General features: G+C 39.5%; 1 protein-coding gene and 1 pseudogene across 1 annotated transcript; one reads left to right on the top strand and one right to left on the bottom strand.

Annotated features, from left to right (window-relative positions):
* Nucleotides 1-28,345: 28,345 nt before the first annotated feature.
* Nucleotides 28,346-41,898, bottom strand: LOC143886265 (uncharacterized; annotated as a pseudogene).
* A 2,197-nt stretch (nucleotides 41,899-44,095) lies between these two features.
* Nucleotides 44,096-44,668, top strand: LOC143885838 (uncharacterized). The gene has a single exon (XM_077389890.1). The coding sequence runs from the start codon at nucleotides 44,096-44,098 to the stop codon at nucleotides 44,666-44,668; it is 573 nt and encodes a 190-aa protein (XP_077246005.1).
* Nucleotides 44,669-68,153: the final 23,485 nt, after the last annotated feature.

Raw genomic sequence — 68,153 nt, 5'->3', positions numbered from 1 at the left:
GTCTTCAATTCCTTCATTTCCACTTGTGCCATACGATACGGAGCCTTAGAGATAGGCATCGTACCATGAGCTAAATCAACAGTAAACTCTACATCTCTAGCTGGGGGTAGACTAGAAGGTCTTCAGGAAAAAAATCAACAAAATCTCTAACCACTGCAATATCTTCAATCCTCACCTCATTGTGATTCACATCCACTACCGTTGCTACGAAGGCTTCACAGCCTTGTCTAAGCAATCAGCATGCTTGCATAGCAGACAAAACAACTAGGGTGGAGCGTGCCCCACTCCCCTCAAAACAAAATGTATCCTCCCCAGGGATCTCAAAATTCACAATCTTCTTATTACAGTCCACCAAGGCATAATGAGCTGATTGCCAATCCATGCCAAGGATCACACCAAAGTCATAGAGTTCTAAGAGTATTAGATCTGCTAGCAATTCTTTATCACCAATCCTGATAGGACATGTCTTGCTAATCCTATTAGTCATGAGGTCTTTTCCATCCGGTGTACTGACACATAAATCACGATCCATAGGCACAGAAGGTAATGAATGAAATGTAGCAAATGAAAAGGAAACAAACGAATGCGTAGCTCCAGAGTCAAATAACACAAAAGCATAAGAAGATGCAACAGGTAGGGTACTTGAAACCACAGTACCGGCAGTCTGAGCATCCTTATGTGTAAGAACATGTAAGCGACCAGGAATGCGGGGCCGGTTAGTCATTGGCTGAGTTGCAAGAAGAGCTGGAACATTTCGACTCTGGATTGTATGTGTCTGAATAGGCTGCGTTCGAGTAGCAGGTGTCCTCTGAACTGATTGAGAGTCACCTACCATAAGAGGGCACTCAACGATAGTGTTAACTTACCAACTTCTCCAAAAGCTTAAGCTGTTGGAGAAAGGCGTTATTTATCTTTTATACTTTAACACTCCCCCGCACGTGTTTCTCACTTGGCAAACACGTGGCACATGTGGTCCCACTTTGGTCCGACCAACGCATGTGGATTCTTGCTATCCGGGAGGTTTGAACTCGAGACCTTTGGCTCTGATACCATGTTGTAGGACCCGATCCAGCGAGAGGGGTGGGGCGCGAGCCGCCACGCCTTCTCTTGGTCTCTCGTACCTACGCGATTGGCGTGTGCTCTTTTATTATTGATTTTAACTCATCTTTTATGTGAACTTGGGATCACTAAGGCAATCCGAATTCCACACAAAAGAGACTGACAGAGTCGCCACCTAGATGTGTGATCTAGGACCCGAAATTAACCAGAAATCTAGACTCGCTACCTGGTTACGAGAATGGAAGGTATGGGGAGTTATCCACCACATGCACCATTCCTGCCCGATAATCGGTCTTCGATTCCAAAAGCTAACTCTTTTAAATTTATTTTAAATGGCTCATTCAACTCTCTGTTAATGTGCGAACTAAGTGACATGCATCCTAAAATCTAATTTCATGGAAAATCCTACGTGATTTAATTAAACATTTACAAGAAAATTAATATACAAGACCCCACAATTTGTTGTGGAGCCGACTCGCGGTTGGTATGCCATCAGACATCCAAGCTGCCTACGTACCCAAGCCTCACTGGGATCAGAGTCGACGTAGTTCGGTGCACCTGAACTAAGCTACTTATGCCTAACTCATCTAGGACACTGATCTAGACTGGATTGACTGTTTCAACAGTTTTAAGAGAAATTATTTAATTCAAGTTGAAGATTTTATTATCCTAGGACTTCATCTAAGATGCTATATGGTCCTATCTAAATGCAAATTGTCCCTTAGACTAATGCAGGTTAACCTACATCCTAGGTAACTAGGCTTGTCCTAAGGAAAGATTGGGTGACTAGTGTAACTAGACCTATGGCACGGTTGCTATCCATAGCAAGCGTCCGTGATGAGGCTGGACTCCTAACTCTAGGACTCCCTAAAACCTAAGACTCCCTAAAACCTAGGACACGACCTGACACCAGTGTTCCTAAATTGGGCTCTAATGGTTCTTATATCGGAAACCATAATCCAATGGTTCCGAAAGACTCGAGACAAATCGATTCAAGTTCTTGAAGTTAATGAATTTCAGATTTCAAGGATTTTCAGTTTCTGGACATTTAAGGATTACCAATGGCTCTAGGGTTCACCAATTTCGGCCTAGAATAACATCCAAGGAAGGGAATCGTGCGCTCTTTCCTTGTACAATTTAATACTTAGGTTATAGCATCTTATTGCCTGGCATATCTCAGGATTTCCGTGGACAGTGAACCTCAGAGCCAACAACATGCTATAACTTAAATATTCAAATTGTCAAAGATCGAGTGCAATTGTGATACGATTATGGATGCACTGGCCATTTTTCCAGGGAAATCTAAAGATCCTAAAATTTCTGTTTTAATGGATTAAGGAGTTAATATGTGACAGAGATTTAAGGTTCTTTAGAGATTTTCAGATGATTTTCAATTAATTTTGGATTTTCAATGAATTTTATCAATTTTAAACATATGAGTGATTTTTACAAGTGAAATTATTGCAAATGAATTCGAAATGAATTGAAACTTCTACAGCAGCAAGACATGATGTGATGTAGCGTACTGGGAGATTTTTGCAGATTTTTACATTCAGCTCATATTTAATTTTGATTTAACAATAACGAGACTAGATTACAAAAATAACACAGAAACTACTAGAAATAGAAATCTAAATTCATTGAAATTTCTACAGTAGTAAGATATAAGTAAACATAGCATGCTGTGAGATTTTCATGAATTTTAAAGGCTATTCATTACCAGTTTTGGATTTTATAATTTTAAGACCAAATTATGAACTTACACTACAACCAATAGGAAACAAGATCCAAATCAATTAACAATTTTACAGCAGCAAGAAATATGAAATATAAGACTATTATAAACATTTCGTGAATTTTAATGGTGATCTGATATCAGTAAAAATTCTCAAAAAATCTTGTAGGTTTCAAAGAGAGCATTAAATGATATATCAAACAGAATCCAAAAATCCCTAAAAATTCATGGTAGAATGTATCAGTATCATATTATTTTTTCACGAAATTTCATTAATTTTGGAATCTTTTTAGTATATATTTTATTTTTCTTCGTCAAAAAGATGTTTTTGAAGAGTTTTCTATTTTTAAAACACGATTTTCGAGAAAATTACGACTCCGGAAAATGTCCTTTAACCTTGTTCTGATGTGATGAACACAAGAAAAATTTGAAATTCCACAATACAAATCATCTTGAGATAGCTATTTTTTCAAATTTTATAATTTCTCAGCCATTATTTTAAATAAAATTCCACTCATCACTCAAATTTTTGAAATCCTTTGATTCAATGTCCGATCCAATCCGATGGTTATTTTACTCTATTTAAATAGATCAGTGTATTAAATTTCGGGACGAATCGGAATTGAAACACTCATGTAGATCGTGATTTTGAGCACACACATATAATATTGAATTAAATTCAATTAAATGCTAAAAATCGTGCAAAAATACATAAAAAAATATCAAATAATCCTGGAAAAATCTGAGAATAGTGCACCTACCTGTGATGGAGATTTTGGGTATCCTTTGAATAGGACAAGATTTGAAGGCGGGGATATGGAGGATTTCTCTAGTAGTTTTCTTTGAGTCTTCTTCCTCTTTTTTTCTCCTTCTTTGAAAGAAGAGAGCATGGGTATTTATAGGTGAGGGATGAGCCAGGTTGCCATCTTTAGGGCCTAGAGGTGTAGGGTGGAGATTGAGTGATGGAAAAATGAAGGGGAAAGAATGGCCAAGATCGGATTTTTCTAGAATATTCTCCCTCTTCTTTGGCATCTTCCATTTAAGCCATGACTATGTTAAAAATGGCAGGCACTTATGCGGCCAGGATCAAGTACTAAAGATTTAGAAACAATTCAAGGTCCAAGATGATGCCATTTGTCCTTGGAATCTTTGTAGATTTTGGAAGCAAATTTCAAGGCAAGGGAAATGTCCAATTTGGTTGCCTTTGTAGAGAATGGCAACGATTTGGATGGTTGCGATTAACTGCAATCTCCATGTGATCGAAATAACGGGCGAGATCGGGTCTCCAAATATCCTGAAATCTTTGCAATGATATGGAATAAGATTGGGTGGTTGAGATCAATTTCGATCGAAAGAATGGACGAGATGATGCCTCCAAATCTCCTAGAATCTTGTAAAAGATTTTTCAAATATTTTGAATGTAAAAATCGAAAAACGCGGTTTTCAGGAGATTTTGAAGTCCGATTTCGATAATTCTTTCGCCATTAAAATCATTGATTTTTCCTCTTTCATTTAAGCCCAATGTTGCCATAGAAATATTATTTTCAGAATTTTTGACAAATGTGAGCCGTCGGTTTTTAACAGCGAATCGTTTTTCCAACCGTTGATCAAATTGACGATTCGATTGATCCAACCAACTTAATCAATTTTTGATGAATGATCCTAACCTTTGAAATATGAATTTTGACAACAATTAAAGTACTGAAAGCACTGTTGTTGATAATTTGGTTAAATTATTTCGACGGCTCTCGTTCACCCACATTGATCCGTGATTTTTCACTGGGTTTTTGCTCAATTAAGTGACACAATGTTTAATCTAAATTTGAGATTAACCTTGATCGATCCTATTTTGACTAAATGATCACAAATTCTTAGTAAGGAAAGACACCCAGGTTAAGATCTGCCCTTGATCTAACGATTTACGGAAATCGGGTCTCGGAATGGAATTAGGTCCCGGGCTGTGAAGTGACCCTAGCTTATTTTGTCCCGATTGATGATCCGTAAAGTCAGATCGAGATATTAATGACCTAAAACATATAAATCCATGATAGAGGGGCTCTCACATGGATTTAACACACTAAATTCACCAATCAGGGTATTTTCAATTTTTCGGATCTAATCATCTCACCAGGTACATCTCTTTATCATTTCGGTTTTCAGAAAATTTGAGGATGCATACTTTACCAATGAAATTCCACGGATCAATATATTAGGTCATTGTCGGTTAAAGTGTAGCAAAATGAGGGTGTCTACAGATGCCCCTCTTTGGTAGAGATGACGTAGTCATCGAATACCAAAGTAAAAGTGACAGAGCCATTTTGCGTAGCTTTAATCGACAAAGGACTCCCTAGACACAATGCAACCTACTATAATGCAAGACCCTAGATAAAATCCTAGAATTTGAACATATATCAAACATCTTTTACTCTAAACACCATGAGATGGCAATTTATAAACATGGAGAATCAGATTTACCCGGGGTGTACAAATCTTGCAATCGAGAACAAAAATGATTATGATGCGGCGCCGTTCACAACCAGGCAATGAGAGAATGAGATATCATTTTCGAATGGATTCTGAAGAGAAGGAACAAAGATCGTTCTCAAACGGCTTTTAGAAGAAAATGAGACACCGTTCACAAACGGTTCAAGGAAGATAAGAGATATTCCCAAATGTACTTCGAAAATGAGGCACCGTTCACAAACGGCCTCAAGGAGGATAGGAGACCATTCACAAATGGACTCAGAAAATGAGACACCGTTCACAAACGGGTTTAAGGAGAAGACGAGACCATTCACAAATGGACTCGAGAAATGAGGCACCGTTCACAAACGGGCAATTAGAGAATGAGATATCATTTTCGAATGGATTCTGAAGGGAAAGGACAAAGATCGTTCTCAAACGGTTTTTAGAAGGAGATGAGACGCCGCTCACAAGAGGGTTCAACGAGGATAAGAAGCATTCCCAAATGGACTTGGACAATGAGGCACCGTTCACAAACGGCCTCAAGGAGGATAGAAAACCATTCACAAATGGACTCCAGAAAAGAGGCACCGTTCACAAACGGGCTCAAGGAGAAGACAAGACCATTCACAAATGGACTCGAGAAATGAGGCACCGTTCACAAACGGGCTCAAGGAGGACGATGCCATTCACAAATGGATTCGAGAAAAGAGGCACCGTTCACAAACGGGCTCAAGGAGAAGACAAGACAAGGAGAAGACGAGACCATTCACAAATGGACTCGAGAAATAAGGCACCGTTCACAAACGGGCTCAAGGAGAAGACGAGACCATTCACAAATGGATTCGAGAAATGAGGCACCGTTCACAAATGGACTCGAGAAATGAGGCACCGTTCACAAACGGGCTCAAGGAGAAGACGAGACCATTCACAAATGGACTCGAGAAATGAGGCACCGTTCACAAACGGGCTCAAGGAGAAGACGAGACCATTCACAAATGGATTCGAGAAATGAGGCACCGTTCACAAACGGGCTCAAGGAGAAGACAAGACCATTCACAAATGGATTCGAGAAATGAGGCACCGTTCACAAACGGGCTCAAGGAGAAGACGAGACCATTCACAAATGGACTCGAGAAATGAGGCACCGTTCACAAACGGGCTCAAGGAAACAATATAGCTTTGATTGATGAATTCAACAACGAAGAATTTAGAGATTTTTCATGAACTTGAATTTGACGTAGGATTGGATTTTTTTTGAATTGGGGATTGGATTTGATGAATTTTTGATTTTTGAGAAATGAGGCACCGTTCACAAACGGGCTCAAGGAGGACATGAGACCATTCACGAATGGACTCAGAAAATGAGACACCGTTCACAAACGGGTTCAAAGAGAACATGAGACCATTCACAAATGGACTCAGAAAATGAGACACCGTTCACAAACGGGTTCAAGGAGAAGACGAGACCATTCACAAATGGCCTCGAGAAAAGATGCACCGTTCACAAACGGGCTCGAAGAATTTAGAGATTTTTCATGAACTTGAATTTGACGTAGGATTGGATTTTTTGAATCGGGGATTGGATTTGATGAATTTTTTATTTTTGGAAAATGAGGCACCGTTCACAAACGGGCTCAAGGAGGACATGAGACCATTCACGAATGGACTCAGAAAATGAGACACCGTTCACAAAACGGGTTCAAAGAGATCACGAGACCATTCACAAATGGACTCAGAAAATGAGACACCGTTCACAAACGGGCTCGAAGAATATAAGAAACTATTCCCAAATGGATTTAAAAAAATGATGCGCCGCTCCCAAACGGGTTAGAAGAAGATAACAGGCCATTCCCAAATGAACCCGGAAGATGAGACACCGTTCACAGACGGGTTCAAAGAAACGAGATAGCTTCGATTGATGAATTCAACAACGAAGAATTTAGAGATTTTTCATGAATTTGACGTAAGATTGGATTTGATGAATTTTAGATTTTTTGGAATTCAATGAAATCGGGGACATTATAGATCGTGCCCGATAAAAATATTGGAAACTAGGACTTTGACAAATGATGAAACGGCAAACCTTAGGAACGAAGAACCATTACTAACAAGAATGGATTAGGAACACTTTTATGAAACTTCAACAAGATTTTTCTCAAAGAGACTGCTGGTCTTGTCTTCTGGGGATTTTGATTACTGAAACCTTGAACATGATACTTGAAATTGGTAATCTAGAACAACGGCTCTCTTGGATATAATCATGGAAAAGTGAGATTTGCCTCTTGACAGGTGTTTAGATAAACATTTCGTGACCAGGATAGTATTTAACTAACTGGAAGGAGATTCTGAATTTTAATGGTTCATCTCTTTGAGAAATTGGCTCAACCACCATTACATCTGAGGCTCTTCCAAGCTTAAGGTGCCTTCCTGGGGTATGATCTTTTTACGGAAGCTGGGCTTTCTGATGTTTCTACTTTTGAATTTTTCTGAGTTGATCTTCTTTGAAATGAAGCTGCTTGACTAGATTACCGAGCTCTTTCATACGATCGCAGGGAGCTGACGAGGCCGGGCCTCCTTCACCAAGACAGTTGCATAATTTGGACATAAGAACGACAATTGACTCTTTCTAAAGAGAAAACTTAGATGAAAGGCATTACTCAAAGGATTGAGCAGCCCTGAAGGAGTGAACATAGAATGACAAAGATTGACTAACTACACTGACAGACACAGTAATGCTTCTGACTTAGTTAACGTTTTATTTGGTAAGTCTATCCTTTCGATGAATGGTTTTTCAATTGGTAAACGCTTGACTTTTTCCTTAAAATAGTAATGCCTCAAGGATTTAATTACACCCCCTAAGATTGCTTAGCTTCAATGCCCCCAGTTTTGAGGATGCCACTTGAATTTGCTTGAACTTCAGTTGATCTTCAGTCTTGATACCAACTGTAGCCTTCTTGTAATGATTCTCTTACCGTGACCAAGTCACCTCTTCGGGGTTTTTAACTTGACGGACCGTGCTAGCCTTAACTTTTGCCTGAACCACCTTTCTAGGTTTTCGATCCAGCAGGCTATCCCCTTAGCTTTTGCCTAAGCCGCCCTTTTGAGTTTTCAACTTAGCAGGGGAATGATCTTAAATTTTGCGTAGACCGCCCTTTCAGGTTTTCAGTCTAGCAGATCTTCAAACTCCGTTCTTTTTCTTATTCATCTTTTTTTTTTCACTTTTGTGTTTCGGGACCTAGATCATTAGTTCTGAACACCAGAAGGACTTTATAGGTAGGATAGGGCTTTTTAAAGAATGGCTTAAGGCTCAACAAAGATTTTGACCGAACCTGTGAACAGGTTGCCTACATATCCCAAAGTAGGAATCAGGTCGTGTGTAGTTCAGGGCGAATGCCCCTTAGTTTGAAGATAAATTGTTTGAAGGTTAATTGATTTTTTTCTTTTTTCTTTTCTTTCTGGAATAATTGACTTCTCTTCTTTTGGAACTTGTCCCCCTCTTTTTTTCTGAAAGGATTGGATTTCTTTTCTTTTTTGTTTTTTTGAATCGACCGAACTCGGTTTAACCGAGCTGCCTACGTACCCCAGTATAGGGATCAGGTCTCGCGTAGTTCGGGGCGAATGCCCCTAGTTTGATGGGTTTTCAAGAAAATTTGATTCAGGCTCAAAGGGTTTGCAAACCGGTATTCTTTTGACATTGGGTTCTGATTTTGGGATTTAATCGGCCAAAGGAGGCCTTCCGATGTTCAGATTGGGAATCGATCTAGGTTACTAGAGTCCCTCTGGTACTGATTATTTATTTCTTCTTTTTTTTTTCGGAGTTTGACGGCATTTCCAGGTAAGAGATAATGGATCTTCTTCTTTCAAGATTCTAATATGTGCTTTCGACTTTCATAGAGCAAAACTTGTTCTTTGACATCATCCATCTATGGATTTGTAACTCTTGATATCTGATGATCACTTTTCAATGCTTGCTCTTGAACTTCTTATCTTGAATTTGTTGGCTTCATGTTATGAGTTTGAGAACCAAGGTCATTGATTGGAAATATGAAAGTTGTTTCCACTCTATGCCCCTTGTATAGCATGTGGTATTCACTTCATTCTTTCTTGAACCTTCTATCTGGGTCGTTCCCCTGGCATTAATGGTAGCGCTTACTGGACCATCTCTTTTATTCTCGAAATAGGTTTATTAATTCCTCATATTCTTCAGAGGGTATTGTATTTTCAATCGGCATTCACTGAATCAAAGTTTCAGTGCCAGTGCTTACCATTTCAATTTTCTCTTTGAGAGGCTGAGCTCGGCGCTCCTCCTCTTGTTTGAGCATAGGCTGCAACTCAAGAGGAGTTTTGTCGGCATCTTCTTCCTCATTTGAGGAGGGAGTATTATTCTCATTGGTTATTAAAGTTAGAAGCACACGTTGGAATGTATAGAGAAAGCAAGTTTCATTGAATTGAAAAAAAGACCACATCTGATAAGACTTATCCTGAACAGACTCAGAATTCATACTCTTGACTCAAAAATAAAAGTAAGAAACGACTCAACTGGATTAGAAATTTATTCAAACTTTTAGAAGACTGCACTTAATAACTGGACTTGATATCATGACTGAACTTAATTAAAATAACAAAAGGACTAAGACTGCTGCAATTGTCTGGCTTTAGAGGCTCAGCGAAAACTGAATCATCATCATAAGAAGTGCCTTTTAACTTCTGGTTCTTCTCTATCACTGCAACTGAACCTGAGCTTCTCAAAGCCCAAGTGCTTAAACATCATCCAGCGGCGGTACAACCTGGTTTTGTATAGGACTATCAGCAATATTTGGCGCTTGCTGAAATGGTAGCTTGTGCTCATCGATCAACTTCTGGATCACATGCCTCAGAGTTATGCACTGATCAGTACTATGCCCCGATCCTCGATGAAAATCGCAATGCTCTTCCGCCCTCCATGTCCTGGGGAGCAGATTAGGAGGTTCCTTAATGCGAGGCAAGTAGATATCGCCGGATTCCAATCCTTGCTGCAATATGACAGATGGTGGAAACAGGAGAGGGGTGAATTCCCTATTAGGCTTTTGCTGAGCTGCAATCCCTGATTGAGTATATTTGAATACCATAGAGTTCCGTGACGGGTTAGCCATTGATACATTATCAACCTCAGAGATCTTAGCCAGAGTCTGTGTCTTAACTTCTTTTGAATTGGGGTTTCCTCTATTGTAAACACATTGTGCCATTGCTTCCTCAATTTGCATACCAGCATTGATAAAGTGTTTAAAATCTGGATAATACTGAAGAGACATGTGATATTGGAGCTGAGAGGATATATTCTTCATAATCATCTGGACTTGCTCCTCTTCTGAGGGACGCTGCATCATTTGAGCCGCTAACCTTCTCTATCTCTTGACGAAAGTTAAGAATGACTCTTTTGAGTCCTGCTTGGTTCTCTCAAGATCCTTCTTAGTGACTTCGGTCCCATCATCATATTTGAACTGCCTGATGAATTGCTCACCGATATCCTTCCATGCCCTGTAACGAGTCTTGTCTAGGACCATAACCATCTCCTAGCAACCTTGGTTAGGGAAACTGGGAACAACTGAGCCATTTGCTCAGGAGATAAGCCTTGAGGCTGACACATGATGGTGAACATTTGCAAATGTGTGATTGGACAACCCACACCATCATATTTGTCGAAATCTGGCATTTGAAAATTAGCAGGAAGGCGGATTTCGGGAAATAGTATAAGGTCACTTGGATTAAAACCACCCTGGTCTTGAAACTGGATGTCCTGAACTTTCTTGGTAAGAGTCTCTAATTTCTCCATAACAGACTTATCAACCATGAACTGAGAAGGCCTACTGCGATCCTCGCTGTACTGCTCTTTTTCTAAGTCTTTTTCGGCTTTATCAGGGATATTGATGAACACTGGCTGGGCAGGTGCTGCTAAAGTAGCTGCTTGGTGCATAGGCCCTTTATCCTTGGACAATGATGGTCCCAACTTCTCAGAAAGCTGAGCCTTGATAACTCGGTTCTCTTCTTTGAGTTCTTGAAGCTGTTGGAGAATCAAGGTAAGAGTATCGGTAATAGCAGCGGGTGGAAGACCATCTTGGTTGCCTGCCATTGGTGAGGACGAGGACGGGAAAGAAGGAGATGCTGGGGTTCTTAGAGAAGGTGGTGGAGAGACAGAATTCCTCTCCAATCGCGAAGAAATTTGAACCCAAGGCGTAGTAGGGTTAGCTATGATGTTTACTTCCCTGAAATATTTGAAAGACACATTTTAAAATCACAGAAAGAAGTAAACAATGATGCATGCATAGACTAGGATAATGAGAGAGAAAGATGAACTTTATTGATCAATCATTAAAGCTCGAGTACAGGGTTCATTCTTTCAAAGATAAACGGATAAGATTAAACATGGAACTAAGCATTCTTTTTAGACTTCTTCTTTGGACGACAATCATGCTCAGCTGGCTCTTTTTAGAGGTTTGATGATCCTGACATCCCAAGCAGATGAAACGGCTTTGACAATTTTGGGCTTGAGATCCTCAGGCGGATAGAAATGACGAAGGGGAGGCACAATGGATTGCTTCCAAAGAAAATGGGGAATTAGCTTCCCCACTGACCACGAATAGATTCAAACCCAAGAAGCTTTCCTTGATTTTCAACTGTGAACAATCCTGACATAGAAACAATAAACACGAGATATAAGCTTGACATTCAGGGAATTTTTCCTTTCTATGATTGACATGATAATTATGATACGACTAGATAAGGAATGGGAAGTAAAGTAATGGTTCCTCAAAACAAATAAACACAACAATGATGACATGATAGCGCGTAGGGAATGCCCCTAGCTCAAGGATTATGAGAGTGAACTCTGAAAGACTTAGCAAAATAATCTTGAAAAAGGTAACCCCTAGAGGAGGAAGAGACCAAAGGTACAAGCAAGATTGGACCATCTGGACCAGGCATGATCAGATCATGAGATTGCATAATCGAAAGATTGTGAGATTCTGCTCCCGCCAGTTAGGGGATGGCATGAAGATACGATCGAATTGTATGACAGAAGAACGAAAGACGCACGATCAAAAGATTAGATGAGATAGCATAAGATTGCTTTCAACAGATAGATCATGAATGACTAATCCTATGAGATCTTTGGAAATGATGGGATTTATATCCTAACCCCAAAGGGAAAGTTTTTAATCTTCACACATTTTATCAGTGTTACCTGAAGGCATCAACCCTAATCCTAATCTAGCGGAGTGGAGATAGGATCTCGACTCATGACTTTGTTTGTGTATCTAGGACCGATCGTAGCCATTGGAAGATGGACTATGGCCTAATCTAGACACAAATGGGTAGGATATCCTAAACTAGGCTCACACACGTGATGCACATGTGTTCGTATTCTACATGCATGTGTGGGTTAATCTAGGGGTAAGGCCAAGAGTTCCCTTAGCGCGAATCCATGTTCGATATACTGTACCAGTGTCCGGCATATCAGTACGTGAACAAGAGATCCGTTTACGCACCATAAGGTGCTAGGCTAAGGGTGGAATGCTTCTCTAGCACAGAGGCACCAGGTGATGAAATCCCAGTCAACCATGCTAGATAACACTCCGGGTTCCTAAAATAGGACGTGTGTGCATGTGAGATGCAGGGTTTAGATGCAAGTGATGTAAGTGTGTGCAATAAGTTCGCGCAATCTATGATGCCTTCAGGTTTTGTTAGATTAAGTTCAAGTAAAATGTGATGAGAAGATAAAACAAGACAAACTAATCTAACAAGTATAGAGTTTTTATGAGCCAGTTAAATTAAATTCAAATGAATTAGCCTTTGGAATTGTAATGAAGTTAGGTGGTCCCCAGCAGAGTCGCCAAACTGTGGGACCCGATCCCGCGAGAGGGGTGGGGCGCGAGCCGCCACGCCTTCTCTTGGTCTCTCGTACCCACGCGATTCGCTTGTGCTCTTTTATTATTGATTTTAACTCATCTTTTATGTGAACTTGGGATCATTAAGGCAATCCGAATTCCACACAAAAGAGACTGACAGAGTCGCCACCTAGATGTGGGATCTAGGACCCGAAATTAACCAGAAATCTAGACTCGCTACCTGGTTACGAGAATGGAAGGTATGGGGAGTTATCCACCACATGCACCATTCCTGCTCGATAATCTGTCTTTGATTCCAAAAGCTAACTCTTTTAAATTTACTTTAAATGGCTCATTCAACTCTCTGTTAATGTGCGAACTAAGTGACATGCATCCTAAAATCTAATTTCATGGAAAATCCTAAGTGATTTAATTAAACATTTACAAGAAAATTAATATACAAGACCCCACAATTTGTTGTGGAGCCGACTCGCGGTTGGTATGCCATCAGACATCCAAGCTGCCTACGTACCAAAGCCTCACTAGGATCAGAGTCGACGTAGTTCGGTGCACCTGAACTAAGCTACTTATGCCTAACTCATCTAGGACACCGATCTAGACTGGATTGACTGTTTCAACAGTTTTAAGAGAAATTATTTAATTCAAGTTGAAGATTTTATTATCCTAGGACTTTATCTAAGATGCTATATGGTCCTATCTAAATGCAAATTGTCCCTTAGACTAATGCAGGTTAACCTACATCCTAGGTAACTAGGCTTGTCCTAAGGAAAGATTGGGTGACTAGTGTAACTAGACCTATGGCACGGTTGCTATCCATAGCAAGCGTCCGTGATGAGGCTGGACTCCTAACTCTAGGACTCCCTAAAACCTAAGACTCCCTAAAACCTAGGACACGACCTGACACCAGTGTTCCTAAATTGGGCTCTAATGGTTCTTATATCGGAAACCATAATCCAATGGTTCCGAAAGACTCGAGACAAATCGATTCAAGTTCTTGAAGTTAATGAATTTCAGATTTCAAGGATTTTCAGTTTCTGGACATTTAAGGATTACCAATGGCTCTAGGGTTCACCAATTTCGGCCTAGAATAACATCCAAGGAAGGGAATCGTGCGCTCTTTCCTTGTGCAATTTAATACTTAGGTTATAGCATCTTATTGCCTGGCATATCTCAGGATTTCCGTGGACAGTGAACCTCGGAGCCAACAACATGCTATAGCTTAAATATTCAAATTGTCAAAGATCGAGTGCAATTGGGATACGATTATGGATGCACTGGCCATTTTTCCAGGGAAATCTAAAGATCCTAAAATTTCTGTTTTAATGGATTAAGGAGTTAATATGTGACAGAGATTTAAGGTTCTTTAGAGATTTTCAGATGATTTTCAATTAATTTTGGATTTTCAATGAATTTTATCAATTTTAAACATATGAGTGATTTTTACAAGTGAAATTATTGCAAATGAATTCGAAATGAATTGAAACTTCTACAGCAGCAAGACATGATGTGATGTAGCGTACTGAGAGATTTTTGCAGATTTTTACATTCAGCTCATATTTAATTTTGATTTAACAATAACGAGACCAGATTACAAAAATAACACAGAAACTACTAGAAATAGAAATCTAAATTCATTGAAATTTCTACAGTAGTAAGATATAAGTAAACATAGCATACTGTGAGATTTTTATGAATTTTAAAGGCTATTCATTACCAGTTTCGGATTTTATAATTTTAAGACCAGATTATGAACTTACACTACAACCAATAGGAAACAAGATCCAAATCAATTAAAAATTTTACAGCAGCAAGAAATATAAAATATAAGACTATTGTAAACATTTCGTGAATTTTAATGGTGATCTGATATCAGTAAAAATTCTCAAAAAATCTTATAGGTTTCAAAGAGAGCATTAAATGATATATCAAACAGAATAAAAAAATCCCTAAAAATTCATGGTAGAATGTATCAGTATCATATTATTTTTCCACGAAATTTCATTAATTTTGGAATCTGTTTAGTATATATTTTATTTTTCTTCGTCAAAAAGATGTTTTTGAAGAGTTTTCTATTTTTAAAACACGATTTTCGAGAAAATTACGACTCCGGAAAATGTCCTTTAACCTTGTTCTGATGTGATGAACACAAGAAAAATTTGAAATTCCACAATACAAATCATCTTGAGATAGCTATTTTTTCAAATTTTGTAATTTCTCAGCCATTATTTTAAATAAAATTCCACTCATCACTCAAATTTTCGAAATCCTTTGATTCAATGTCCGATCCAATCTGATGGTTATTTTACTCTATTTAAATAGATCACTGTATTAAATTTCGGGACGAATCGGAATTGAAACACTCATGTAGATCGTGATTTTGAGCACACACATATAATATTGAATTAAATTCAATTAAATGCTAAAAATTGTGCAAAAATACATAAAAAAATATCAAATAATCCTGGAAAAATCTGAGAATAGTGCACCTACCTGTGATGGAGATTTTGGGTATCCTTTGAATAGGACAAGATTTGAAGGCGGGGATATGGAGGATTTCTCTAGTAGTTTTCTTTGAGTCTTCTTCCTCTTTTTTTCTTCTTCTTTGAAAGAAGAGAGCATGGGTATTTATAGGTGAGGGATGAGCCAGGTTGCCATCTTTAGGGCCTAGAGGTGTAGGGTGGAGATTGAGTGATGGGAAAATGAAGGGGAAAGAATGGCCAAGATCGGATTTTTCTAGAATATTCTCCCTCTTCTTTGGCATCTTCCATTTAAGCCATGGCTATGTTAAAAATGGCAGGCACTTATGCGGCCAGGATCAAGTACTAAAGATTTAGAAACAATTCAAGGTCCAAGATGATGCCATTTGTCCTTGGAATCTTTGTAGATTTTGGAAGCAAATTTCAAGGCAAGGGAAATGTCTAATTTGGTTGCCTTTGTAGAGAATGGCAACGATTTGGATGGTTGCGATTAACTGCAATCTCCATGTGATCGAAATAACGGGCGAGATCGGGTCTCCAAATATCCTGAAATCTTTGCAATGATATGGAATAAGATTGGGTGGTTGAGATCAATTTCGATCGAAAGAATGGACGAGATGATGCCTCCAAATCTCCTAGAATCTTGTAAAAGATTTTTCAAATATTTTGAATGTAAAAATCGAAAAACGCGGTTTTCAGGAGATTTTGAAGTCCGATTTCGATAATTCTTTCGCCATTAAAATCATTGATTTTTCCTCTTTCATTTAAGCCCAATGTTGCCATAGAAATATTATTTTCAGAATTTTTGACCAATGTGAGCCGTCGGTTTTTAACAGCGAATCGTTTTTCCAACCGTTGATCAAATTGACGATTCGATTGATCCAACCAACTTAATCAATTTTTGATGAATGATCCTAACCTTTGAAATATGAATTTTGACAACAATTAAAGTACTGAAAGCACTGTTGTTGATAATTTGGTTAAATTATTTCGACGGCTCTCGTTCACCCACATTGATCCGTGATTTTTCACTGGGTTTTTGCTCAATTAAGTGACACAATGTTTAATCTGAATTTGAGATTAACCTTGATCGATCCTATTTTGACTAAATGATCACAAATTCTTAGTAAGGAAAGACACCCAGGTTAAGATCTGCCCTTGATCTAACGATTTACGGAAATCGGCTCTCGGAATGGAATCAGGTCCCGGGCTGTGAAGTGACCCTAGCTTATTTTGTCCCGATTGATGATCCGTAAAGTCAGATCGAGATATTAATGACCTAAAACATATAAATCCATCATAGAGGGGCTCTCACATGGATTTAACACACTAAATTCACCAATCAGGGTATTTTCAATTTTTCGGATCTAACCATCTCACCAGGTACATCTCTTTATCATTTCGGTTTTCAGAAAATTTGAGGATGCATACTTTACCAATGAAATTCCACGGATCAATATATTAGGTCATTTTTGGTTAAAGTGTAGCAAAATGAGGGTGTCTACACATGTTAACTTACCAACTTCTCCAAAAGCTTAAGTTACTGGAGAAAGGCATTATTTATCTTTTATACTTTAACTGATAGTCATTATATACATCCAAAGTTGGTAAGAAAAGGGACAATGAACTATAAGATGATCCAAGGATTCTTCGTTTTGCTTGCACAAGGGAATAGTCCCGTCCTAAAAATTGGCGTGGGGATACCCTATGCCATCAAAAACAAAAACAAAAAGATTCACCTACTTGCCATGCACCCTTTTTTCTCCTTTTCAAGCGATCACATGTGCTGATCTTTCCCCTTACTAGTGACCAAGCAAAAGCCACCACCCTTGGCGGAGCTTGAGATTTCCACACCCTAGGACATCGAGAATTTCTTCTAGGCAATGCTGCCATCCTATAGAAAAAAGATCGGACTGAGAATATGCCGAATGGCCTTGGGAATGTCAATCTTTGTTTTTAATTGTTAGTAACTACGAAACAAATCAATACTTTCACAAGAATGATTCAACTTAAGAGGCAATGATTGTTTAGGTTTCTATAAGTAGAGGTCGACAATCCTTGTGAGAATTCCTCTAAACAAACAATCAGAAGGTGTCCAAGGTGAAGCTCATGCCCCAACCTAGCCGGGAGGTTGAAATAGATTTCAACTAGTGAAAATCAACATGGAGGGTTTCTTGGGAACAAAACGCAACATGAAGCAATGGAGGACATAGAATTCGACAAAGAGAGGAGTTTGACTTCATCGTACATGCCAAATAGAGATTAATATAGTGATGATGAATTGACAAAAGTAATTTTTTATTCAGGCTGTAATAAGTATTTGGAAGATGAGGCAAGTAATTTCGAGTTTTATGGAGAGTGATTTTGATGGATATTATGATGAACCTGGCGATCTACAAGAAGATTTCAACAAGCAAATTGATGATGAAGACATTAATGACTCCTTGAACAAGGATGAAGACTACCAATGATCAAATCTCATCATTAATTTTACATTATGTTTGATTTTGATAAAGTATTGCAAGAGTCAAAGCTTTAGAATTGATTTTTTAATGATGATGAGGCTAATAAACTCATTATTCATAATGATCTTTTGAACTTTCATCAAGAAGATGATATGCTCTTTTAGAAAATGCATGAAAACAAGAGTCTAAAGTATATGTATCGAGGGTTTATGAAGAAAGGTGAAACATAGGTCTAGGGAACTAAGAGGGGGGTGAATTGGTTTTCACAAAAATTTATCCCATTTTAAATTCAAATAGTAACCTAATTCTAATTTTCTTTGCTTGCTTAGTTTTTTATTAGTTTCAATAATATCAAAAAATGAAAACTAGAAATTCAACCAAAACAAAAAAATGAAAGTGCAAGAAGGAGAAACAAACATACCGATGTATAGTGGTTCGGGTAAAACCCTACTTCACTCTTCTTGAGATCGTCCTCAAGGATTTCCACTATTTGAGACCTCAACGATGCCCGGCTCCGAGGCGATTACAATCCCAAGGGTATTAAATAAGGATGCCCTTGCTACCTTTACACCAACTCTCCTTCTTCGCCGAGTTCTAAGCGCTTCTCCCTAAGGTATTAAGAATAGGATGCCATAGCCACCTTTACAGTGAAGGAAGAAGATTGTAATGCCTTCCTCTAAGGCTTAATGCACAATGGAGTCTCCTTGAATGCTCTCCAAGATAACAAGATGAAAACCTAAGTCCAAACTCAAAAGATTTGCAAGTTCAAGGCAACTTTGGAGGAGAAAACAAAAGCTTAAGCCAAAATGGGTTGCAAGTGTTTTTAAATGCTTAAGATAGTTTTTCCAATGATTCAAGAGGATTGAAAGAACCTCTTAAATGTGTATTTATAAGCCCATCTAAATTTATGACCGTTTGGGGGTGGAGGTAAAAAAAATACCACAAAAATCAATTTTTCATTTGAAACCCAACGGCTATTTTTTTGCTGTAGCGACGTTCTCGGAGTTCCGAGAACATTCTCAGAGTTCCGAGAAAATTACCAGAAGCTAGAAAAATACTTCCTGGACCATTTCTCAGAGTTCCGAGAAGCCTAATTTCAGCAGATTTCTTCTGATTTTATTATTGATTTATTTTGGGCTTTTGGAACTCAATTTTAACAAGATAAATGGAATGTTAAGAAGGTCCAAATATGTTGGTCCACCTCACGAACATTCACTTAACCATATACGTTCTAATGCGGGGGAATGTTAGTCTGTTTGAAAACATATTTTAAAAAGCTTGCCTTGACTTAGAAATTCAAAGAGAAAGGCTGTACAACAAGTCTAAGTATAGCTACACTTCTCTATGGTCTTGGTCTTCATAGATCTTCCATTGTGTGCTTTCTTTGCTTGAGTGTGTTGAGGTGAGCTCCACATTGATTGTTGTTCCAAGGTAAGTTTTCCCATGTGGTCTCTAGCTCATTTGACTCCCATGTGATACATCTTCAAGCATGATCAAGTGATGTGATAGTTCCTTCCATGATCAACCTATCTTAACACAACACTTCAAGGCAAATTGATTAGTATTAAAAAAAAATCAATTTAGTTTAGAATCATCAAACCAAGGTAGGAGGATAGACCCTTGGGCTTACAGTCTCCCCCTTTTTTATGATGACAAACAAAATTGAATATGAGGTGTGTGTTGAGTGACATGATAGGCAAGTAAATGCAAGTACTCACCCTCAACATATGCACAAATGAAAAATAACAAGTGAAGGCAGATAGTGCATATAGAACATGAATAGATAATCAATTTCCAAAAATTCTCCTCCTTTTTTCATCGACAAAAAGAAGAATTTATCAAGTTTAAGCGCATACATGAACAATGATATATTCAATAAGTGATTGATGTTGATTAGCTTTAAAACTCCCCCTTAAGCTTTTGAATGAGAGCAATCCCTGTTTCCCCTTTTTTGTTTTTTTTTTTGAAAAAAAATCTAAAGAAAAAATAAATAAACATATCATGATAAGCAAGTGATGCATATATTTGAAACCCCCCTGAAGAGATGCATATGATATGAGTATATAGCCGATTAATGCACATATACCTGTTCTTGATTGAGATGTTTGCTCAATGCCAAATTGTTAGGTATTTTAATTAAGGTGAAAGTACCTCTCCCTCTTAGAGAACTAAGAAGGCTAAGAGTACCAATTGAGTGACTTTTAAGATTAGGATTTGTCATCTCATTCATGCAGATACTACCAAACAAGGATGATACATATTTACTATATAGATAAGCAGGTGAAAGGCATAAAGTATTTATCTGGCAATTTCTTTGACTTGATCTGCACTCCAAATGTTGAAGGCACTTCTGATATAACATATTCTATTATCACTAAGGGGTTTTGTAAAGATGTAAGCCAATTGTTCCTCAGTATTGATATACTTTAGAGAAATGTCCCCCTTTTTTGAGTGATCTCTAACGAAGTAGTGCCTAATCTCAATATGTTTGGTTCTAGAGTGTTGTATGGGGTTCATTGTCAAGTTTATGGCACTAGTATTGTCACATTGGATGGGAATATTTTCTAATTTTATTCCATAGTCCATCAATGTGCTTTTCATCCATAGGACTAGTGCACAGCAAGCCTCAGCTGCCACATATTCTGCTTCTATTGTGAATAGAGCTACTGAATTTTGTTTCTTACTAAACCATGTGACAAGTGATTTGCCCAAGAATTGACAAGTCTCACTAGTGCTTTTCCTATCCACTCTACATCCAGCAAAGTCTGCATCTGAATATCCAGTGAGAGTGAAGTCACTAGATCTTTCATACCATAGTCCCAGACTTTGGGTTCCTCTTAAGTACTTGAAGATCTTCTTGACTGCAGATAGATGAGACTCATTTGAATCCGATTGAAACCGAGCACAGAGACAGACAGTAAACATAATATCTGGTCTACTGGCTGTCAAATAGAGTAAACTACCTATCATACAACTATACATCTTTTGGTCCACTGACTTGCCAAATTCATCATTGTCTAACTTAGCAGCTGTACTCATTGGAATTCTCGATGTCTTGCTGCTATCCACACCATACTTCTTCATTAACTCCTTTGTATATTTTTCTTGATTTATGAATATCCCATTTTGGTATTGTTTGATTTGGAGTCCTAAGAAGTAGGTTAACTCACCCATCATGCTCATTTCAAATTCATTTTTCATTAGATTTGCAAATTCATCACACATCATTTGATTAGTTGAGCCACAAATGGTATCATCTACATAGAGTTGGACAAGTAGGATAACTTGATTTTTCTTTTTGATAAATAAGGTCTTATCTACTTTGCCCATCTCAAAGCCCTTTTCTACAAGGAAGGTACATAGTCTCTCATACCAAGCTCTAGGAGCTTGCTTTAATCCATATAAAGCTTTATCGAGCTTGAAGACATGATTTAGATAGTTGCAACCTTCAAAACCTGGAGGTTGCTCAACATACACTTCCTCTTGGATATAGCCATTTAAAATGGCACTTTTGATATCCATTTGATATAATTTAAATCCTTTATGAGATGCATATGCCAAAAGTATCATAATAGCTTCCATACGGGCAACAGGAGCAAATGTCTCATCATAATCTATCCCTTCCTCTTGATTGTACCCTTGGGCTACAAGCCTAGCCTTATTCCTAGTGATTATTCCATTTTCATCCATTTTATTTCTATACACCCATCTTGTACCAATGACTGGATGATCACTAGACCCTAGGTACTAACCTCCACACCTTGTTCCTTTCGAATTGGCTCAACTCTTCTTGCATGGCCATCAACTAATATTCATCCTTTTCGGCTTCCTTAATGGACTTACGTTCCAATTCGGATAGGAATGCTAAATTGTTACTCACAGTTCTATAGTATGATCTAGTTCTTACCGGCGATGTGGCATCACCTAAGATTTGGAATTCTGGATGATCTACCAATATTCTCTTATCCCTAGGTAATGAATCATTTTCTTCATTCTCAACTTCCACAATATGCAATGTATCACTTGTAGCTTCTTGTGGAGGTACACCCTTTTTAGGCAAAGGATTTTCAATAGGTTCATCCTCATCATGTGACATGTCTTGAAGGGTTGGCTCTCTTTCATCAAATGTAACATGCATAGATTCTTCTACAATTAGGGTTCTTCTATTAAACACTCTATATGCTTTGCTATGTGTAGAATACCCTAAGAATATGCTATCATCCGATTTCTTATCAAATTTATGCAAGTTGTCTTTGATATTCAAGATGTAGCATCTACAACCGAACACCCTAAAGTAGCTTATATTGGGTTTCAAGTTTTTCCAAAGCTCATAAAGTGTTTTCTTAAAAATTGGCCTCATATACATCTTATTTATGATATAGCAAGCAGTGCTAACCGCCTCCGCCCAAAAGTATCTAGGGAGACAACATTGATCTAGCCATTTTCTTGAAGGGTTCGGTTCTTTATTTCTACAATCCCATTTTGTTGAGTTGTCTTAGGTGCCGAGAAGTTGTGTTTGATGCCATGATCATTACAATAAGTGTTAAAGTTTATATTTTCAAATTTTGTTCCATGGTCACTTCTAATGTAAGATATGGCAATACCCTTTTCATTTTGGACTTGATTGCACAACTTAGAGAAATTTCATAGGTTTCATCTTTATGTGCTAAAAATATGACCCATGTAAATCGTGAGTAGTCATCTACAACAACAAACACATACATCTTTCCTCCTAAGCTACTTGTCTTCATTAGTCCAAAAAGATCCATATGAAGTAGTTCCAAGGGGTAAGTGGTAGAGATCATATTTTTAGGGGTAAAAGAACTCTTTAATTATTTGCCTAATTGACAAGTTCTACAAATGTGATCTTTGGTGTACTTAAGCTTAGGCAAACCTCTAACTATGTCTTTTGAGGAGAGGGTTGAAATGAGATCCATTCCGGCATGACCCAACCTCCTATGCCATAGCCAAGAATCTTCACTAATAACATTAAGACATACTACATTTTGTAATCTAAGATCATCTAGTCCAATGGTGTAAATATTATTGTCTTTAGAACCTATGAATTGCACCTTGCCATCTACCTTATTCTTATCAATGCATTTGTCGAAGTTGAAGACTACTTTAAACCCATTATCACATAGTTGACTAATGCTAATAAGATTATGAGATAAGCCATCAACATAAAGTACATCATGAATGGGTGAGGTAGAGTTACCTATGGTGTCTTATCCTTTAACCTTTCCCTTCTTATCATCTCCAAAGGTAACTTCTCCACCATCCTTGAGTGAAAGGGATGCAAATTGAGTAAGGTCTCCGGTCATGTGCCTAGAGCATCCACTATCAAGGTACCATGTGTTCTTCTTGTTGTGGCTTCTAAGACATACCTACATATGAATAGGCAAATGATATCCCTTAGGTACCCAAATCTTCCTAATCTTGCTAAGTCCATTTTTTTTCACCTTTGCATTTAATTTAGTTTTGTCTTGTTTAGCATACATGCAAGCAACCTTATAATGTCGTTCTAATCCACAATAAAAATAAGTTTTAGTACCACTAGAAGAAGCTTTCACAAATTTGTTCTTATAATTTGACATTGTAGTATCCCATTTATATCCAAGTCCACTCTTATCATGTGACATTCTTTGAATGTTAACAAGTTTATCCAATTTTAGTGAATCATTTTCAAACCTTTCAAATAGCTTCTTCAAATTATTATATTCATGCTTTAGTTTGTTGTTTTCAATTGATAGCTCTTGTCTACTTTCATTCAAACTCTTGATGGTAGCATTCAAATCATGAATTTCAAGTTTAACTTTTTCATTCTCTTCTTCCAGGAAATCATGATCATTTTTTAAGCACCCAAATTCTTTTGTCAAACTAGAAAGAGAGTTTTCAAGAGATGCATTTTTATTAAGTTCAATTTCTAGTTGATCATGAGCATTTTGTACGGAATCAAGCACTTCTTTTAAAGTAATAACATCATTTAAAGTACTTACCTCTTGATTGTCATTTGTTGAAGCCATGAAGCACACATTTTTTGCAATCATGCAATCTTCTCCATCATCCGGCTCACATTCGCTTTCATTGTCTTCATCACATGTGGCGGTCATTCCTTTCTTGTGTACTCTCCTCTTGAATCAATTGTTCGGGGTAGGCTCATTGTTGAGTGGACAATCCAGACGAATGTGTCCAAGTTTCTTGCATCCGTAGCATCGAGGTTGAGATGATCCATCACTGAGCTCTTCTTTCTTTTTAAATCGATGATAGGCTTTTCTATTTTTCATGTTTCCTATATTTCTTTGCAAGAACTTGATTCTTCTTGTTATGAAGGCTACCTCATCTTCCATGTATCGTTTCGCTTCTTCGTCATCACCTACATTACAAGTAAAAGCAACACATTTTCCTTTTCTCATTTTATTTTCAATTTCAGGTGCTTTTGTTTTGAAAATTATTTCATGAGTTATCAAGGACCCTATTAGTTCATCTAGATTTAATGTGTTCATGTCCTTGGCTTCGGTGATTGCAGAGGTTTTGGATTTCCATGATAGAGGTAGGGATCTAAGGATTTTGGTTACTAAATCTCGATTTGAAAATTGTTTCCCAAGTCCCCTTAGTTCATTGACTAAGATAGTGAATCTAGTGTACATATCGGCAATGATCTCATCGGGTGTCATTTGAAAGAGTTTAAATTGCCTAAATAGGTGATTCATTTTAGATTCCTTAACTTGGTTAGTCCCTTCATGGGTAACTTCTAAGGTGTCCCAAATTTCTTTAGCTGAATTCAAGTTTGAAACTCTATTGAATTCTCCGGGTGACAAAGCACAAATTAAAGAATTCATGGCTTTGGCATTATAGTTTGAGGCTTATTGAACGGCTCTCCAAATTTGATAGTCTTGGGTTAAAAAAAAATTTATTTTGGTTTTCCAAAATCTAAAATTTGTTCCATCAAAATAAGGTGGCCTAGTGTTTGAGTAACCTTCTTGGTGTTGAGGGTAGTTTGCCATTTTAGGATATTTTCTCTAGACCGGTTAGGGTTTTGAAAAATAAAGACGAGGCTCTGATACTAATTGAAATATAAGTCTAGGGAACCAAGAGGGGGATGAATTGGTTTTCACAAAAATTTAACCCATTTTAAATTCAAATAGTAAACCTAATTCAAATTTTCTTTGCTTGCTAAGTTTTTGGTTAGTTTCAATAATATCAAAAAATGAAAACTAGAAATTCAACCAAAACATAAAAATAAAAGTGCAAGAAGGAGAAACAAACACTAATATATAGTGGTTCGGGTAAAACCCTACTCCACTCTTCTTGAGATCATCCTCAAGGATTTCCACTATTTGCGACCTCCACGATGCCCGGCTCCGAGGCGATTACAATCCCAAGGGTATTAAATAAGGATGCCCTTGCCACCTTTACACCAACTCTCATTCGCCGAGTTCTAAGCGCTTCTCCCTAGGGTATTAAGAATAGGATGCCCTAGCCACCTTTACAATGAAGAAATAAGATTGCAATGCCTTCCTCTAAGGCTTAATGCACAATGACGTCTCCTTGAATGCTCTCCAAGATAACAAGATGAAAACCTAAGTCGAAACTCAAAAGATTTGCAAGTGCAAGGCAACTTTGGAGGAGAAAACAAAAGCTTAAGCCAAAATGGGTTGCAAGTTCTTTTAAATGCTTAAGATAGTTTTTCCAATAATTCAAGAGGATTGAGAGAACCTCTTAAATGTGTATTTATAAGCCCATATGAATTTATGATCGTTTGAGATGGAGGTAACAAAAACACCACAAAAGTTATTTTTTCATTTGAAACCCAACGGCTATTTTTTTGCTGTCGCGACGTTCTCGGAGTTCCAAGAAAAATGACCAGAAGCTAGAAAAATACTTCCTGGACCATTTCTCGGAGTTCCGAGAAAACTCTCGGAGTTCCGAGAAGCCTAATTTCAGCATATTTCTTCTAATTTTATTGCTGATTTATTTTGGGCTTTTGGAACTCAATTTTAACAAGATAAATGGAATGTCATGAGGGTCCAAATATGATAGTCCACCTTACGAACATTCACTTAACCATTTAAGTTCTAATGCGGGGGAGTGTTAGTCTATTTGAAAATATATTTTAAAAAGCTTGCCTTGACTTAGAAATCCAAAGAGAAAGGATGTACAACAAGTCTAAGTAAACCTATACTTCTCTTTGGTCTTGGTCTTCATAGATCTTCCATTGTGTGCTTGCTTTGCTTGAGTGTGTTGAGGTGAGCTCCACATTGATTGTTCTTCCAAGGTAAGTGTCACATGTAGTCTCTAGCTCCTTTGACTCCTGTGTGATACATCTTCAAGCATGATCAAGTGATGTGATAGTTCCTTCCATGATCAACCTATCTTAACACAACACTTCAAGGCAAATTGATTAGTATTAAAAAATAATCAATTTAGTTTAGAATCATCAAAACAAGGTAGGAGGATAGACCCTTGGGCTTACAAAAGGTACGGAGTTCTACTCCAAATATCTCATCCAGAGGAAAGATGGGGCATTTGGAGAAGCGGTCCAAGCGGGGTGGCAGGTAGTACCATATGCAATAATATGGCACCTATGGAAAGAATGGAACAACCACATCTTCACGGATAAAATGAAATGGTGGAAAAGAATAGCATTAGATATTAAAGTCGACCTTATCTTTTGAAGTAGGTGCGGAAAAGGAAGCGTCAAGTTATAATGTTGGCAAGATCTAATGTTTTGAGATGAAAGGGGAGAAGCATGGTTTCAAAAATAAGGAGTTTTAATAAATGGGGAAGAAAGAAAAGAGATTATTCAAGAAATTCCATTTTGGAATCAATGGACATTCCTAAGCTTGGACCTTGTTGAAGAGAACAAGAGATATCTATATACTATATAGTAGAAGAGAAAAGGAGAGAATTATTTGAATTTCTCCCAAAATTTTTATAGAATTACACATCACTCTTTTTGACTTTTTTTAACAAAGGCACCCACTCAACCCACATATTTTCAATCATACCCCCTCCTTTATGCTTTTTAACAAAGGCACCCATTAAAGTCACATAATTTCAATCCTACCCCCTCCTTTATGCTTTTGTAATAAACAAAAGTGGACAACGTCAACATAGGGACGTTTTTTCTTTGCAAAATTACAGATTGGGTACATATGTTACATAATACTACAGATTTTTGTGAACATATTACATAATACTACGGATTCATTACGCCTTTCAAAATATTGACGAATTCCAGGCACCTTATGAGGCACAACATACTATGGAAACCTCTATAGATTGGAGGGCTTGGATCAGCCTAAGGAAATGATTTTACGGGCACAACCTATTTATGTTGTGTTCCATCACATTGACGGTTTGGATCAACCTATGATGTGGTCCGTACAGTTCCTTGTCGACACGGGGTTTTTTACTAGTATATATAGATATATATATATATATATATAGACACACACATATGAGAAAAGCGTTCCTGCGCTGCAGCACATGGAGCTTAACTGCGCTTAAGTTGTTTATAAGGCCTCCCATTGGTTCCTTCTTGTGGACCCGCTATACATTTCAAAGGGGGACCCGCTATACGAACCAATGGGAGGCTTTATAAACAACTAAAGCGCAGTTAAGCTTCCTGCGCTGCAGCGTAGGAACGCTTTTCTCATATATATATATATATATATATATATATATATATATATATAGAGAGAGAGAGAGAGAGAGAGAGAGAGAGAGAGATAGAGAGGATTTCATAAGGGGAAAAGTGTTACATTCATATGATTTTAGTCAAATGACAGAAATATGCTTAATGACTTAATATTTAATACTTTATACATATAACTATACTACTTCTCTAACAATACCAAGCAGAATCAACAGAGCAGTGAGATGAAGATAAATCATACAATTCCCTTCTCTTTTTCTATTCTATTCTTTTACTTCAAGAAAGGGCGGTAATAAGCACCCTTTAGATTTCCTCCACATATAAACATGTTCGATCAGGTGAACCAAGCAGTCATTTCTCCATCTGATCAGTTTCAGACAGCTGTCACTAAATGTCATGCCCCAACACTAGTCAAAGCAGTTATCGAGTTAGTGTCATTGGGCTCTCAAAGTAGAGTGATGAATCAAGAGATAGTCAAAACAGCTGTCACTTGCCTTCCCCCATTAAGGAATCAATAGATACTTCCAATTTAAGATACTAATTTAAGTAGTTACTAAAAATTCAAATAGAAAAACCATTTAGCATTGATCATTGAAGACTTACATAAGATGGATGGAACATGGCGCTGAAATAGCAGCGATCTTCTGAGCGCGCTGGGCTTCACACCTGTACAGCCCCTTCAATTCTTTCTTTGCCTTTCGTGCTTCCCTTTTCTCTTCGTTTACAGCTACCTACATGCAAAGAACCTCATCATCGACCACATAGACATTAATAAAATCATATGTACCAATTTTAACTTCTCGGGAAGAAAGAGAAAAGGTTGCGTCCCTTCACTTCAACAAAGTAGTATCTACTTTGTTGTATATTCAGAAAATTGCGAGAAAACCCTTCATATTGGGAGCAATAGGTCACTCTCCATTTTCTGTGTTAAAATACCCACAATTCCATGGAGGAACGCAACATAGCCCGGGGGACTAGAATATTTTGGAGTAGTTGAGAGTCTTGAGACACTCTTGAACTTCTCCGAAGCAGCAGAGTACTGTTGTTCTTGGAGTGGTCAACCTAGAGGAATGATAGAATGAAGGGCGCCCATGCAAAAATCAGCTTCAAGGATGCCCCTATTGGTTGATTTCTGCAAAGTGAATTTATGGTGACGCCGAAAAAAGTGGATGGCGCCTAAAAAAGTGGAAACCGTGTTGACTTCACAGAAATCAACCAATAGGGGCGCCCTTGAAGCTGATGTTTGCAAGGGTGCCCTTCATTTCTATCATTCCTCAGTCAACCTAATCCTTGTTCTTAACCATACTTCTCCTAAAATGAAAGATTCCTCTTTTCTCCCTTTCCAAGCACAACTTGAGTTCTGGTGTATGCATGTAGGCAGAAAGCTCAAATATTGGTCAATGATTTACCTTCCTTTCTTTCTTTTCCTCCTTTGACTCCTCACCATGTGGCCTCCTCTTCCGCGAGCCGGCTCCCAAACTTGTCACCTTCTTCTTCTTCTCCTTCTCGACAAAAGTTCTACTGTGCGGCAAAAACTGCAGAGGGAGCTTCTCTTTCCCTCCAAGAGAAATCATGTGACTGTTGTTGCGCAATGCTCCAGAGACACTTGTGAGTTTCTTTCTGTGCTTCTCTGGAGCTAGTATTTTCCTAGGATGGTTATCAAGATTTGAATACGTAGAAACAATTGTCTCACAGTCCCACACCTCGGATTCATCAATACTTTCCTGCAAAACCACCAACTCCTCATTATCTTTATTTTCACAGCTGTACATTTCAGCGTACTCCACACATCGACGAATAATATCAACATTAGAGTCTGCTTATTTCCATTCCATTGATCCTTGATCTCCATGTAAAAAATCACCCGGAACTTTATACTTGTCATTAAGTTCTATTTCATCCATTAGATAGTCCTTAATTACAGGATTGAGCTCAGTGGCAACTGCTTCACCTTCTGAAGCTATGGAACTAGCATCGTCATCAGTGTCACTATTAGATTCCCGAAGATTAAGCTGTAATACCAACACAATAAATATCTCAACCACTCAACAAAGCCTTACCAACACAATAAATATAAACATAAAAAATAATATGCAAATAAGAGTGTGTGAAAATAAAATGTTGCTTGAAAATGATATATTGAGAAATGAAGTAAGCTGCAAATATATCTGAATAATAAGAAATCAAATTTGAACTTCAAAACGATCAAGGGAGAAGGTTGGTAGAATATGGAGGATAGGAACGTAGTAAGTTGAAATAGAAATACCAGGCAAACAACTTAACAACAAAGAAACTATGGTCTTGAAACATATAGAGTTATCAACTATAGCGTGGCATGAGCAAATGCAGTTCCTCTTAATTAAGTAGATATGAACTGTGATGTCTCTTTTCTAGGAACACACAGCAAATGACAAGAGCCATTCAGAAAAAGAAAAAAAAACAGCAAATGACAGTGGAAAAACTAAACAAAATATTTGAAAAGTAGAGAGGAAATATAAGAAAGGACATCTGCACTCCCTTCTTTCATGAAGTACGTATTTGATTGGCTAATGATAGCATTTTAGGAATTGCAACATCCGTTAATAGCTAATTAGAACTGTAAATCAAAAGAGTGTCATTATTAAAGCAAGATTGTGAGGATCATGGTTTTAAATTTCGAATCCGAAACTGAAACTACCTGAAACCGAAATTTCAGCCAGAGTCCCAAATTTTGGCCAAAATTTATGCCGAAATTTACTTTTTCCAAAATTTAAACGAAATTTACTTTTTTCCGTAATTTGGTAATTCCAAAATAGGAATCAGAAGCCCCTGAAAGTACATCAGAGAAAATACAGACCCAACCCCGGAGATTGAGATGACATGAGAATGGAGGACTATATAGGAGATCATATAGAGTCATGGTGTCATTGTCATTTACGGGCACTATAATCATCAATATCATGTAAGGGTTATCATTCATGAGCACAATTATCATTGGAGTGCCAATATCAATATTGATGAATACCTCTTGGACACTTATGACCTAAGGTGACATTATGTCACTTCAAAATTTCGTTGGGTTGGAATACGGCTAGTATCCATGTTGAATTTGGAGTTCTAATCCTACTCCCCTAAGATTTTTGTGGGGTATCGAGAGTCTAAATTTAATGGCCTCTGGACTTTTCAAGAGACTTGAATGATAATAAATCCTGCTATTTTCTAAAGCTGGTAGGGTGCCCCTTTGTCCTTAAGGTGTGATGCCTTAGAAGGCTAGTGTGACTCCAGATTAGATCTCTCCCCCTCTCTACACTTTCTTTATCTTCTTGCTCTCGTTCTCTCCTATTTATTTTTTCCTAAGCGTGCAACCATTACCAGTCCATGGACCATCTAAGATCACTACCATCAGCTCCACCATTCCATTCACCCACAACCATAACTTTAAACCCAGACACCCAAATACCCTAATGATCAACCCTAGACCCATTTTCTACCTCCGAACTGCCCAAGATACTATTCACTACCTACAAACTGCTCAAGAAACCATCCAAAATCATCAGATAGTCTGTCTATCCAATCCTCTCCCCACCTGCAACAAAAAATAACAACATAAAACTGATATATCGATCAGTTCTTAACCCGTTCCCATTGCTAGCCCTTTTCTCTACCCTTTTCTAGCATTGCAAGTTGAAACAACACCAAACCTTCCCCTTCACCTACTACCGAACACCCTTTATACCTAGATCTGGCTTGCAATCATTCCAGATCCAGGTCCAAGCTCCTTTGACATTATCTTTTCATATTGTTGCCCCTGGAAACCATTACCTACAACCTCCCAACCACCCTCCATAATTTTAAACCTGATTCAATCACCTGTTGAACCATTAAAAACCCAAGAAACAATCAAAATCCCTACCAAAACCTGATACAGCCCTGAAGTTTTTATCTAAACTATTCTCAGCCCTAATCCCCAATCTGCAGCAAAATCGTTGACCTGCAATCCACGTACCTTTTGAACTGTTCCACTTCTAACCCCTCCCACCATTCCTATACATCCCCTTTATCCATTTAGATTTACCAAACAGTACCCTAAACTCATTCAGAACTTGCTTACAGTCATTTACAAATTTGTTAGTCACTTTTAAAGCCTAATAGTCCACTTTATATCCAGTTACAGTCGACTGTAACCTGCAGCAGTCCATATAAAACAATGTTAACCTTCCATACCAACCATCATCACTATCTAGTTATCTTCCAAATATTAAATCAAGCCCAGATTCACATGCTAATCTTGCGCAAGCCTTCCCCTAAATCTTATTCTTACCTATTCCCACATCTCATTTGATTCAAATTAAAATAAGACGTTGGAGAGACTAATTCTAGTTGGCTGTCCATGGCATTTTGGTATCATAGCCTAGGTTACCACCATCACAACCTGCAGCAGTAGGACTTACTAGCCAACGAACACCAACCAAAAGATGCTAGATTTACTATTAAAACTAGCTGAGAGAATTAGAGAGTATTGAGTTGCAATTGGAACAGACTAGACATGAACCTGCTTAATGTTACCAGGGTCGTCATCCCACCTTTCGACTCACGAACCAGGGTCGAACGATCCCAAACATGGTTTGCTTGCAACCCAGACCGCCAAAAAAGGCAACCCGCAAGAGAGAGAGATGCACATACGCTGAGAGAGAAAGAGAAGGAAGGGAATAAGGTGAAAAGAGAACCAAAATCAACACCTTGTATGCTTTCATTTATGATTAAGAATGCAATATATGTAGATATTTTATTTAGTGATAGTTATCAATTGTAGGCAGATTGATTTTATCCTCACTAGGAGAGAGGACAGAGTTGCGTGTAAAGATTGTAAAGTCATACCTGCAGAGTGTTTAATCACACAACATAGGCTGGTGGTGTTGGATATATGCATTAAACGTTGGAAGAGAAAAGATAGAGTTGTTAGACATCCAAGGCCTAGGTGGTGGAATCTCAAAGGGGAAAAACTAAATATGTTTACGGATAGACTGTTTAAAGAAGGTCTTTGGAGTCATGACGAAAGGACTAATATTATGTGGAATAAGATGTCTAGTTATATTAAGAAAGTGGCTAGAGAGGTACTTGGAGAATCTAGATGAAGTGGGCCGCCATCTACAGACACGTGGCGCTGGAATGAGGAGGTCCAAAAGGCGATTAAGTCTAAAAGGAAGTGTTATAAATGTTTGCATAAGTGTAGAAATGAGGAGAACATTGAGAAGTATAAAATGGCAAAAAAAGAAGGTAATAAGGGAAGCTAGAGGCAAGGCCTATGAGGATTTGTACCACAAGTTAGGGATGAAAGAGGGTGAAAAGGGTGTTTACAAGCTTGCTAAGATGAGAGAAAGGAAGAGCAGGGACTTGAATCATATAAAATGCATCAAAGACGAGAATCAAAGATTGTTAGTAAATGAAAACGAGGTTGAAGAGAGGTGGAGAAGTTACCTGGATAAGTTGTTTAATGTAGAACCCGTAGCAAATTTGAGAGAACTTGATAACGCTTTTGATGATACAAACTGGAGGTTTGTTCGTAGAATCTGAACATCAGAGGTAAGAGTAGCTATGAAAAAGATGAAATTACCTAAGGCTATGGGGCCTAACGGTATTCCTATGAGAATTGGAGGTGCTTGGATGATGTGGGTTTGGTTTGGTCAACTATGTCATTTAACAATATTTTCAAGCCTAAGAAGATGCCTGATGAGTGGAGGAAGAGTATATTAGTACCTATTTATAAGAATAAAGGGCCAATTACCTGGAATTAAGCGAATGAGTCCTACCATGAAGCTTTGGGAAAGGGTAATTGAGCATAGACTAAGAAAAGAGACTAAGGTGTCAGATAATCAGTTTGGCTTCATGCCCAAACGATCGACTATGGAAGCTATCTTCTTAATTAGGCGGTTAATGGAGAGATTTAGATAAAATAAAAATGACCATCATATGGTTTTCATTGATTTGGAGAAAGCGTATGATAGGGTTTCTAGGAGTGTTATGTGGTGGATCCTTGAAAGGAAAAGAGTGCCTACTAAATATGTTCATATGATTAAGGATACATACGAAGGAGCAGTAACTAGTGTTAGAACTACGAATGGCATGTCTAGTGAGTTTCCAATTACAATAGGACTGCATAAAGGATAGCTCTAAGCCCTTATCCTTTTACACTGGTTTTGGATGAACTTACGGAGGGTATCCTGGACAGGGTGTTGTGGTTTATGTTTTTTGCATTTGACATGGTATTAATTGACGAAACCAAAACACGAGTTAATGCTAAGTTAGAGTTATGGAGAACTACTTTGGAATCCAAAGGTTTTAGACTAAGCAGGACTAAGACAGCGTATATGGAGTGCAACTTTAGTAATATAAGGAGGCGAGGCGATGATGTAGTAAATATGACTGGACAGGAGGTACCTAAAGGGATATCTTTCGCTATTTTGGTTCAATCCTACATAAGGAAGGAGAGATTGAAGAGGATGTTAGCCACAGAATAAGAGCAGGTTGGTTGAAGTGGAAGCATACTTCAGCAGTTCTGTGCGACCGTAAAATACCTACCAAGTTGAAGGCGAAGTTTTATAAGACAGTTGTGAGGCCAACCATGCTGTACGGCTCAGAATGTTGGGCCACCAAGAAGAAGTATGTGCATAAGATGAGTGTAGCGGAGATGAGAATGCTTAGATGGATCTATGGCCACACAAGGTTAGATAGAATTAAAATTGAAGACATCGGTAAAAAGGTGGGGGTGGCACCAATTGAAGAGAGGTTAAGAGAGCACCGCTTAAGATGGTTTGGGCATATCCAATGTAGGCCTTTGGATGCTCCAGTGAGACGAAGTAACGCGTGCCAAGTTAATGGAGTAAAAAGAGGTAGGGGCAGACCGAAAACAACTTGGGTAGAAAAATGAGGAAAGACTTGATGGCTAGGAACATAACAGAGAACATGACCTTGGATAGGAGAGAATGGAAGAAAATGATCCATGTAGACGAACCCAACTAGTGTCAGGATTAGATTTAGTCAATTTGAACCGGGTAGATCCTTTCACCTTCTTCATGAAAATTTTCTAAAGGATTCATTAGCAGGCCCCAACTAGTTTGGGACAAAGGCTTAGCTGAGTTGAGTTGAGTTGAGTTGAGTATTTTATTTAGCGATAGTTGAAGATCTTCAAATTTAATATATTTTTGGTTGGATTGGAACTGAAATTTTCTTTTTGAATAAATATGTTTTTTTTATGACATAGGGTATCCGCAGACATCTAGCCCTCCCAAGACCCCGCAATGGCGGGAGCCTCGTGCATTGGGCCGCCCTTTCTTTTATATAGACTATCCACACCCCAATTTTTTAGGGCAGGACTATTCCCTACAATTGAGCGCAATCACCCTTAAACCACGCGCATCGAGTAAGCCCGAGGGATTTGAACTCTCGTCACCAGGAAGCATACCCATGACTTTAAGCCAAAGGGCCACACCCATACGGGTTTATTTTTGAATAAATGTATATGGCATACATGCGGTTTTTTTATTTTTTTTCTTAAATGTATGTAGTACGGACTATGGAATGATTTTTATTTTTTTACGTGTGTGTGTATAGAGAGAGAGAGAGAGAGAGAGAGAGTGGACCGGAGTGACACGAATTAGCGCTCCAAACTATCCTGCGACCCCAAATAGCGAATCAACTTAGCTTACCCTCATTGTACCGTATAACGAGGTACCATCGTACAGCGTACCCTTTCCCGTACTGTGTACCGAAACGAACCACGTTCCAGATAACCTTGAACCCTTGAACTTGCTCAAGAGCTTGGAAATCCTAACCAAAGGCAATTGGTCTTTTCATTTAGACTAATTATAGCCCTTGATCAAACCTTGATTCAGGGTTGTGATTTATCACGAAAGATTAGGGTTGATAGCATCTAACATAGGCAACTAAGAGATTTTTAAATAGATTTTCACATGCAAATTGAGAAATATCTTTGGAATTGCTTATGTTTTTCCCTTAATTTGAAAAGATCAAGGTCAAATTGGTCTTTTCGTTAAGATGAACCCCAGTTCTTAATCAAGCCTTGAGCAATTGTGATGCTTGATTACAAAATATTAGGGCCAATCTCATTGCCTTCTCTTTTCTTAAAAATTATTTTATGCAACAGGTGGTTCGAGATGATTATTCTCTCAAAAGCATAAAAATCTTGCTTCAAGATAATTCTTTACCTTGCTTTTTTTTTTTTGAATGGTTCCTTACATTGCTAATCGACAGCATATCCCGTCATTTTAGGCACATGGAGCTTACAATCTTACTTGTTTCCTTCTTTCGAGTTTTACCAAAATACCTAAACCCTTTTCCCAAAAATCTTTCGTATTTTGAAATTTTTTCACTTGTCCTAGATGCATTAAATTCTGCACGTTCATTCTTCGGCCCTAGTGATCGGTTCATTGGAAGAGCAGTCCATGAATAGAGGCAATTTGCTCAATGTACTCTTCAATCCATAGTTAACTCCCCCGCGTCATCATGGACTCCCCCGAGCCCTCCCTTTTACCTTGGCCTCGTTCCGCTTTTTGTCCTACAAAGTCAATAAAAACTCCTTTGACTTTCCCGAGTTATGACAGCGTCAATCAAGTACTCGATAGCGTCGTTCCAATTCGACTAGGATTTTTGTTAGCCGCATTTTGAGCCAACTGCTTCAATTGAAGATGATCTGTATAGCTGGATTGAGATGGCTCTCACTAAGATACTTAAAATTTTCAAATGTGTATTGTACTCATGGCCTTTTAAGTTGATTAGATCTGCTCATTGCCGTGATGCTTGATAGGGAGCTCCAATTCTTGACTCGTTAAATCAAGATTCTTCATATGGTAAAGGCAATCTATTGACTCCTTCCATATGGTTGGCTTAGTTGTTACGTGCAAGGATGGGTAGGACTTTTGTGCTTTGGCCTCAATTTTAAGATATTCTAGTGTATCCATCATCTTTTGGTCTCATTTGGTTGCACTGGTGATCAATCGGGCATTCGAGCTAAACATGACTCTTTTGATGCGTAGTCGTTGAGATGGTTCCATTATGATGATGAAATTGGATTGATTTTGATCTTTTTGCAGTGAACCGAGCCATTGATATATCTAATTTGTATGTGTGCCCACAAGTGTCCCAATTTCTCTAATTCTGAGTCAATCTTAGGCCCTAGGTGCCTCGATAGCATGTGTACCCTTGTTGCAACACGAGCTTCCATGGCCCCACTAGCCTTGATAGGTCCATTTAGCCTCTTTATCATCAAACACACATAAAGATCAATTGCTAGGCAAAATGGGGAATGCCTTAACTGTTGTGGCACTGGTGCGTCTGATTGCTGGGTTGCCCTTCTTGTGAGGTAAAGAAGTGAATGTAGGTGCAGCAGATGCCTCTTGCTCTTGATGGAATTGAGGAGAAGCCTTCACTTGACTGGATGGTTGGGATGGGAAGCTTGAGTATCCCTCATGAATTTTCAATGATTAGCGACTTTTTCATGAAAAGAACCTCAATTACAAATTCAAGAACAAAACACAAATCTTCGAATATTTCACGAATTTGATAACTACGGTGAGCCCGACGTGGATGATCACAGAGGTTGTGAATCCCAATGGGTATGGCGAGATTGTCGGTGAATGACTAACGACAATCTCGATCATCAGGGAGATCCGCAAAGACAACTTGAGAAACAGCAAGATGCTAACTTCTTCCATGGCAATTTACTTCTCTCAAGCCATCTTAGAGGGCGGTGGAGTGAATCAAAGGAATCAATGACAACAGAGAAGAAACCCTATCTCAGTGACAACAATGGCTGCGAAGAAGCTAGTTATCGATTTCTCTTCTACTTGTGAATTGAGTTCTTCTCTGAAAAATGTCATTAACTTAATAACCGAATTATATTTTATTTTATTTTGAATGGAACTTAATAACCAAATTCCTCCCCCCCCCCGAAAAAAAAAAAATCAAGGTTGTGAGTTCTCCTTGACCACTATTCAGGTTATTTTAGTCTACCTCAATAATTTGGTCCCATCTATGGTCTTCTTCTTGAAGAAATACCCCTTAAACTTTATACCTAGGAAAAATTGAGTAAAAAACCAATCAAAATCAAACCAAAGCATATAGACCGTAAAGCTTAGGATTTTCAGATCTGCTCCACTTTTCAAAGAAACCCCCTTTAATACCCTGAAAATGATGAGAAAAAACCCAATCAAGATTCAATCAAGATCTAGCAAGAGCACATAAACAATGAAGCTTGCAATTTTTCAGCAATTGACGAGTTAGAAGGAAGAAAAAGAAGATGAAGAAGAGAGATATGTTGATGTGTCTAATCAAGCAGCTCCTATTCTATTCATTCCTCCTTTTCATTAAGAGAGAGATACAACCAGTTGCGCAACAGCCACTGCCCAGCCAGTTTTAAACAAAATACAAGAGTGACTGAATTATTCAAGATTTTTTAGAGTTGAAAAATGTAGCATCAAAAATTCATATTTTTTTCAAGAATTATTCAATCATTTGGAGAATTTTGTAACTGTGCCAAGAAGCATAGATAACACATCCAATTCCAACTGCAAGAGTGCAATATTGCGTGAAAAGCCAAGATGTTATATGTTGACTAATTCCGCACAAAAAATATGTGATTCTGAAACATGAATTAAAATTTAAACCAGCTTGACACATAAGGTTTGTGCATTTTCTTGTAGTACCTATCTTGATAAAATTCTCACAGTGGACTGCCTCCATATCCGTAAATGCCTAACTATGAATCATTATGCTCATTGTGTTGCAAATGGTGAATCAGTTGATCACTTGTTTATTTACTGTAGATTTCCAAGAGAACGTTGGTATTTTAGTTTAAATAGGTTGCATACGTGGTTGAAAATTGGTTCCTTGCTCCTAGACCTATTAGGGACTCCATGCTTAGGGGGCTCCTTTTGGTGTCAGTTATTTGGAACCTGTAGAAAGAAAGAAATGGCAGTGTTTGAAGGAGTTTTAAAAAAAATCAGATTGATTCAGCAATAGACTTTACATAGTATCACAATATGGGCGGCAGTCATCCCAGAATTTTGAGATTATTCGGAATCCTCCTTTTAGAGATTTTGGATAAAATGACTAATAAATAGACTCCTCCGCCTCTTGGTTTTATAAGCTGAATTTCAATGTCTCCAATTTAGGCACGGTTTGGTTCATATCGAGGGCCTCTTGTGTAATGTCCAGGGCGAACTGAGTGTGGCTTTCTCTAGCTCAATTGGATTTCAAAACTAATATGACAGAAGTTCAAGCACTCCTAGCGGGAATCCATCTGATTAATCAAAGCATTCTTGATGGATTGATTGTTGAAGATGACTCCCTCGATGTCACTAGATGGATGAGGGAAGGGAGAGTTACTTGTTGCACTTTGCAGATGAAATTGAAGAATTGATATACCAAGTGGAGAGTCATGTGGTTGTGTTTCAGTATATGTGGAGCTCGGCGAATCCTGCGGCTGATAATCTTCACCGATCTGAAGTTATGACAATGGAACTTGAAATCTTTGATGTTTTTCCACCATAATGATCAATCCCATCCAAATTCACTCCCCCGTCATTTCGCCTTATTTCACTCGCATTTCGCACTCATGATGGTATTAAACAACATTGGGTGACATGAACGCTAAAAAATCGAAGAAATTTTTCAGCCGTCAAGAGTTCATCTCGTTCAAGATTTTCCTTTTATGTTAGAAGCAACTTCTCCTCTCCGCCGACTTAGACAGTTCAAAAAATAGGACGAAGATGGCGATGGCGATCGATATAGAGAGAGATGGCGATGGAAAATGATGAAGGACATGTCTAATTTTGAAAACACCATGTCTCTCTATATCGATCGTCCCCACCATATTCATCCTATTTTTTTAACTGTCTAAGTCGGCGAGGAGGAGAAGTCGCTTCTAACATAAAAGGAAAATCTTGAACGAGATGAACTTTTTTTTATGAAATAGGGTATCCCCACCCCATTTTAGGGCAGGACTAATCCCTATGGATGCACACAATCACCCGTAAACCACGTGCATCGGGTAACTCCGAGGGGACTTTGAACGTGATGAACTCTTGACGGCTGAAAAGGTTGGATTTCTCCGATTTTTCGGTGTTCATGTCGCCCATTGTTGTTTAATACCATCATGAATGCGAAATGCGAGTGAAATAGGTAAAATGACAGGGGAGTGAATTCAGAATCCTCCTTTCAGAGACTTTGGAATGAGAATCTCCTAAATAGACTCCACCTCCTCTTAGCTTTTATAAGCGAAATTTCGATGGCTCCAATTTAGGCAACCCGGGCTTGCCTCATATCAAGGCCTCTTAAATACTGCTCATGGTGAAGTGAGTGTGGCTTTCTCTAGATCGAATGAATTTCAAGACTAATACAATGGAAGTTCAAGCACTTCTAGCGGGAATCGGTCTGATTAATCAAACATTCTTCATGATTGATTGTTGAATGTGACTCCCTCAATGTAATTACATGGATGAAGGGAGTGTTACTCAGGATGCTTTGTGGATGAAAGTGAAGAATTGAAGAACCAAAGGGGAGGGTCATGTGGTTGCGTTTTAGCATACGTGGAGCTCAGTGAATCCTGTGGATGATAATCTTCCCCGATCTGAAGTTACCACAACGGAATTTGAGATCTTTGATGCAGTTCCATCATAATGATGGAATGGAATGGTTGTTTTTTGCTGTTTCCTTGTTTTTTATTGTTTGCCTTCCTCTTTGCTCATATTTTGTGGTCCATCTTGGTCTCCTTCTTGCTTATTTTTATTACTGCATTTTTGCAATAGAAAAATTAAACCAGCTCAGTGCCTCTTTCTGTGGGAATGATGAATAAAAAAACAAACAGAGAAGATTGCATGAGAAGGTAAAAGAATAAAGAAACTTACCAAGTCAAATTGCTCATCCAGAAGACGACAAACTCCCAACTCATTTCCTAATTGCTGATGGCTTCTTGATTCGAACTTGTCAATCAGGTCGAGTTCCTGCACTTGTGAAGAACAGTCATTGGATTCATTGTCCTCTCCTCAGATTACTTTTGATCACCCATCCTTAGTGCTCATTTCATCTAATGTTCCATCCTTCCCTTCTTCTGGAAGGTTAGCTCGAACAATGAAATCCTCTTCCAATTCATCCACATCTGAACCAAATTGAGAAAAGTCACTATTGTCAAGCAATGCAGCTACATCAGGATCAACAGCTTTCTAAATCTTCACACCAACAGTCTTCGAGGCAACCCTATACATTGAATTTGTTTTTGGATCACTGCCAACTTCGGCACAGATCAGTAATCTTGAAGCATCATACGCCTAAAATGAGATAAATAAAAATACTACTAAATTCAAAACCTCAAAATTGATATCATAAATAATGATAATATCATAGTTGCCAGAGTCGGAAGCAAGTGCGAGAAACAATATGGGAAGGGAGGGACTTAGAAAAGAAAAAATGCAGGAAGCGAAAACCTCTAAAGTAAAGAGAAACTTTGGAAAGTGTCACTGAAAGTCAACATTAAGCATGTAATAAGCCTCATTGGAAGCGAACAAGTACATAGAAAAAATAAGAGAGGTTAATATAGGTAAAAATTACAAGTAGAAAGAAGACTTCACGACGAATTAGAATAACAAGCTTTAGGAATTTATAATTTTACATGTTGTATTCATGTATATTTAATTTACAAAAAAAAAAATCTACTAACCTTTACATCAAGTGGAAGCTGATCAAGCTTGGCCTTGCTGTTATGATAAAAGGAAGAACCTCCTCCAGAGTTCTTGATCTCCCGCAAATGAAGGAGATAGTTATAACCATTATCCGGAAGCCCTAACTCTAGGATTTCTCTCCTAATTTGATCAGGGAGCGGCGGATTTCCATGTGTCCAATCATTATCAATTATCTGATTATCATCAACCTCTATGTCTTTAGGCGCATCCGCAAAAATGGAATTAGGATCATCATTATGGGGATTAATTGTGTTGTTATCATCATCAATGAAAAAGCCATTGGAAGAGTACGAATAATTGTCGACTCTGACAAAAACTCAGTCACTGGTTGAAACACTAGGATCGGAAGAGTCTCTAGCTAGAAACTGAAACGTTGCTGAGTTTTTCTTATTGATGAACTTCTTCTTATTCTTCCCCATTGTAATAGTTGTACACAGAGGAAGAATACTATAAAAGGGGATTTATCTGGCTTGATTTAGGGCTTTTTCTATTTCTATTTAGTTACGAAGAGGGATATTGGGGGTAAAATCGGTATACACGGTACCGACCCTCATAACTATCCTTCGACGCCCTTCCTGATCAATCTGAACCCCACAAGTAACATTCACTAACGAACGTGACAAAATCCCTTCAACACTTCTCCTTAGATCGGTGCCGAATTTCAAAGGGAGACAAACACAATCGCGGAGATTTCGCTTCCAAACAACTTCCGGACGGCCGTTATACGTAAGGCGCGACTTTTGAATTCAAAACATCCCGCCTAAGTCACCATCCACGATCTCCGCCCAAAATCATCAGAAGTCATATCTCCACGATTTTATTCTCCAGCCATCACGCTCCATGTGGGCTAAATCAAAGGTATGATTGATATCTCCACGATTTTATTCTCCAGCCATCACGCTCCACATGGGCTAAATCAAAGGTATGATTGATATCTCCAAGATCATGGATCTCCTCTCCTATAAAAAGGGGGCTACACACCCGACTATGCCAAAGTCGAAAGCTACCTCCCAACCTAACGGTGGAATGGTTACGAGAAGTCAAGCAAGCCAGCGAGACCGCGAACCACAGGAGGAGAAGGGAGAAATGGTTGCTTCCGGCGTCGTTCTAGTAACAATGACCACCTTCAACCAGCTAACACAACAACTTGGAAGCGTCGCGGCCACTCTCCAACAAGTACTTCAAAAGATCCATCCCCAACCGGCGGCGCCACCTCCGACAATACACCCGCTGGGCAACGGAATTCTTCCTGTCGAGATTTCAGAGGAGCAAGGATCCTCAGAAGGGCGAAATCCTCGGAGTCGAAGACCCCGCCAACGTCAACAAGGGTCTGCCTCAATCACCAGCCCACCACCCGACCATCACCGCGATAACCGCAATCGAAGCAGAAGAAAACCCCACTGTCATGGCCGACCTCCAACGCCAGATAAGATAACTCCAACAGCAAATGAAGGCGCCCTGCGACCCGAACCTCCTGGCAGAATGGGATAGCGAAATCAACTCTCCATTCATTCCAAGAATCTCCAACGCCATCGTTGCTATGAATTCTGACATGCCTCGGTTAGACCTCTATGACGGGTCATCTGACCCTCTTGAGTTTCTCCGAACTTACCGCCGTGCGATGGTAATCAGGAATGCTTCAGACGCCACGATGTGCAAAGCCTTTTCCGCCTACTTAAAGAAAGATTCTAGCAACTGGTACAGTCGGTTAAGGCCCAACTCCATCAAGTCATTCCATGAACTAGGAAAAGCGTTTGTCGCTTATTTCGTTAACAGTCGGCCCCGAAAGAAACCATTTGATGCTCTTCTGGCTTTACGCCAAGGAAAGGATGAAACACTACGGAAGTTCATTGGGCGGTTCCGAGTGAAACTCCACCAAATTAACGAACCAAACTTTGATATGGTCCGCGCCGCGCTCTGCCATGCCATCCGAGATAGAGACATGAAAGTAGCCTTGAATGTGAGTCCTCCTCGTGACCTCCAAGAACTCATGGCCACTGCGGATAGATACATCAATAATGAGGAATCATTTGACATGGAAAGGGAGTTGGAGAACACCCGAGGAAACGAAAAGCTGAAAGAAGACTCTAGGGCGCTACCTAGTCATAAGCAGGCAAGACACAATGATCGACAGAATCGTCGCTCCCCAAATCCCCAGTTTGATAAGGTCAACCACACTCCATTGAACAACACCATCTCAAATATCCTGTACGAAATTCGCGACAGAGAGCCCATACACTAGCCCGAAAGAATGAGAAACTCGGGAAAAGGTAAAAACACCAAGATCATGGGCACACCACCAACAATTGTTATCATCTTAAGAACGAAATTGAAAGGCTCGCGGGACTTGGTCGGATTGATCGTTACCTTCAAAATCCCCCAAGGAGTCAACAACCCAGATCCAAAATACACCGGCCGGACGAACATCGTCGTTCACCCAACCGCCGGACAGAAAGTAATAGGCAAAGAGCTTTGGATCGGGAAGAAGAGCCCAAAATCACCAGAAATATTGACACCATCTACAGAGGTCCGGCGTCCGGAGGACCAACCGAGGAAGGACGCGCCCTTTATGCGGGACAAATCAACTCCATAGAAAACCCCTCCAAGAAGTCGATGATGGACCCAAGTACCAGTGTACCCATCACCTTTACCGAGGTAGATTATGGAACGATAGATCAGCAGCATGATGACATTGTGGTAGTCCGACTCACCATTGCCAACTTTAACGTAGGACGAATCTTGGTCGACACTGGAAGCTCGGTCAATGTCCTCCATCAAGAAGCCTTCGCCGAAATCGACATCAGCAATGATAGGCTAGAGCCTGTTGATTGGTCCATCTTCGGATTCTCTGGAGGAGAAATCAAGGTACGAGGGAAAATCAAACTCCTTGTAACATTTGGAGCTCACCCGATCCAACGCACCATCATGCAAACCTTCGTAGTAGTTCGCATCCCTTCCACTTATAATGCAATCATCAGAAGGCCAGCGTTGAACGAACTGGGGGCAGTGGTTTCCACTGCCCATTTGAAAATAAAGTTCCCCACAAAACTTAGTGTCAGAGAAGTTATCGGCGACCAAGAGAAAGCTCGAGAGTGCTACGCCGCCCTGTTGAAAAAGAAAAAGACCGCCAAAGAAACCTTCTCCATAGGCAGTACCGACCCTCGAGTTGAGGTAAAACAGGGAGAATAGGTCGAGGAACTCACAAAAATTCCTCTGTTCATCCGACGAGCAAACCATCCAAATAGGTTCCCTCCTATCAGGTAAGCTCAAAACTGACCTCGTCGATTTCTTAAAAACTAACTCAGACATCTTCGCCTGGTCCGCCTCCGATATGCAGGAAATTCCCTCCAATGTAGCGGTCCATAAGTTGAACGTGGACCCAAACTCCAAGCCGGTCAAACAAAAGAAAGGCAATTTCACCGCCGAAAGACAAAAGCAGGTCAAGGAAGAAGTAGATAAACTCGTCGATGCCAAATTCATCAGAGAGATTCGATACCCAGAGTGGCTTGCCAATGTTGTGATGGTCAGGAAATCCAACGGCAAGTGGCGAATCTGCATAGATTTCACGGATCTCAACAAAGCGTGTCCCAAAGATTGTTACCTGTTACCGAGGATCGATCACCTCATTGATACCATCACCGGGCATGAGATGCTAAGCTTCATGGATGCCTTCTCCGGGTACAACCAGATCCAGATGTACGATCCCGACATTCCAAAAACCTCCTTCGTCACCGACCAAGGGTTGTTTTGTTACGAAGTCATGCCTTTCGGACTCAAAAATGCTTGCGCCACGTACCAACGTCTCGTTAATAAGATTTTTGCCAAACAAATTGGGAGGAACATGGAAGTATATGTTGACGACATACTCGTTAAAAGCCTCAAAGCACAAAACCACATTGCCGACCTTGAAGAGGCCTTCGCCGTACTCCGACGGAACCGAATGAAGTTGAACCCCACCAAGTGTGCTTTTGGGGTTACCTCCGGAAAATTCCTTGGCTTCATGGTTAGCCAGTGAGGAATTGAGGCCAATCCCGAAAAAATAAAAGCACTATTAGAAATGACAGCGCTGAAGAAAGTCAGAGATGTACAAAGACTCACCGGCAGAATCGCGCCCCTCAGCAGGTTTATGTCTAAATCTGTCGAAAGATGGCTGCCCTTCTTTAAAACTCTCCGAAGCGTGAAAGACCTTCAATGGACAGAGGAATGTCAAACGGCCTTCGACCAGCTAAAGGCATATCTCCAAGCGCTTCTGTTACTCTCAAAGCCGGTACCGGGGGAAGATTTGTACCTATACCTAGCAGTTGGACCCGCCGCGATAAGTTCTGTACTCGTTCGGCAGGAAGGAAAAACAGAGCAACCTATTTACTATGTTAGTAGAGTGCTCCATAACGCCGAAACCCGATACCAGGAGATTGAAAAATTCACCTTTGCTGTCATCATGTCGGCAAGAAAGCTCCACCCGTATTTTCAGGCTCATCCTGTTACCGTACTCACCGACCAACCTCTCCGAAAGATATTGCAGAAGCTTGAAACTTCAGGACGCTTGATTAATTGGACAATTGAATTGGGCGAATTCGACATCCAGATAAAGCCCCGTCCAGCAATCAAGTCCCAAGTGCTGGCAGATTTTATTGTGGAACGTACTGTACCGACAGAGGAATCCGAAGAACCAACTCTGAAAATCCGATATAGGGGGTCCCAAGTTATAATAGAAATGGCAACTATGAGGAGGGAGAATACGGTTGTTTAAGAAAACTAGAATTTACCAATTTGAAAAACTTAAACCGATTAAGAGATCAAAAACAATATTTTAAGCATACAAGTTAAATCTAATGGTGCAATGCAAATGAAAGAGCAAAGAGATAGAAAGAGTGCACCCGAGATTTAAAGTGGTTCGGTCCTCAAACTCGAGGCCTACTCCACTCCACCAACCAAACCCGTTGATGGCTTCACTATTTGATCTTCTTAACCTTGGCGAAGATCGGTGCCAATTACAATTGCTTTAACCTTGGTGGCAATCCTCACCACGGAGAAAAAGGGCTCCGCTTCTCCGAATACTCGCCCGAATACAAATCTTGAAAGATGAAAGAAAGAACTAAAAGATCCCTTCACAAGGGTTACAAAAGATGTACAATTGAGAGCCTATGATCCAAATCCTAGAGTTGGTGATGAGAGGCACAATTGAAGCTTGATTCACTCTTGGGTATTCAAATGAAGTTTAAGAGTGTTAGGATTGATAGTTTGTATGTTTAGAACACCCATACTTATAGGAAAACCAAAATATGACCGTTTAATGGCATTGAGGTAATTCCAGCAAAATTCCAAACGGCTCTTTTTCAGACCGTTGGAGTGTTCTCGGAGTTCCGAGAATAATTCTCGGAGTTCCGAGAATTCTCGGAGTTCCGAGAAAAAATCTCGGAGTTCCGAGAAGCCTCACAGAAATTGGAAAAAGTCTACTGGACCATTTCTCGGAGTTCCGAGAATAATTCTCGGAGTTCCGAGAATTCTCGGAGTTCCGAGAAAACCTCTCGGAGTTCCGAGAAGCCTATGCAGAGCAGATTTTCAATTCTGTTTTTGGGCTTCCAGTTCTCAATCAAGATGGGATTGCTATGAGGGTTCCAAGGTGTTGGAACTCCACAAGTACAATCACTTGTTTATTTAGGGTGTGTGAGATTACTTTAATCATGCCTCTAAAAACCTAATCTAGGTTTGGATCAATTACATTAAAAAATGGTCTTCAATATTAATTTCTTCATGTCTTCAAGTCTTCATGACTTCTTGCTTGATGACTTTGGCCTTCCAATTAGTGGTCCAATGTGGGCTTCTTGGCCTTCAATCCAAGCATCCTTGATCTTACTTTATCAAGATCTACAACTTAGATAAACAAACACATTAGTGATAAATGATCACTTGTGTATTGGAATCATCAAAACAAGATGGGAATGCCAAGGTAAAAACCATTGGGCTTACAAACTCTGAGCCAGCAAAACCATGATCCACTGTGGATGTTGTACGTGGATGGCTCCTCCAACGCTGGAGGCAGTGGCGCCGGCTTGGTCATAACAGGGCCAGACAATTTCATTATTGAGTACGCCCTGTGGCTAGATTTCAAAACAACCAACAATGAAGCGGAATACGAAGCTTTGATAGCTGGAGTAGCTCTTGCCACCGAATTACGAGCTAATCGGATCAGAGTTCACAGTGATTCGCAATTGGTGGTGAGCCAGGTCAATGGCTTCAGCGAAGCTAAAGAAGAACGGATTATCAAATACCTAGAAAAGGTGAGAAAGGAAATCTCCACCTTTGAAGAATTCCAAATAGTACAGGTTCCCCGAAAATACCCGCACTGATGCTCTCTCCAAGATGGGCTCATCCGAAATATTTGAACCAGGAAACATCTATATCGAGATCCTCCCCCAACCTAGCATTGAGAGAGAAGAAATCCTACAACTCAACAAGGAACCCGATTGGATGGATCCTATAGTATGATACTTAAGAGACGGTGTCGTACCCTCGGGTAGGAAGGAAGCTCGACGCTTGGTTGCCAAGGCCGCCCATTACATCTTCGATGGACAGGAGTTGTACAAGCGGTCCTTTTCATGGCCTTTATTGAAATGCCTCTGACCCTCCGCTGCAGAACTCACCATGAGAGAAGTCCATGAAGAAATCTGTGGCAATCACTCGGGAGGAAATGTGTCAGCTCACAAGATCCTCCGCCGAGGTTTTTTCTGGCCAACCCTCCAACAAGACACATCTGATTTCGTCAAAAAATGCAAACAACGCCAGAAGTTTGCTACCGTACCTCGTCTCCCTACTATTCCTTACAAACCCATCTCCAATCCAGTCCCGTTCACTATGTGGGGAATGGATTTGTTAGGGCCTTTTCCAAACTCGACCAAGGGGCATCGAATGATGTATGTCGCCATTGACTACTTCACCATATGGGTCGAGGCCAAGGCTATGAAAAAAATTACCTCCAAAGAAACGGAAAACTTCTTCTATCATGATATCATTTGTAGATTCGGTATTCCGCGGGTCCTTGTAACTGACAACGGAACCCAATTTTCGAGCAGGAGGTTCAAAGACTTTTGCGGAAAACTCGGTGTCGAACAACGGTTCACCTCAGTCTGCCATCCACAAGCCAATGGACAAGTGGAAGTAACCAATCGAACTCTCTTACAGGGATTGAAGAAACGCGCAAAAAACGCCTGAGGATCATGGGCAGAAGAATTACCGAATCTCCTCTGGGCCTATCAAACCACCCCCAGGACCACAACAGGAGAGTTGCCATTCAACCTCGCCTTCGGGATAGATGCAGTCATACCCGTCAAGATTGGAGCCCACTCTCCGAGGCTTGAGGCATACAATGAGAGGGCTAATCCCAACCACCTAAGGAGTAGCCTCGACCTCGTCGAAGAAACTATAGAAAAAGCCCAGGTCAGGATGGCCACGTTTCAGCACAGAGTCGCTCGATACTACAACTTAGGATGAAGGAAAGAGCGATAAGGATGGGCGACTTGGTGCTACGACGATCTGAAGTCTCCGATCCTCGCAACTCGGGAAAATTGGCTCCCACCTGGGAGGGGCCCTACCGCGTATCCCGCACTCTCCAGCTAGGATCGTATCAATTGGAAGACTTAGAGGGCAACCCCATTCCCCGCACTTGGCACATTTCGAATCTGAAAAAGTTCCACCAGTAAGCAAGAATGTAGTTTGTTTCCAATTTCTTATTTCCAATCAGTCTACGTGTTTGTTCTTTGTCTTTGTGATATTGCAGGAATGTAATCATTCTCCCCAAGTAATGAAATCTCCTATTCAATTATCCATCCATAAAAGCAATTACTCTCCAACATTAATGAATCTCCAAATCGAACAAGCTACGAACGAAGGATAAAAGATACGACCCATAAACCGGTGCCCAAACAGGCTCGGTAGAGAGTCTATCCACTTAAACAATACGACCCATAAACCGGTGCCCAAAGAGGCTCGGTAGAGAGTCTATCTACTTAAAAAGATACGATCCATAAACCGGTACCCAAAGAGGCTCGGTAGAGAGTCTATCTACTTAAAAGATACGACCCATAAAGTGGCGCTAAGAGAGACCCGGTAGAGAGTCTATCTACTTAAAAGATATGACCCATAAACTGGCGCCCAGAGAGGCCCGATAGAGAGTTTATCTACATAAAAAATACGACCCATAAACTGGCGCCCAGAGAGGCCCGGTAGAGAGTCTATCTACTTAAAAGATATGACCCAAAAACTGGCGCCCAGAGAGGCCCGGTAGAGAGTCTATCTACTTAAAAGATATGACCCATAAATTGGCGCCCAGAGAGGCCCGGTAGAGAGTCTATCTACTTAAAAGATATGACCCATAAACTGGCACCCAGAGAGGCCCGGTAAAGAGTCTATCTACTTAAAAGATATGACCAATAAACTGGCGCCCAGAGAGGCCTGGTAGAGTCTATCTACTTGAAAGATATGACCCATGAACCGATGCCCGAAGATGCTCGGTAAAGAGTCTATCTACAAAATACTACCCATGAAAGCTAGGTAAAGAGTCTATCTGCTTCAAAAAACAAATCAATATCTTGCCAGAATCAGGAGAAAATTCACTATCACCAGTAAAAGGTAAAAATGTTTCAAATGCATCACCATAATAGGGATCGCCTCGAAGGACGAACCCTTCCATCCACACCAAAATAAAATTACGTTTTACAGAACCAGTTCATAAGAGAAACAAAAAGAAAATTGCAAGGGCCCTGCCTCTAAGCATCCTTCTCCAAATATTCTCCAGCAGAGGGCGCGACAACGGGCGGAACGGAGGATCCCACTCCAGGAGAAGCCACCACGAGGTTCGCCTCGTTCGCTTCCAATCGCCCCAAAGTCCTCTTCCTCTGAAAGTTCGGCCCCCGGTGGTCCCTCCAGCTTGTCGACGAGAAATGCGGAGTCTATGGCCTTAACCTGGTTTCAGCAGTCAATGAACCCCTCCGCCTCAAACTCCAGGACATAAAGTGCCATATCCGTTTGATACTCTTGAGATTGACGGAACTCGGCAATCGCCCGGGACCGAATCTCTCCTTCTCACTGCGCAACCTCATCCCACACCTTCTCGAGGTTAGCACGGATCTCCTTTTCTCAGTTAATGAAATAAACAAGAGGGGGGTGAATTGATTTTAATACTAAATTAGCCCTTTTGAAAATTAATTAGTGAACCCTAATTTGAATTTTCTTCTCTTAATTGGATTTTGGTTAGTTCAAATGAGATCGACAGAAATAGAAATACCAAACCAAAAATAAGAATGAAAGTGCAAGAATAAGAAAGAACACACTGATATATAGTGGTTCGGGCAAAGTCCTACTCCACTCTTCTTAAGATCGTCCTTAAGGATTTCCACTATTGGAGACCTCCACGATGCCCGGCTCCTAGGCGATTACACTTCCAAGGGATATTAAATAAGGATGCTCTGACACCTTTACACCGACTCTCCTTCTTCGCCGAGTTCTAAGCGATGCTCCCTAGGGTATTAAGGTAGGATGCCCTAGCCACCTTTACAAGAAATGGAAGTTGAATAGCTTGGCTTCTCTTGAAAGCTTGATGCACTTTGTAGTCCCTTGATTGCTCTTGAATAATGGTTGCAAGTGAAAGCCCTAAATCCCAACTCAATAGATTTGCAAGTTGCAAGGCAAGTTTGGGAAGAAAAACAAAATCTTAAGCTCAAATGGGTTGCAAGTATTCTTGAATGCTTAAGGAGGTTTTTCAAATGTTCAAAAGAGAGGAAAATAATCCTCTTGATGTTCTATATATAGCATTTGACAAAATATGACCGTTTTGGGGTGTTGATATCAAAAACCAAGTTTTAATTTAAATCCCAACGGCTATATTTTGGTCTGTCGCGAGGTTCTCGGAGTTTCGAGAACCATTCTAGAAGCTCCGAGAAATATTCTCGGTGTTCCGAGAGAACGGCCAAGAGATGGAATTTTTCTACTAGACCATTTCTCAGAGTTCCGAGAAAATGGCCAAAAGCTACTGGACCATTTCTCGGAGTTCCGAGAAGCCTAAAAATCAGCAGATTTTGTGTTTTTATTGCTTGTTTGATTTTTGGCTTTTGGAACTCAAACCCTATGATAATTTTGGAATGTTTATGAGGGTCCCAACATGTTGGTCCACCACATAACCATTCACTAATCCATTTTAAGTTCTTAAGTGTGTTTGAAAAACTCTTTTAAAAAACACTTTGCCTTGTCTTGGAAATCTAAAGAGAAAGGATGTACAATGATACCTATGTAACCTTCAACTTCTCTTTAGTCTTGGTCTTCAATTGATCTTCCATCTTTTGTATGCTTGCTTGAGAGATGATGTGAGTTCCACTTAGCTCCTTTGACTCTTATGTTGGTACGTCTTCAAGCATGATCATATAGTGTGTTTGTTTCTTCAGTAATCAATCCTATCTTAAACACAACACTTTAAGGCAAATTGATTAGTATTCAATAACACAATCAATTATGTTTAGAATCATCAAAACAAGATAGGAGAGTAGACCCTTGGGCTTACAATCTCCCCCTTTTTGATGATGACAAACAAAATTGATTATGAGATGTGTGTGGAGTGACATAGTAGGCAAGTGAATGCTGGAACTCCCCCTCAATATATGCACATGGATAAATTATAACAATTAAAAGCATATGGTGCATATAGTCAATTGAATAGATAATCAATTTCAAACTTCTCCCCCTTTTGTCATCGACAGAAAGGGTGAATTAAATATACAGCAATTTAGGAGTAAATGAAGATTAAGTTAGGTACTCCCCCTAAATTAATACTTATGGTATAAAAATATTTAGCCAAGTAATGCACATATACCTGTTCATGATCGAGATGTTGACAAATGTCAAATTTGTTAGGTATTTTTAATTAAAGTGAAGGTATCTCTCCAACTTAGAAAACTAAGAAGGCTAAGAGTACTAATTGAGTGATTTTTAAGATTAATATTTGACATCTCATTCATGCAGATACTACCAAATAAATATGATATATATATATATATATATATATATATATATATATATATACTATATAGATAAGCTGGTGAAAGGCACAAAGTATTTATTTGGCAATTTCTTTGACTTGATCAGCACTCCAAATGTTTAAGGCACTTCGGATATAACAAATTCTATCATCACTAAGGGGTTTTGTAAAGATATCCGCCAATTGATCCTCAGTGTTGATATATTTTAAGCAAATATCCCCTTTTTGTGAGTGATCTCTAATGAAGTGGTGCCTAATCTCAATATGTTTTGTTCTAGAGTGTTGTATGAGATTCTTTGTCAAACTTAGAACACTAGTATTGTCACATTGGATGAGAATATTTTCCATTTTAATTGCATAGTCCATCAATGTGCTTTTCATCCATAGGACTTGTGCACAGCAAGCTCCAGCTGCCACATATTCTGCTTCTGTTGTTGAGAGAGCTACTGAATTTTGTTTCTTGCTAAACCATGAAACAAGTGATTTGCCCAAGAATTGACAAGTCCCACTAGTGCTTTTCCTATCCACTCTACATCCAGCAAAGTCTGCATCTGAATATCCAATGAGAGTGAAGGCAGAAGATTTTTCATACCATAGTCCCAGACTTTGGGTTCCTCTTAAGTACTTGAAGATCTTTTTGAGTGCCGATAGGTGAGACTCCTTTGGATCCGATTGAAATCGAGCACAGAGACAGACAGTAAACATAATGTCTGGTCTGCTGCCTGTCAAATAGAGTAAGCTACCTATCATACCCCTATACATCTTTTGATCTATTGATTTGCCAAATTCATCATTTTCTAGCTTAGCAGTTGTACTCATGGGAATCCTTGATGTCTTACTACTATCCATGCCATACTTCTTTAATAACTCCTTTGTATATTTTTCTTGATTTAAAAATATCCCATTTTGATATTGTTTAATTTGGAATCCTAAGAAGTAGGTTAACTCACCCATCATGCTCATTTCAAATTCATTTTTCATTAGAGTTGCAAATTCATCACACATTTTTTGATTAGTTGAGCCACAGATGGTGTCATCCACATAGATTTGGACAAGGAGGATATCTTGATTTTCTCTTTTGATAAATAATGTCTTATCCACCTTTCCCATCTCAAATCCTTTTTCCACTAGGAAAGTGCAAAGCCTCTCATACCAAGCTCTAGGAGCTTGCTTTAATCCATATAAAGCTTTATCAAGCCTGAAGACATGATTTGGATGTTTGAAGTCTTCAAAACCTGGAGGTTGCTCAACATACACTTCCTCTTGGATATAACCATTTAGGAAGGCACTTTTGACATCCATTTGATAGAGTTTAAATCCTTTGTGAGATGCATATGTCAAGAGTATCCTAATGGCTTCCATACGGGCAACAGGAGCAAATGTCTCATCATAGTCTATTCCCTCCTCCTGATTGTACCATTGGGCTACAAGCCTAGCTTTATTTCTAGTGATAATTCCATTTTCATCCAATTTGTTTCTATACACCCATCTCGTGCCAATGACTGGATGATCACTAGGCCTAGGCACTAGCCTCCACACCTTGTTCCTTTCGAATTGACTCAATTCTTCTTGCATAGCCATCAACCAATATTCATCCTTTTCGGCTTCCTTGATGGACTTAGGCTCTAATTCGGATAGGAACGCCAAGTTATTGCTCACACTACAATAGTATGATCTAGTTCTTACCGGCAATGTGGCATCACCCAAGATTTGGGATTCAGGATGATCTACCAATATTCTCCTATCCCTAGGCAATGAGTCATTATCTTCATTTTCTACTTCCTCACTAAGTAATGTATCACTTGTAGATGCATGGGGAGGAACATTTGTCTTAGGTAAGAGATGTTCAATAGGTTCATCCTCATCATGTGGCATTTCTTGAGGTGTTGGCTCTCTCTCATCAAATGTCACATGCATGGATTCTTCTACAACTAGGGTTCTTCTATTAAATACTCTATATGCCTTCCTATGTGAAGAATACCCTAAGAATATGCCATCATCCGACTTCTTATCAAATTTGTGTAAATTATCTTTAATGTTTAAGATGAAGCATTTACATCCAAACACTCTAAAATAGCTTATATTTGGTTTCAAGTTTTTCCAAAGCTCATAAGGTGTTTTCTTAGAAATTGGAATATATATACCCTATTTATGATATAGCAAGCGGAGCTAACCGCCTCCGCCCAAAAGTATCTAGGGAGATCATTTTCATGCAACATAGTTCTAGCCATTTCTTGGAGGGTTCGGTTCTTTCTTTCTACAACCCCATTTTGTTGAGGTGTCCTAGGTGCCGAAAAGTTATGTTTGATGCCATGTTCATTACAGTAAGTGTCAAAATGTATATTTTCAAATTCCGTTCCATGGTCACTCCTAATGTAAGATATGGCAATACCTTTTCATTTTGTATTTGATTGCGCAATTTAAGGAAATTTTCATAGGTTTCATCTTTATGAGCTAAAAATATGACCCATGTAAATCGTGAGTAGTCATCCACGATGACAAACACGTACCTCTTTCCACCTAAGCTACTTGTCTTCATTGGTCCAAAAAGGTCCATATGAAGTAGTTGCAAGGGGTAGGTGGTTGAAATCATATTTTTAGGGGCAAATGAGTTTTTTAATTGTTTTTCTAATTGACAAGTTCTACAAATGTGATCTTTGGTGTATTTGAACTTAGGCAATCCTCTAACAATTTGTTTTGAGGAGAGGGTCGAAATGAGATCCATTCCGGCTTGACCCAACCTCCTATGCCACAACCAAGAATCTTCAATAATGGCATTAAGACAAGTCACATTTTGGAGTCTAAGATCATCTAGTCCAATGGTGTAAATATTATTGTCTCTAGAACCTATGAATTTCACTTTTCCATCTATCTTATTTTTCACAATGCATTTGTCGGGGTTGAAGACTACTTCAAAACCATTATCACATAATTGACTAATGCTAATAAGATTATGGGATAAGCCATCAACATAAAGCACATCATGTATGGGAGAGGTAGAGTTATCTATGGTGCCTTCTCCTTTGACTTTTCATTTCTTGTCATCTCCAAAGGTAACATCTCCACCATCCTTGAGTGATAGGGATGCAAATTGAGTGAGGTCTCCGGTCATATGTCTAGAGCATCCACTATCAAAGTACCATGTATTCTTCTTGTTATGGCTTTTAAGGCATACCTACATATGAATAGGCAAGTGAGATCCTTTAGGTACCCAAATCTTCCTAATCTTGCTATGTTCATTTATTTTCACTTTAGAGTTCAATTTGATTTTATCTTGTTTAGCATGCATGCAAGCAACTTTATAATGACCTTCTAAACCACAATAAAAGCAAGTTTTGGTATTGCTAGAAGAAGCCTTTACAAGTTTGTTTTTATAGTTGGATATTGTAGTATTCCATTTGTGTTTAAGTCCACTTTTATCATGTGGCATTCTTTGAATGTTAACAAGCCTATCCAATTTCAATGAACTATGTTCAAATTTTTCAAATAGTTTCTTTAGTCATCATATTCAAAAGATAGTTTACTATTTTCATGCTTTAGCTTGTTGTTTTCAATAGAAAGTTCTTGACGATTTTCATTTATGATTTTGATAGAAGCATTTAAATCATGAATTTTAATTTTGTATTTTTCATTTTCATCCTCCAAAAATTCATGATATTTCTTTAACCAACCAAATTCTTTTGTCATGTTAGAGAGAGAATTTTCAAGTGATGCATTTTTATCAAATTCAATCTCAAGTTCATCATGTGCATTTTGCAAGGAATCTAGAACTTTTAAAATAATGACATTATTTAAAGTATTTACCTCTTTATTGTCGTTTGTTGAGGCCATGAAGCAAACGTTTCTTGCAATCAAGCAATCTTCTCTATTGTTTTGTTCACCTTCATTTTCAATTTCCTCATCCCATGTGGCGGTCATTCCTTTCTTGCCTTCTCTTTTCTTAAAACGGTTGTTTGAAGAAGGCTCATTGTTGAGTGGACAATCCGGGCGAATGTGTCCAAGCTTCTTGCATCTATAGCATCGGGGTTGAGACGATCCATCACCGAGCTCTTCTTTCTTCTTGAATGGAGGATTTGTCCTTCTATTTTTCATGCCTCCCATATTCCTTTGCAAGAATTTGATCCTTCTTGTTAGGAGGGCAACTTCATCTTCCATGTCTTCCTATGTATCTTCATTGTCACCTATATTACAACCAAAAGCAACTCATTTTTCTTTTTCAATTTTAGTTTCAATTTCGGGTGCTTTTGTTTTGAAAATCATTTCATGGGTTATCAAGGACCCTATTAGTTCATCTAGGTTCAATGTATTCATGTCCTTGGCTTCGGTGATTGCGGAGGTTTTGGATTCCCATGACAAAGGTAGGGATCTAAGGATTTTGGTCACTAAATCTCTATTTGAAAATTGCTTTCCAAGTCCCCTTAATCTATTTACAAGGTTCGTGAATCTAGTGTACATGTCGGCAATAGTTTCATTGGGTGTCATTTGAAAGAGTTCATATTGCCTAAATAAGTGATTCATTTTAGATTCTTTGACTTGGTTGGTTCCCTCATGGGTGACTTCTAAGGTGTCCCAAATTTTCTTAGCCGAATTTAAATTTGACACTCTATTGAATTCTCCGGGAGACAAAGCACAAATTAGGAAATTCATGGCTTTGGCGTTGTAGTTTGAGGCTTCTTGTTCGGCTTCGGTCCAATCATTTAGATTTCTAGTGGGTAATATATATTCATTATTAATTGCTCTCCACATTTGGTAATCTTGGGTTAAAAAGATTTTCATTTTGGTTTTCCAAAATCCATAGTTTGTTCCATCAAAGTAGGGTGGCCTAGTGTTTGAGTAACCTTCATGGTGTTGAGGATGGTTTGCCATTTTTAGAATCTTTACTCTAGACCGGATAGGGTTTTTAAAAAAATTAGAGACGAGACTCTGATAGCAATTGAAATAAACAAGAGGGGGGTGAATTGATTTTAACACTAAATTAGCCCTTTTGAAAATTAATTAATGAACCCTAATTTGAATTTTCTTCTCTTAATTGGATTTTGGTTAGTTCAAATGAGATCAACACAAATAGAAATACCAAACCAAAAATAAGAATGAAAGTGCAAGAATAAGAAAGAACACACCGATATATAGTGGTTCGGGCAAAGCCCTACTCCACTCTTCTTAAGATCGTCCTTAAGGATTTCCACTATTGGAGACCTCCACGATGCCCGGCTCCTAGGCGATTACACTTCCAAGGGATATTAAATAAGGATGCCCTTACACCTTTACACCGACTCTCCTTCTTCGCCGAGTTCTAAGCGATGCTCCCTAGGGTATTAAGGTAGGATGCCCTAGCCACCTTTACAAGAAATGGAAGTTGAATAGCTTGGCTTCTCTTGAAAGCTTGATGCACTTTGTAGTCCCTTGATTGCTCTTGAATAATGGTTGCAAGTAAAAGCCCTAAATCCCAACTCAATAGATTTGCAAGTTGCAAGGCAAGTTTGGGAAGAAAAATAAAATCTTAAGCTCAAATGGGTTGCAAGTATTCTTGAATGCTTAAGGAGGTTTTTCAAATGTTCAAGAGAGAGAAAAATAATCATCTTAATGTTCTATATATAGCATTTGACAAAATATGACCGTTTGGGGGTGTTGATATCAAAAACCAAGTTTTAATTTAAATCCCAACGGCTATATTTTGGTCTGTCGCGAGGTTCTCGGAGTTCCGAGAACCATTCTCGGAGTTCCGAGAAATATTCTCGGAGTTCCGAGAGAACGGCCAGAAGATGGAATTTTTCTACTGGACCATTTCTCGGAGTTCTGAGAAAATGGCCAAAAGCTACTGGACCATTTCTCGGAGTTCCGAGGGAACTCTCGGAGCTCCGAGAAAAATCTTGGAGTTCCGAGAAGCCTAAAAATCAGCAGATTTTGTGTTTTTATTGCTTGTTTGATTTTTGGCTTTTAGAACTCAAACCCTATGATAATTTTGGAATGTTTATGAGGGTCCCAACATGTTGGTCCACCACATAACCATTCACTAATCCATTTTAAGTTCTTAAGTGTGTTTGAAAAACTCTTTTAAAAAACACTTTGCCTTGTCTTGGAAATCTAAAGAGAAAGGATGTACAATGATACCTATGTAACCTTCAACTTCTCTTTAGTCTTGGTCTTCAATTGATCTTCCATCTTTTGTATGCTTGCTTGAGAGATGATGTGAGTTCCACTTAGCTCCTTTGACTCTTGTGTTGGTACGTCTTCAAGCATGATCATATAGTGTGTTGGTTTCTTCAGTAATCAATCCTATCTTAAACACAACACTTTAAGGGAAATTGATTAGTATTCAATAACACAATCAATTATGTTTAGAATCATCAAAACAATATAAGAGAGTAGACCCTTGGGCTTACAGTTAAGTTCATCCTTAAACCTCTGAAGCTCAACTTGGGCATCTGCCTGAAGCTTTCTCGCATCCGCCAAGGATTCCCCGAACACCTTCCTATCATTCGCCCACAAATCCGCATAATTCTTTACCTCCTTGGATGCATGAGCATAGAGAGATTGGTACTTGTCCATGCCCCGCGAAGTATAAGAACAAATATCTGACAACTGTGAATAAAAAGGGGAGAAATAAGTATTCGCAAAGCCTAAAGGACGTCTAGAGAATTAAAGATAAAAACACACACCTTCTTCACCAAAGCGACCATGTTCCGGCCCAAAGAATAATGCGAACACTTCTCCATCTCCGCCAAGTCTCTTGGTAAGACACTCGTCATCGCCATCTCTACAGCCATCATCTGGTTACGAAGGGCAGAATCTTCAGTACCCACCTTCCAATTATGATCAAAATAAGGCCTCTGTTCGGTCGCCTGATCCTTCGAGAGAGTCACGAGCTTAAAAAGAGCCTGGGTCCCATCGCAACCCTCGGCGGGCAGGGTCTCCTGAGTCACAACTGGGTCTTTACCTTTAAGACCCTACCCCTCTGCCAACTTACCCTTCTTGCTAGGGCTCTTCTCCGGCAAATCCGCTTGCCTCTTGCCATGTACAGATTTCTCCGGAGATGCAACATCCTTGGACCCTACGGTCGAGACCGACCCTTTTTCAGCCTTAGCCGCCTGGCGCTTCAAGGCTCTCTCCTGTTTCTGCCGAGCTACTTCCTCATCCTTCAATCTCCTCGCCTCCTCCATTGTCGAGGCAGAAATATTAAGGCCCGAACTGTGCCGCCATTTCTGCCATAAAACCAAGAAACAAGTCACGATACAGTAAAAAGGAGGCAAATAAAAGCATGGAAAAGGTCAGAAGAGGGAATCACCAGACTGACTCTCGTCAACACTTGTCTCATACTCCTCCCCCTCTTCCTCACCTTCATCATGAGCCTCATCCTCTGAATCTGCCACAACGTTACTTAAACCAAATTTGACCAATACCCGTTGGGATTTAAAATCCCGAACATCAAACTTTTCCTTTCCTACTTCCATACCCCTACCTACAATATTGTTGAAAACCAGCAGACTCAATGTTCCTAAGGAAAACTTCAGCCCCATTTTCTCCGCATTGGGCTCTCTCCAATCAAAGGGAAATCGTCATCCGGCTGTTTGAGGCGGCTTCACGAAGAAAAATTCATTCTTCCACCGTTTGATGGAAGACGGGGATCCTCCCATGATCATCAATGTCCGATGCTGGGCCACGTCTACCCAGTCCCCTTTCATCTTCATAAGAAAATACTTCTAAATAACATCCAAAGATAGTGGAGCCCTCACCATTTTACTTTTTGCTATGTACGCCAGAAGGCCCTCCACCATTTGGAAAAATCTGGGACGGTTCCAAGCCAAAGAAATCAAAAAATTCTATCAGAATCGGATGAAGAGGAATGCAGACACCCGCCTCAATAACCTCTTTGTAGAAGGCTGTCTCCCCCTCCACGCTGTTGTTGCACGGTAGACACCCCATTTTGACCGAACCATTTATCCTTGTGTTTGATCAAAACCCCACCAAATCAGAGATTTATGGCCCCAAATTCCACTCTAAGGCAGTTTAGGGTCCCAACTAAGTCCCCATAAAATTTTGTCAAAATCTAAGCTGATTTGCCCAGCGAACGAACCTTGGAAAGCATCGCAGTGTAAATATATAAGGGGGGCGAATTATCCTGGAAAGGGTCTGTGGATACACACACACATGATCAAAGAGCTTGCACCTACATCGGAGTCATCACCATTCAGAGATGATCAAGTTAAGAAGCTTAAGATAAAGATCCCTCAAGCTACCTAGCAAGTGTCAAGAAGAAGCTTGGAGTTGAATAAGCCATTGGTGACACCTCATGCACCTTCCAACATGCATTGAAGATTGGAGGAGTCACAAGAACCAAGACAAAGTTCAAGATTTTCATTCAAGACGAAGAAGTCAGAGAGAGTGCAAAAGAGAAAAGACATTCCAAGAAGACTCAATGATATACACTTTAGAATGTATTTTGGAGTTCTCTTGATTTTATATTTAAATGCACTTTCAAAAGGTTTTTCAAATGGTTTTCATTCTTAACTTTTTACATCTTTGAAAACCAAACACACACCCAAAAATGTGTTTGAAAACCTAGGACTTAAGCCCAAAGACCAAAGCCCAAAGACCCTGGATCTCAAAGTTAAAAATGGAATTTTACTCAGGGCCGGTCGACTAGGCTATTCCAGGCGACTGCAGGATGTAACTTAGAATTCTAGGGCATCTCGAAATTTATCGAGCCGGTCGACCGAGGTGATTCGGGCGACCGCGAAAATGGTTCTGTTGAAACAGAACCATTCCAGGTTGGTCTTGGCGGGCGACCTCCATTGGTCTGGTCGACTGCGTTAGTGTTTTTGAGCCGAATTTTTATTCAAACAGATTGCACTCGTCGGACGACCACCATAGGGCCGGTCGACCACGCCGGTATGAAATTTAAAATTAAAAAGAAGGGCCCTATAAGGGCGGGCGATCGTCGTGCCTCGGTCGACCACCACGGCTTGGAAAACTAGCCGTTGGGGCTTACGCATGTTGACTTTTTCAACCCTGTATTTTACAGTTTTACCCCCAAACGGTCATATTTCCTTGTGGGATATATATACACTATCAAAACATTTCTAAACAACCTTTTGCAAGATCAAATCCCATCTTCTTGAACCTAAACTTTTACATGAAAGGTTAAACCTCTTTGAATTTGTACTTTTATATTCTATCAAGAGGATCACCATATGCTTTACATTTGCATCTAAAATTCCTCTCCCTTGATTTTATCCCCTCAAATCCCTCTGAGATCTCCTTCTCTTGTGCGCGCAAACCCAGTTTTGGGTTTTTCGTGAAACCTATTTGTGCAAACCCATCTCTCTCCACTCTCTTTGCCGTAAATATCGAATCTCCAAAAAAATCTCACAAATCTCTCCCTAAATTCTCCCTCCCTCTCTCTCTCTCTCTCTCTCTCTCTCTCTCTCTCTCTCTCTCTCTCTCTCTCTCTCGGAAATCTCTCTCTCGGAAATCTCTCTCTCTTGCTCGACCATCTTTCTCTCTCTTTACGGCAAAATCCAAAACCCTCTCTTATGCCGTAAATCCCAAAAACACACAAAAAAAAGAAAGAAAAAGAAAAATCTCATATTCTCTCCTCTTGTTGTCGTAAACCCCAAATCTCTCTAATTCGCACTCCCAACTCCTTTTATTTCCTCACTTTCTTCCTCTTTTGAATCCCAAAACTCCACCCTAACCCTTTCTTTTATTTTTTCTATATTTTTGGCTTCTATGGCCTTTGTCTTGATCTCCATGATGTACCCTAAGTATTTGATGAAATGTCTATAAGAGGGCTTTTGTGCCTTAAAGGTCTTCTTTTCTTTGCAAGTTGAAGGCCTTCTACTTGTGCGATCCTTAATGGTTCCTTGTTGGGGAAGAGAATGGACATCTCTTTCTGTATACAACCAGCACCAATCTTGCCTACATGCGCGTGTTGTGAGGTGACTTATCTCGGTCATCTGGGGAGTGGACCCTAAGCAAGAAGTGTAGGTGCGATGATTGGATCGCACAACCGAACCGAATCAAATAAAGAACAACTTGTGGACAAGAGAGTGTAAGGTTGTTCTACCCATAGTTAGCAAAATGTGATACGCCAAAAAAATGGGATGGCAAAAATTCAAGTTTAATACGGTACCGGTTCAAAAAACGTAGTCCAAAAAATGGCAACACAAGAAAATGAGTTTAGAATTTTGTCATTTACAAAATATGGTGGGGGTAAAATTGGAAAGTTGGCCCAAAAAACGTGTTTAAAACACATTTTAGACGTGTTTAAAACATTTGCCTAAAAAATGGAGTTTTATTCGTTGTGAAAGTTTTAAACAGAGTATTAAACGGCACATTAATCAAACGCTTTTTTCCAAAAAAAAATGGAATTTTGCTAACTATGGTTCTACCAGACATGACCCTTCACATGTTCTTAGACCTGAGGGATCTTATTGGTCTATGGGCCCGTTCTAGGGTCTTAGTCTATCTCATAGTGATTCTAGTATAGGGTCACATTCGGATAGTGCTATATCCTAGAGCAAACCCTCGAGACCAATATTGATACTCAATATGGGATTCTTCGCCCTAAAATTTAGGGATTAACATCTACAATTTTATCAGAGCGGTAGGCCTCTTAAATAGCCTGGCCAGGCAGATTTGATAAAAGGTTTATCGGAATGTATTCTGAAACATTGAAAAGCTTTCAAAGGATTTTACAAATGCATTTGGAAGCCTAATACCGTTTGACCAAAATGGTATACCAAGAGTGGGCCAAAGGGGTAAGAGGTGTCCACCCAACTAGGACTCAAGTCAGTAGATGTAGTAGAGGAGAAAGGACTTGCACATACAAGATGTGATTATGGGTAAGATGATCTGACGATCATCTTCAGGGTTACGTCTCGATGGAGGCCACTGACTCAATCCGTGTAGTTTAACTACAGAGCAAGATCACAGTGGAACCCACTAAAGGGTTCTACAGTATCGACCGTCGGATCCCTGCGATGATCCCACTCATAACTCGAATGACCCAATAACATCTAAACGGATCAGGGTTCCACATTTTAAGTATTTGCACAGACAGATAAGATCCGTTAGATCAATGTGGATATTTATTAATTATATATATATATATATATAGAGAGAGAGAGAGAGAACGATTTCTACACACAAGTGTAGATAAGTTATCTACACACTAGCTTAAAATACAGTGGAGGGCATATTGTTTGGGTGATCCAAACCATTCATTTGATTGGCCCTCACATAGATAGGGTGTCCACAAACAATCAGCTCCATAGGATCATCCCAACCCTATGATCTGTGGAGGTAAAATGGACGTGTATAAACCTTCAAAAATCTGTCCATTTTTTACCTCCACGGTTCGAAGGGTTAGAATGATCCTATGAAGCTGATTTTTTAGGCACACCCTATCTATGTGAGGGCCCATCAAATGAATGCTTTGGATCACCCAAACAATGTGGGCCCCCACTGTATTTTAAGCTAGTGTGTAGATAACTTCTCTACACTTGTGTGTAGAAACTGTTTTCTCATATGTATATATATATATATATATATATATATATATATATATATATATATGAGGAAACTGTTGGTGAGCTTAACCAAACTTATGGTGAGCTAGCTTGCCCAATCACATGGGTCCCACATTTTGGGGAGTGATCCAAACCATTCATTTGCAAGGCCTTATCATAGATAGGGGTGTACCAAAAATCAGCTCCATAGGATCATCCTAACCCCTCCATTTGTGGAGGACAAAAATGGGGCAGATTTGTGTCTGTCCATTTTTGTCCTCCACAAATGGAGAGGTTAGGATGATCCTATGGAGCTGATTTTTGGTACACCCCCATCTATGTAAGGGACTTTCAAATGAATGGTTTGGATCATCCTAACAAAGTGGGCCCCCATGTGATTGGGCAAGCTAGCTCACCATAAGTTTGGTGAGCTTAAACTCACCAACAGTTTCCTCTCTCTCTCTCTCTCTCTCTCTCTATATATATATATATATATATATATATATATATAGAGAGAGAGAGAGAGAGGAAAGTGGCTCTAGTCTGCCGACTAGAGATCATTCTCTAGTCCGCCTACCAAAAACACATGGGTCCCATCTTATTTGGGTGATGCAAAGCAATCATTTGATGGGCCCCGACATAGAGAGGGTGTCCACAAAAAATCAGCTCCATAGGATCATCCCAACCCTACGATTTGTGGAGCTTAAAAGGGACGGCTACAAACTGCCACAAATCTGTCCATTTTTTAGCTCCACAAATCGAAGGGTTAAGATGATCCTATGAAGCTGATTTTGTGGACACCCTATCTATGATGGGGCCTATCAAATGAATGCTTTAGATCACCACAAAAAATGTGGAACCCATGTGTTTTTGGTCAGCGGACTAGAGAATGATCTCTAGTCGGCAGACTAGAGACACTTTTCTTATATATATATATATATATATATATATATATATATATATATGAGGAAAATGATTGTGAGCTTGAAGCTCATATAGCTTATATGAGCTTGAGGGCCCAAACACATGTGGGCCCACATTGTTAGGATGATCCGAAGCATTCATTTGAAAGGCCCTTACATAGATAGGGTGTGTACAAAAAATCAGCTCCATAGGATCATCCTAACCCATCCAAAAGTGGAGGGCAAAATAGACAGACACCGTTTGCCACAAATCTGCCCATTTTTGCCCTCCGCTTTTGGAGGGGTTAGGATGATCCAATGGAGCTGATTTTTGGTACACACCCTATCTATGATGGGGCCTTGCAAATAAATGGTTTGGATCACCACAAAAAATGTGGGACCCATTGTAGACACCCACATTTTGCTTTACTTTAACCAATAATAACCTAATATATTGATCCATCCTCAAATTTTTTGAAAAAAACAAAATGATAAAGAGATGTACCTGGTGAGATGATTAGATCCGAAAAATTGAAAAATACCCTGATTAGTGAATTTAGTGTGTTAAATCCATGTGAGAACCCCCTCTATCATTGATTTATATGTTTTAGGTCATTAATATCTTGATCTGACTTTACGGATCATCAATCGGGACAAAATAAGATAGGGTCACTTCATAGCCCGAACCCTGATTCCATTCCGAGACCCGATTTCCGTAAATCGTTAGATCAATGGCAGATCTTGACCTGGGTCTAACCATCCAAAACCACCTAACCTCTCCTCTCATCCTAACCATCCAAACCTCACCTAACCTCACCTAACCTCTCCTCTCATCCTAACCATCCAAACCTCACCTAACCTCACCTAACCTCACCTAACCACCTAACCTCACCTAACCTTACCTAACCTCACCTAACCTCACCTAACCTCCTATCCCATTCTCCTATAAATACCCTCTCATCCCACCATCCAACAAAAAGAAGAAAAAGAACCCCTCTCTTAGAAAATTCATCCCTCTCCCTCATCTCTTCAAGGGTTCGGCCATCCTTGCCGGATCGGGTGATTTTATACGTTGGGTGATATATATCAAAAGCAGTCATTATCAAGCAAGGAATCATCTTCAAGGAATTACCATCAAAGAAAAATCAAACACAAAGTGGGTTTCCAAAGAGGTAGGCATTTATTTCAATTCTATGTAGGGTCTGTTTTCATGCATATCTTTTACTTTAAAAGAAAAACCATGTTAGGAAGCATGTAGGGTCTGTTTTCCCCCTGGTTAGCCTCTGGTTAGACCCTGGTTGCACCCAGGTTCGCTGCTGGTTGCACCCAGGTTCGATGCTGGTTGCACCCTGGTTCCCTACTGATTCGCACCCTGGTCCGCACCCTGGTTTGTACCCTGCTTCCTCCTAGTTAGACCATGGCTAGTCTCGGGTTTGCTCCTAACTTAGACCCGACTCACTTGACCCTAACCATTAACCCAATCCAACCAAGTCATATCCCAACACAATCCGAGTCGCATGTCTGAATCCATTTGGCCGAATCTCATAAGCCCGCCCACTTTGAATTCCGAAAATTCAAACCCTTGATGATTCCAATATGCTCAATTCTTTGATGCAAATTCCCAATTCCAAAATCCCATTGCTATATCAATGTTTTTGAATCTCAAGTCCAATGCTCAAATACAAACCCGATTCCTGATCCAAATACCAAACCTGTTTTCCAAAATCCAAGCAACCTCCCCAGCGGAACTACGTGTGGCTTGATCCCCATCACGGGGTACGTAGGCAATTTGGCACTCCCAAGTTCAGTCGCACCTTTCTCTATCTTTCCCATTCCCTCACACTATTCATCATCTCGATTCATCTCGTGTCTCTCGGAACCATTGGATTATGGTTTCCGTCGTAAGAACCCTTAGAGCCCAATTTAGGAACAATGGTGTCGTGTCGTGTTGTGTCCTAAGTTTTAGGGAGTCCTAGAGTTAGGAGTCCAGCTTCATCACGGACGCTTGCTATGTATAGCAACCGTGCCATAGGTCAAGTTACACTAGTCATCCAGTTTTTCCCTAGGACAAGCCTAGTAAACTAGGATGTAGGCTAACCTGCATTAGTCTAAGGGACAACTTGCATTTAGATAAGAATCATATAGCATCTTCGATGAAATCCTAAGATAATAAAATCCTCAACTTGAATTAAATAACTTTTCTTAAAACTGTTGAAACAATCAATCCCGTCTAGGTCGGTGTCTTAGTTGAGTTAGGCATATGTAACTTAGCTTAGGTTCACCGAACTACGTCGACTCTGATCCCAGTGAGGCTTGGGTACGTAGGCAGCTTGGATGTCTGACGGCATACCACCCGCGAGTCGGCACCACAACAAATTGTGGTGTTTTGTATATTAATTTTCTTGTAAATGCTTAATCAAATCACTTAGGACTTTCCATGAAATTAGAATTTTATGAGAACTTTCACTTCGATTGAATCCAGACAAATTAATAAATCAAGATACACATTTAGGATTCACATTGAAATTAGATGTTAGGATGCATGTCACTTAGTTCGCACTTTAACATAGAGTTGAATGAGCCATTTAAAATAAATTTAAAAGAGTTAGCTTTTGGAATCGAAGACCGATTATCGGGCAGGAATGGTGCATGTGGTGGATAACTCCCCATACCTTCCATTCTCGTAACCAGGTAGCGAGTCTAGATTTCTGGTTAATTATGGGTCCTAGATCCCACATCTAGGTGGCGACTCTGTCAGTCTCTTTCGTGTGGAATTCGGATTGCCTTAGTGATCCCAAGTTCACATAAAAGACGAATTACAATCAACAATTAAAAAACACACGCCAATCGCGTGGATACGAGAGACCAAGAGAGAGAGCGCGCGGCTCGCGCCCCACCCCTCTCGCGGGATCCGGGTACCACAGTTTGGCGACTCCACTGGGGATCACCTAACTTCATTAAAATTTCAAAAGATAATTCATTTGAATTTGATTTAACTGGCTCATAAAAACTCTATACTTGTTAGATTAGTTTGTCTTGTTTTATTTTCTCATCACATTTTACTTGAACTTAATCTAACAAAACCTGAAGGCATTATAGATTGCGCAAACATATTGCACACACCTACATCACTTGCATCTAAACCCTTGCATCTCACGTGCACACACATCCTATTTTAGGAACCCGGAGTGTTATCTAGCATGGTTGACTGGGATTTCATCACCTGGTGCCTCTGT

The sequence above is a fragment of the Tasmannia lanceolata genome, unplaced genomic scaffold (assembly GCF_043159265.1).
Source record: "Tasmannia lanceolata isolate RefF3 unplaced genomic scaffold, GAP_Taslan_0.1 ptg000011l, whole genome shotgun sequence".
In the NCBI taxonomy this organism is placed as follows: Eukaryota; Viridiplantae; Streptophyta; class Magnoliopsida; order Canellales; family Winteraceae; genus Tasmannia; species Tasmannia lanceolata.
Note: the sequence above shows the minus strand (reverse complement) of the source record. Positions and strands in the feature narration are given on the sequence as shown.

Excerpts from the sequence above, each read along its gene's own strand:
- LOC143885838 (XM_077389890.1), top strand. The coding sequence starts at position 44,096 with ATGGACCCAAGTACCAGTGTACCCATCACCTTTACCGAGGTAGATTAT.